General features: G+C 47.7%; 2 protein-coding genes across 2 annotated transcripts; both read left to right on the forward strand.

Annotated features, from left to right (window-relative positions):
• Positions 1-24,309: 24,309 nt before the first annotated feature.
• Positions 24,310-46,973, forward strand: LOC139838124 (uncharacterized). The gene is made up of 5 exons (XM_071827480.1): positions 24,310-24,673; positions 24,790-24,899; positions 24,941-25,317; positions 25,551-26,020; positions 46,908-46,973. Exons 1-5 carry the CDS (start codon positions 24,371-24,373, stop codon positions 46,971-46,973), a joined length of 1,326 nt encoding a protein of 441 aa, XP_071683581.1. The 5' UTR covers positions 24,310-24,370.
• Positions 46,974-61,396: 14,423 nt separating this feature from the next.
• On the forward strand, positions 61,397-65,135 carry LOC127343829 (carotenoid cleavage dioxygenase 8 homolog B, chloroplastic). The gene is made up of 4 exons (XM_051370022.2): positions 61,397-61,766; positions 63,041-63,784; positions 63,898-64,384; positions 64,492-65,135. Exons 1-4 carry the CDS (start codon positions 61,452-61,454, stop codon positions 64,638-64,640), a joined length of 1,695 nt encoding a protein of 564 aa, XP_051225982.1. The 5' UTR covers positions 61,397-61,451; the 3' UTR covers positions 64,641-65,135.
• Positions 65,136-72,089: the final 6,954 nt, after the last annotated feature.

Genomic DNA, 72,089 nt, shown 5'->3' on the forward strand with positions numbered 1-72,089 from the left:
TCTCCTCACCGGTCAGAGGTGTTACTCTTTCTTTGATGCTCTAGCCATCCCAGTCCCTAACAACCTCTCTTTCACCTCGTCAACCGATGGTTTTGAGACCTCGTGGTCAATGTGGAAAACTCATGCCTTCAGGAGAGCTCTGGGACCGTTGCTGAAACAACTCGATGCTGAATATAATATCCCCGCAGAACAGGTACTATCACTCACAAATTTTCTTGAAGTGGCTTACAATGATTTTTATAACCTTGCTCTGTCTCCTTGCAGCAACAAGATGGTCCAGAACCTACACATGATGACGGCTCCCCCTTTGAATTCGCCCCACCGGCTCCTGTGGTTCTCTTCTGCAAAAACTCGCCACCCTTGAAAAAGGTCATGATACAGAGCCAGCCGATTTCACCAAAATCGGCTTCCAAGAGCAAAGTATCTTCCGGGCCAGCTGCCCTCCGAGCCCCAACCAAGGCGAGAACGACAGTGAGGAAAGTAGCCGCCAGGAAAACTTTAAAGCGCCGGAGCCTGATGACCCACAAGTATAGGGGATCGCGATAGTCTTCGAGGGTAGTATAACCCAATTTATTGATTCGACACAAGGGGAGGTAAAGAATACTTATAAGCCTTAACAACTGAGTTGTCAATTCAGCTGCACCTGGAAAAGCACTAGTAACAGGGGTGATGTGAAAGTAGCAGTAATATAAGAGCAGTAGTAATGTGATAACACAAACAGATAATAGCAATATGAGAGCAATGGCACCAGAAAATAGTTGATACTACTTCCAATGACATATAGAACGAGTATATAATGATGAGAGATGGACTGGGGTTCCCAGCGATCTACACTAGTGGTAACTCTCCAATAAGTGACAGGTGTTGGGTGAACAAATTACAGTTGGGCAATTGATAGGAATCAAAGCATTAAGAAAGAACATCACGATAATTAATTATGTAGGCATGTTTTCCGTATATAGTCGTACGTGCTCGCAATGAGAAACTTGCACAACATCTTTTGTCCTACCAGCCGGTGGCAGCCGGGCCTCAAGGGAAACTACTGGATATTAAGGTACTCCTTTTAATAGAGTACCGGAGCAAAGCATTAACACTCCATGAAAACATGTGATCCTCACATCACCGCCATCCCCTCCGGTTGTCCCGATTCTTGCCACTTCGGGGCCTTTGGTTCCGGACAGCGACATGTGCATACAACTTGTAGATACAATCTAAGCAACAAGTAGAGCTCAAATCTAAGATCATGCCACTCGGGCCCTAGTGACAAGCATTAAGCATAACAAGATTGCAGCAACAATAACTTCACAAACTTTATAGATAGACTAATCATAATGTATCATCCATCGGATCCCAACAAACACAACACCGATTACATCAGATGAATCTCAATCATGTAGGGCAGCTCATGAGACCATTGTATTGAAGTACATGGGGGAGAGAATACCGACATAGCTACAGCTAGAACCCGTAGTCCATGGGGGAACTACTCACGGAGCATGGTGGAGGCGGTGGCGTTGATGGAGATGGCTTCCGGGGGCACTTCCCCGTCCCGGCAGGGTGCCGGGACAGAGTTCTGTCCCCCGAATTGGAGTGTCGCGACGGTGGCGGCGCCCGGAGTCTTTACGGAGTTTCGTCAATTGGTACGGTGTTTTTAGGTCGAAAGGGGTTTTATAGGCGAAGAGGCGGCGCAGGGGGCACCTGGGGGCGCCACACCCTAGGCCGGCGCGGCCAGGGTCTGGCCCGCGCCGCCTTGTGGTGTGGTGGCCCCCTGGCCCCTCTCCGACTCTTCTTCGGTGTTCTGGAGCCTTCCGGGAAAAATAGGAAGTTTGGCGTTGATTTCGTCCAATTCCGAGAATATTGCCCGAACAGCCTTTCTGGAACCAAAAATAGCAGAAAACAGGAACTGGCACTGTGGCATCTCGTTAAAAGGTTAGTTCCGGAAAACGCATGAAATCATCATAAAGTGCAAGCAAAACATGTAAGTATTGTCATAAAACAAGCATGGAACGACAGAAATTATGGATACGTCGGGGACGTATCAGCATCCCCAAGCTTAGTTCCTGCTCGTCCCGAGCAGGTAAACGATAAAAAGAATAATTTCTGTAGTGACATGCTACTTACATAACCTTGATCATACTATTACAAAGCATATGAAATGAATGAAGTGACTCAAGGCAATGATCTATAGTTGCTAACAAATAGATAACATGTAGCAAAACTTTTCATGGAGAGTACTTTCAAGACAAGCATCAAAAGTCTTGCACAAGAGTTAACTCATAAAGCAATAAATTCAAAGTAAAGGCATCGAAGCAACACAAAGGAAGATATAAGTTTCAGCGGTTGCTTTCAACTTTCAACATGCATATCTCATGGATAATTGTCAACATAAAGTAATATGATGAATGCAAATATGCAAGTATGTAAGAATCAATGCACAGTTGACACAAGTGTTTGCTTCTAAGATGGAAGGAAGTAGGTAAACTGACTCAACATAAAGTAAAAGAATGGCCCTTCTTCGAGGGAAGCATCGATTGCTATATTTGTGCTAGAGCTTTTATTTTAAAAACATAGAGAGAGCACAAAGGTAAAGTTTTGAGAGGTGTTTGTTGTTGTCAACGAATGGTAATGGGTACACTAACTACCTTGCCAACCGGACTTTCAAGAGCGGCTCCCATGAATTTTTATTTTTGGGTGGCACTCCTTCCGACCTTTCTTTCACAAACCATGGCTAACCGAATCCTCGGGTGCCTGCCAACAATCTCATACCATGAAGGAGTGCCCTTTTATTTTAGTTTTATTATGATGATGACACTCCCCCCAACCTTTGCTTACACAAGCCATGGCTAACCGAATCCTTCGGGTGCCGTCCAACAATCACAAACCATGGAGGAGTGTCTATTTAAGTTAATTAATTCGGGACTGGGAATCCCATTGCCAGCTCTTTTTGCAAAATTATTGGATAAGCGGATGTGCCACTAGTCCATATGAGAGTCCGTCAAAAGTAAATGACAAGGTTGAAAGCTAAACACCACATACTTCCTCATGAGCTATAAAACATTAACACAAATTGAGAAGCATTTTGAATTATTTAAAGGTAGCACTCAAGCAATTTACTTTGGAATGGCAGGAAATACCACATAGTAGGTAGGTATGGTGGACACAATTGGCATAGTGGTTGGCTCAAGGATTTTGGATGCATGAGAAGTATTCCCTCTCGATACAAGGCTTAGGCTAGCAAGGTTGTTTGAAGCAAACACAAGTATGAACCGGTACAGCAAAACTTACATAAGAACATATCGCAAGCATTATAATACTCTACACTGTCTTCCTTGTTGCTCAAACACTTTTACTAGAAAATATCTAGACCTTAAGAGAGATCAATTATGCAAACCAATTTTAACAAGCTCTACAGTAGTTCTCCACTAATAGGTTTAAACTACATGAAAAAACTTAATCATACTTGAGAGCTCAAAACAATTGCCAAGTGTCAAATTATCCAAGAGATATGAGGCATTTTCTTTTCCCAACCAAATAAAGATAAATATTGTAGCTTCCAACTTTTATTCATTGAACATTAAAAGTAAAACAAAGAACAAGTGTTCATATGAAAAAGCGGAGCGTGTCTCTCTCCCAAACATGGATTGCTAGGATCCGAATTTATTCAAACATAAACAAAACGAAAATAAACACACAGACGCTCCAAGTAAAGCACATATGGTGTGACCGAATAAAAATATAGTTTCAGGGGAGGAACCTGATAAGTTGATGAAGAAGGGGATGCCTTGGGCATCCCCAAGCTTAGACGCTTGAGTCTTCTTGAAATATGCAGGGATGAACCACGGGGGCATCCCCAAGCTTAGACTTTTCACTCTTCTTGATCATATATCATCCTCCTCTCTTGACCCTTGAAAACTTCCTTCACACCAAACTTCTCATAAACTTCATTAGAGGGGTTAGTACTCAAAAAATTTGAATCCACCTTGGTCCTATAGTGGTACATTGCAAGAACTCAATAAAACATTAGCTACAGCCCTCTACGTCTAGAAGACCTCGCTTAAAGTCCACAAGAGACAATGCAAAAAACAGAGACAGAATCTGCCAAAACAGAACAGCCAGTAAAGACGAATTTTAATAAAATACTTCCGTTGCTCAAATCAGAAAACTCAAAACTAATGAAAGTTGCGTACATATCTGAGGAACACGCACGTAAATTGGCATAATTTTCTGAGTTTCCTACAGAGAATTAGACCCAGATTCGTGACAGATAGAAATCTGTTTCTGCGCAGAAATCCAAATCTAGTATCAACCTTCGATTAGAGGCTTCACTTGGCACAACAAAACACAAAACTAAGATAAGGAGAGGTTGATACAGTAGTAAACAACTTCCAAGACACAAATATAAAACAAAGTACTGTAGCAAAATAACACATGGGTTATCTCCCAAGAAGTTCTTTCTTTACAGCCATTAAGATGGGCTCAGCAGTTTTAATGATGCACTCGCAAGAAATAGTATTTGAAACAAAAGAGAGCATCAAGAGGCAAATCCATAACAAATTTAAGTCTAACATGCTTCCTATGCAAAGGAATCTTGTAAATAAACAAGTTCATGAAAAGCAAAGTAACAAGCATAGGAAGATAGAACAAGTGTAACTTCAACAATTTCAGCATATAGAGAGGCGTATTAGTACCATGCAAATTTCTACAACCATATTTCCCTCTCTCATAATAATTTTCAGTAGCTTCATTAATAAACTCAACAATATAACTATCACATGCAGCATACCTTTCATGATTTCCACACACATAATTTTTATCAAGTTCAAGAATAGTGGAATAAAAACTTTCAAACTTACTTTTATTAATAATATAACAAGGTAGTTGATCAATCTCAAGAGATATGAGACTCATAGAATAAGTTAAATCTTCTCCAATCCCATTTTTATTAGTAGTACAATTAATAGTATCAAGTAACATAGGACCATCATCTAGAGCTTTATCATAAACATTTGCCAAACAAAATTCTTTAGTACCATGCATTTCGACATCAGGCACAAACAAAGCATTATCATAAGATTTATCAAAGTAGCATGGATTATCATAAATAACAGTAGCATAATTATTCTCACAAGTTTTACTCATAGGGAATATTTCAAGAGAATCCACAGGAACATAACATTCAACCTCTTTCGGTAAGCATGGAGGACAATCAAATAGTGTAAGAGATAAAGAGTTACTCTCATTAGAAGGTTGGCATGGGTAGCTAATCCATTCTTCCTCCTTTTGTTCGTCACTCTCCTCTTCTTTTTCATCCAATGAGCTTTCAGGTTCATCAATTTCCTCCTTTTTTTCATCCAATGAGCTTTCAGGTTCATCAATTTCTTCTTCCACCGGTTCCTGCAAATTGTGAGTGCATTCTTGTGCATTAATGTGTCTCTCTTTATAATCAAGGATATAAGGATTCCTACTGTAGCATTCTATGCAAGAATTAAGGATAGTAGAGACATAATCTTTAAGGTCCTTACAAATAGCACAAGTTTCATAATTCTCAACCATGAAGGATTCTATCTCGGAGGCTCCCATAAATAAGACAAATTGTTCTACCTCTTCGAACCCATAATGAATATAGCAATTCCGATTATAGCTCTTAATAAAATATTCCTCACTAAAGCCACATTGAAATTTAAGATGTTTAGTATCCTGTTGAGAGCAACAGTTTATATCATGGTGTCTAAGCAAGATTCTCGCAATTGTATTTAATTTTTCTATCATAGCACTCATTATTTTACCAGTTCTTGATTCTCTATAACAATTATAACATTCCATAAGCTCCAAGTAGGTTGTAGGCTCTCCCATAATAGCAGTTTTTAATTTTTCGGTTTTTCAATTTTTTATGGATTTTTGGGTATATGAGGAAAATAAAACCAAACTGAAATAAACTAGACAAAAGTAAACTAAGCAAAGTAATACTAGACAGAAATAAACTAAGCACAAGTAAACTAGGAAAAAGTAAACTAAGCAAAACAAAATAAAATAAAACAGAGAGAGAGGTAGAGTGTACTCCCCAGGTGAACTTATGAGTAGAGCTATGCCTCCCCGGCAACGGCGCCAGAAAACAGTCTTGATGACCCACAAGTATAGGGGATCGCGATAGTCTTCGAGGGTAGTATAACCCAATTTATTGATTCGACACAAGGGGAGGTAAAGAATACTTATAAGCCTTAACAACTGAGTTGTCAATTCAGCTGCACCTGGAAAAGCACTAGTAACAGGGGTGATGTGAAAGTAGCAGTAATATAAGAGCAGTAGTAACAGTAACACAGCAGCAGTAATAGCAATATGAGAGCAATGGCACCAGAAAATAGTTGATACTACTTCCAATGACATATAGAACGAGTATATAATGATGAGAGATGGACTGGGGTTCCCAGCGATCTACACTAGTGGTAACTCTCCAATAAGTGACAGGTGTTGGGTGAACAAATTACAGTTGGGCAATTGATAGGAATCAAAGCATTAAGAAAGAACATCACGATAATTAATTATGTAGGCATGTTTTCCGTATATAGTCGTACGTGCTCGCAATGAGAAACTTGCACAACATCTTTTGTCCTACCAGCCGGTGGCAGCCGGGCCTCAAGGGAAACTACTGGATATTAAGGTACTCCTTTTAATAGAGTACCGGAGCAAAGCATTAACACTCCATGAAAACATGTGATCCTCACATCACCGCCATCCCCTCCGGTTGTCCCGATTCTTGCCACTTCGGGGCCTTTGGTTCCGGACAGCGACATGTGCATACAACTTGTAGATACAATCTAAGCAACAAGTAGAGCTCAAATCTAAGATCATGCCACTCGGGCCCTAGTGACAAGCATTAAGCATAACAAGATTGCAGCAACAATAACTTCACAAACTTTATAGATAGACTAATCATAATGTATCATCCATCGGATCCCAATAAACACAACACCGATTACATCAGATGAATCTCAATCATGTAGGGCAGCTCATGAGACCATTGTATTGAAGTACATGGGGGAGAGAATACCAACATAGCTACAGCTAGAACCCGTAGTCCATGGGGGAACTACTCACGGAGCATGGTGGAGGCGGTGGCGTTGATGGAGATGGCTTCCGGGGGCACTTCCCCGTCCCGGCAGGGTGCCGGGACAGAGTTCTGTCCCCCGAATTGGAGTTTCACGACGGTGGCGGCGCCCCTGGAGTCTTTCTGGAGTTTCGTCAATTGGTACGGTGTTTTTAGGTCGAAAGGGGTTTTATAGGCGAAGAGGCGGCGCAGGGGGGCACCTGGGGGCGCCACACCCTAGGCCGGCGCGGCCAGGGTCTGGCCCGCGCCGCCTTGTGGTGTGGTGGCCCCCTGGCCCCTCTCCGACTCTTCTTCGGTGTTCTGGAGCCTTCCGGGAAAAATAGGAAGTTTGGCGTTGATTTCGTCCAATTCCGAGAATATTGCCCGAACAGCCTTTCTGGAACCAAAAACAGCAGAAAACAGGAACTGGCACTGTGGCATCTCGTTAATAGGTTAGTTCCGGAAAACGCATGAAATCATCATAAAGTGCAAGCAAAACATGTAAGTATTGTCATAAAATAAGCATGGAACGACAGAAATTATGGATACGTCGGGGACGTATCAGAGCCCTCCTCCAGATCAAGAGAGCTTGCACGTACGTTGATCCATGCCTTGACTGATTTCATCTATCCTTATGGGCTTCTGCAAACATGCTTGTGCTTACTAACTCTTTTTTTATAGGCCTCCACCGAAGACAACTTCAGCGAGGAAACACAATCCAATCGAGGGGATTCGAGCTCGGGCAATTCTGGGAAAATCACCACGCAGAGCCAGCCCGATTTGCCACCATCGGCTTCCAGGAAAAGGCCAGTTCCTGAACCTGTTGCCCCCCAAGCTCCAATCAAGGCGGGGCAGGGCGTGAGCACCAAGAGGACTCGACAGGAACCGCAAGCCCCTTCATCAAACCAAGAGGCTTCAAATGTAATTACCCTCCATACTCTCCCCAACTCATCTTTCATGCTAATCCATTGCTGCTCACATCGGCTAACCACCTCCTTTGCAGACTGATGACACTTCTAGTGGGGGAGTCGAGGAAGTACAGATGCCCTCCGCAAACCTGGATCCAGTAATCCCTGAAGGTGCCGTTGACAAGGTCGCCAATTTGGCCAAGCCCCCAACAGAAACACAAGAGCCGATTACCTCATCATCGGCTGTCCCCTGGTCTCAGGAGAGGTATACTCCTTTCGTTTGGCTTACCCTTCCCTTTTGCTGCATACTGATGCTGTTTCTGTTTCTGTTTGTCAGGGTTGTGACCTCTCGGGCTTGCTAACGTTCGACCCTGAATCCATCGAACCAGGTCCTTCTACGGCCTGCGATGAACCACGACCCAGCGCTGTCCTACGTCAATTCCAGCGTCTCAAAGCCTTGCTTTCCTCCCCGATCGAGACGTTGGTCGAAGACCCCGAGGAAGTGAAGAGCGTTCTTGAAGAAATCCAGCACCATCTCCCGGTAACGTTGCAGGTGAAACTTTGGCCAGTTGTGACTACGTACGTTCACGGGTCAAGGGTGAAGTTAACTCGTCGTAGAATCGATCTACGCCACGCCCAACTTCCGTTGAAAGCCGACATTGCGCACAAATGTCAGCGGCTCAATGAGAAAAAGGCGGCCTTAGATGCCAAACCGACACCTCATCGGCACCGCCGAACTTGAGACCTTGCGAAAGGAATTGGAGGACCTTGAAGAGAGGGTCCGGGCAACCAAACAGCTTATTTATGATAAGGAAGCTCTTATTGCCCGCTCCCAAGAGGAAGCAGAAGGCCTCAAAGCTCAACTAAAGACTGATCTGGCAGAAATACGTGCCCTGAACACACAGCTAGTGACGGGCGAGGACGAAGATGACGAGGCCGAGATCGCCGAGGTGGATCGTGTCCGTGCTGACGCTCTCCGTGCCTTCGAGGCATTCCTTCAGTAGAGCCTATCCATGTAACCTGATACCTGCTCGTAACAGTTTGTACCTCTAGAGTCGATGGCTGCGCATCGGCTTTTTAGTCTAAAGTCGATGTCTGTGCATCGGCTGTGCTTTGCGTCCTGTTGCTTTGTATATTTTCTATTTTTTACTGGCCGATTTCATGCATCGGCCCCCATATTTCACTGTCCGTCATCCCACATACTTGGGAAATATTTCTTGAGATACTGACCATTGACAGCCACTGGGAACTTCACACCGCTCAGCTCCTCGAGCATGTATGCGTTACCCTTTAAAACTTGGTCGACCCTATACGGCCCGTGCCAATTTGGAGACCATTTACCATACGTTGCATCCTTAGTTCCCAATGGCAATACAGCTTCCCATACCAGATCACCAACGTGGAACTCCTTTGGTCTCACCTTCTTATTATATGCGCGAGCTACCTTGGCTTTGTTCTCTTTAATTTTCTCAAGCGACCACAGTCTAAGTTCCGTTAGATCCTCAATGCTATCACTCATCAGGGCTGCATATTCTTCAGTTGTTAAATCATTCTGAAACGTGATACGTATCGACCCAGCCGTGATTTCCCAGGGCAATACGGCTTCTTGTCCATAGACCAGATGGTATGGCGAGGTTTTTATCGCTCCATGACATGACATACGATAAGCCCACAAAGCCTCTGACAATACCTCGTGCCAACGTCTAGGGTGCTCGTCGACTTTCCTCTTAATCAGCTTGATGAGGCTCTAGTTGGACGCTTCAGCTTGCCCATTTCCTTGAGCATAGTATGGAGATGATCGGATCAACTTAATTCCCATGTCCTCGCAGAACTTTCTAAACTCGTGAGAAACGAAGACCGATCCTCCATCGGTCGTGATAGTCTGGGGAATCCCGAATCTATGAATGACATGTTCTTTCACGAAATTGATAACATCTTTCGATGCCACTGACTTCATAGGGACGGCCTCCACCCATTTAGTGAAATAATCTGTAATGGCCAAAATCCACATATGGCCTTTGCTCGATGGAGGATTGATTTTGCCGATCATATCCATGCCCCAACCTCGAAATGGCCAAGGCTTGATGATGGGGTTCATTGCTGATGCGGGTACCGTCTGAATTTTCCCATACTTCTGACACGCTTGACACCCTTTATAGTACTTAAAACAATCCTCAAGCATGGTGGGCCAATAAAACCCCGATCGCCTGATCAACCATTTCATCTTATGAGCCGATTGGTGAGTTCCACAGGCGCCTTCGTGTACCTCGTGTAAGAGCCGATTTGACTCGGCTGGTCCCAGACATCTGAGAAGTAACCCTTCCAAAGTCCTGTAGAACATGTCATCCCCAATAAGGACATACTTCATGGCCTTGTACCTTATCCGTTTAGGTGCCCCCCGAGCCGAATCTTTCAAGTAATTGAAGATATCGGCTCTCCAGTCATCCGATTCCAGGAACTGTACCTGAACATCGGCTCCACCTGCTACGTCCTTGTAGCCTGACGCCATCTGTGCGAGATCGTTCGCCTCGGTATTTTGCGACCTCGGGATCCAATTGAAGTTTATGTACCTAAATTGTGCCATCAGCTCACGGCATTGCATCCATAATGGGAAGAGCGACTCGCTCTCACATTTGTATTCCTCCGTGAGTTGGGAAATCACCAATTTTGAGTCTCCAAAAAGTTCCACTGCTTCTGCCCCGGCTTCCATAAGCAACTCCATTCCCTTGCATATTGCTTCATACTCAGCGACATTGTTGGTGCAAGGGGTAGGTAGCCTGATGGAGAAGGAATATGTTGCCCCCCGGGGCGACACGAGTAGAATGCCGATGCCGCAACCATCGTCACAAACCGATCCATCGAAAAACATGGCCCATGCACGCACAGACAGTGCTGCTATATCAGTGTTGATTCGTTCAGCAATAAGATTGGCCAACGCCTGTCCCTTGACTGCTTTCGCAGGCTGATACCGGAGATCAAATTCCGATAATGCAAACATCCACTTACCGAGTCGGACTTTCAACACAGGAGCCGACAGCATATGTTTGATGACATCTGATTTGCATATGATGACAATTTCCGCTGACAGCAAGATGTGACGAAGCTTGGTGCAGGTAAAAAATAGGCAGAGGCACAACTTCTCGATCTCAGGGTACCTAGTCTCTGCATCCAACATCCTTCTGCTGATGTAGAAAGCGACTCTCTCCAGACCATCATAAACTTGCACCACCACTGAGGCGATGGAAGTGCTAGCTACTGATAAGTAAATATAGAATGGTCTGTCTTGCTGGGGCGGAACCAACACAGGTGGCTTCGTTAGATACTCTTTAATCTCGTCAAACGCTTGCTGTTGCTCTGCCCCCCAGCGAAACTCCTCATCAGATTTAATTTTTACCAATCCCATGAACGGCTCGATTCGCCCTGACAGATTGGAGATGAACCTTCTGACGAAGTTGATTTTGCCGATGAGACACTGGAGTTCCTTCTTCGTGGTAGGTGGCTTCATTGTTCGCACTGCCTCCTGACTTTTCAGGCCAATCTCAATTCCGCGTTCATGAACCAAGAAACCCAAGAATTGACCGGCCGTTACACCAAAAGCACACTTCTTTGGATTCATTCTTAGCCCGAATTTTCTAGTTCGGTCCAGGATGCATCGCAAATCCTCCAAGTGTCCTTCTACTGAAACAGACTTGACTACCACGTCATCAATGTAAATCTCCACCAATTTGCCGATCAAATCATGAAAGATGTAATTCATGGCTCTTTGGTATGTTGCGCCGGCATTTTTCAGTCCAAATGTCATGACTACATATTCAAACAAACCCACCGAACCTGGTACTCTGAATGCAGTCTTGTGTATATCTTCTGGAGCCACAAAAATTTGGTTGTAACCGGCATTGCCATCCATGAAACTTAAAACCTTATGACCAGCAGCTGCATTGATCAATGTCTCTGCTACCGGCATTGGATACTCATCCTTTGGAGTGGCTCTATTGAGATCCCGAAAATCTATGGCGACGCGCCATCGGCCGTCCTTTTTCTCTACAGGTACGATACTAGAAATCCACTCAGCATACCTGCATGGCCTGATGAACCCGGCGTTCAACATTTTCTCGATCTCTTTCTTGACTTCTTCTAAAATTTCGGCCTTCATCTGTCGTGCTCGCTGCTGGAACGGCCGAAATCCTTTCTTAAGAGGGAGCCGATGCTCAATGATGATCCTGTCTAACCCGGGCATCTCTGTGTAATCCCAGGCAAAGCAACCTGGGTATTCTTTCAATAAAGCTATCATCAGGCCCCTCGGATGCGGATCTAACTTTTTGCTGATAAATGTTGGTCGTGGCTTATCCCCAGGACCAATGTCAATCTCTTCTAGCTCATCAGCCGATGTAAATCCATATCCTAGCTTTCCGTCGCCTGCTAGATCGATGCTGAACACAGGCAAAACGTATGGTGAGGATAATTTGGGCCGATTGCTGGAATCGGCTCCCTTTTCGATTGCATTGCTCAATGAAGGTTTACAACTTATTTGTGCTCTACTACGTGACATGCTTGAGGTGAGATCATTGCTTTTTATTTTTTGGGGCCGATCGCAGGGATCGGCCTTGCCACATACGTCCATTGACTTTGCTCTTGCTACTCTGTCAGGCCGGTGGATAAGACCAGCCTCACCCCGTTTTTTGTAGCTTCGATGCGCTCACAGCCGTCCAAACTGACTCCAGAGATCGGCTCTTGGTCTTCTGCGTCCCAAATATTCATGCCAGCTATTGAGATCTCGATCGAGTCATCTGCATGAACGACCTCCACTTCATCTCCATCCCACTGTATCAGGCATTGGTGCATTGTGGATGGAATGCAGCAGTTGGCGTGAATCCAATCCCTCCCTAGCAGGACAGCGTAGGTGCTTTTGCTGTCGATGATGAAGAATGATGTAGGGATGGTTTTTCGGCCCACGGTTAGATCCACGTTCAGAACGCCTTGCGTTTCTGATGCTTGGCCATTGAAGTCGCTTAGTGTGACATTGGTTTTGATCAGATCTGCGTTAGAGCGTCCCAAACGCCGTAGCATGGAGTATGGCATTATATTGACTGCCGCTCCCGTGTCAACCAACATCTTGCCGACAGGCTGCCCGTTGATATAACCTCTTAGGTACAGGGCCTTCAAATGTTTGTAGCTCTTCTCTCGTGGCTTTTCAAAGATAACTGGCCGTGGGCCGCAGTCAAACTGTGCTACCGGCACTTCTTCGGTTCTTGGAGCACAAAACTCCGACGGAAGTATGAACACCATATTTGTGCCAGCCGATGCCTTCGCATCGGCTTTTACTTGTTTGGGTCGCCATTCTTTCTTCTGTGGACGCATCTCCGTCTCCAAAGTTTGCTGAATTTTCACGGCCAGATCGGGCCGCGCTTTCCTCAACGTGTGCAGGTATTGCGCCTCGGCTTCCTCCAAGTTACGTAGCCGCTGAACCCTACACTTTTGGGAGTGACTGAGTCCATCAGGGCACCACCTTGGCCGGTGGTATCTATCTTCTTCTTCATCTTCTGACTCCTCGAAATCCTCCACTCGAGATGACTCACCTCGTCTGTTCTGAGATGGGAGAGGCCCTAGACGCTTGAACACTGAAACCTCACCTGTGTCCTCCTTCTGCTGTCTACACTCCGGGCAGTTGTCGATTGTAGGCAATCGGCTCATTCCTGAATCCCAGCAGTGCTTAAAGAAAGGACAATCCCAGTGTCTGTCCATGTCTTCCTGCTCTCTGGACTTCCCCTTAGCGCGGTGCTCATATCCTTCGTTGTCTCTATCATACCGACGATATTTTCCGTTGTCTACATCAGACCGACGATATCTTTCATCATCTATGTCGTACCGCCGGCGGCGGTCGTACTGACACTCATACTTGTTAAGGAGATGTGCGGAGAGCGGTCGTTGATACCGCACGTTTCTCACTTGTTCCTCGGTGATGTACCGTCTGTCATCATATCGGGGCCGGTCGCGTGGGCCGGCCTCCTCCTTTTCCTTGCCACGGGAGTGACCGATTTCTTCTTTATCCCTGCCATGGTGGTATATGATACGTCTCCAACGTATCTATAATTTCTTATGTTCCATGCTACTTTATTGATGATATCTACATGTTTTATGCATACTTTATGTCATATTTATGCGTTTTCCGGAACTAACCTATTGACGAGATGCCGAAGGGCCAGTTCCTGTTTTCTGCTGTTTTTGGTTTCAGAAATCCTAGTAAGGAAATATTCTCGGAATTGGACGAAATCAACGCCCAGAGTCTTATAATTGGACGAAGCTTCCAGAACACCCGAGAGCCGCCAGAGGGAAGCCCTGGGGGCCCCACACGCCACCCTGGCGCGGCCAGAGGGGGGGCCGCGCCCCCCTAGTGTGTGGGCCCACCAGGCCCCCTCCGAGGCTGCCCTTCCGCCTACTTAAGGTCTCCGTCGCGAAAACCCTATCACGTTCGACGAAACCAGAGAAAACCTTCCAGAGCCGCCGCCATCGCGAAGCCAAGATCTGGGGGACAGGAGTCTCTGTTCCGGCACGCCGCCGGGACGGGGAAGTGCCCCCGGAAGGCTTCTCCATCGACACCACCGCCATCTTCATCAACGCTGCTGTCTCCCATGAGGAGGGAGTAGTTCTCCATCGAGGCTCGGGGCTGTACCGGTAGCTATGTGGTTCATCTCTCTCCTATGTACTTCAATACAATAATCTCATGAGCTGCCTTACATGATTGAGATTCATATGATGATGCTTGTAATCTAGATGTCATTATGCTAGTCAAGTGGATTTTACTTATGTGATCTCCGGAGACTCCTTGTCCCACGTGTGTAAAGGTGACAGTGTGTGCACCGTGTGGGTCTCTTAGGCTATATTTCACAGAATACTTATTCACTGAGTTATGATTTGAGTTGGATGTCTCTATGAAATTGTGGTGTGTTAGTACCTCCTGTGAATGCTCAAAGTGACAGCGTGGGGTGTTCATTAGTACTTGGGAATGCATCTTTAAGGTTTGCCTACATGATGAATTAGTGTTCGTTATCTTGCCAGAGAGTAATTCAGAGTAGCATAGTGAAGTGCTTATTTATATCTCTTTATGATTGCAATGTGTTTTGTATCACAATATATCTGTGTGCTACTCTAGTGATGTTATTAAAGTAGTTTATTCCTCCTGCACGGTGTAATGGTGACAGTGTGTGCATCGTGTAGTACTTGGCGTAGGCTATGATTGTGATCTCTTGTAGATTATGAAGTTAACTATTGCTATGATAGTATTGATGTGATCTATGCCTCCTTTCGTAGTGTGAAGGTGACAGTGTGCATGCTATGTTAGTACTTGGTTTGGTTATGTTGATCTGTTATGCACTCTAAGGTTATTTAAATATGAACATTGAATATTGTGGAGCTTGTTAACTCCGGCATTGAGGGTTCGTGTAATCCTACACAGTTAGTAGTGTTCATCATCCAACAAGAGGGTGTAGAGTCTAGCATCTATCTATTTATTCTGTTATGTGATCAATGTTGAGAGTGTCCACTAGTGAAAGTATGATCCCTAGGCCTTGTTCCTAAATATTGCTATCGCTGCTTGTTTACTGTTTTGCTGCTTCTTTACTTCCTGCAATATTACTACCATCAACTGCACGCCAGCAAGCACTTTTCTGGCGCCGTACTACTGCTCATATTCATTCATACCACTTGTATTTCACTATCTCTTCGCCGAACTAGTGCACCTATTAGGTGTGTTGGGGACACAAAAGACTTCTTGCTTTGTGGTTGCAGGGTTGCATGAGAGGGATATCTTTGACCTCTTCCTCCCTGGGTTCGATAAACCTTGGGTGATCCACTTAAGGGAAACTTGCTGTTGTTCTACAAACCTCTGCTCTTGGAGGCCCAACACTGTCTACAAGAATAGAAGCACCCGTAGACATCAAGCTATTTTCTGGCGCCGTTGCCGGGGAGGAAAGGTAAAAGGCATTCATACTCCGGTCCCAGGTAAAGTACTTTTCTGTTGCCGTTGTGTGTGCGCTCGAAGCTATTTCCTTTAGATCCTGCAATTGCATCTTTTTGTTTCTTGTTTACACTAGTTAGGCATAATGGACAACAATGAGCTTCTTATTCTATTTCCTGATTTAAGACATGAATGGTTTGATGCGAAAATTAAAAAACCTATGGAACATATTAGTATGAACACTTTGAACACCATTGTTGCTAATGATATGGAAAATTCTAAGCTTGGGGAAGCTGGCTTTGATGAGCATGATATTTTTAGTCCCCCAAGCATTGAGGAGAAAATTTACTTTGATGATACTTTGCCTCCTATTTATGATGATTATAATGATATTGGTATTTTAGTACCGCCTGTTATGGAGGATAAATTTGATTATGATTACAATATGCCTCCTATATTTGATGATGAGAATAATAATGATAGCTACTTTGTTGAATTTGCTCCCACTACAACTAATAAAATTGATTATGCTTATGTGGAGAGTAATAATTTTATGCATGAGACTCATGATAAGAATGCTTTATGTGATAGTTATATTGTTGAGTTTGCTCATGTTGCTACTGAAAGTTATTATGAGAGAGGGAAATATGTTTGTAAAAATTTTCATGTTACTAAAACACCTCTCTATATGCTGAAATTTTTGAAGCTACACTGGTTTTATCTTCCTATGCTTGTTACTTTGCTCTTCATGAACTTGTTTATTTACAAGATTCCTATGCATAGGAAACATGTTAGACTTAAATGTGTTTTGAATTTGCTTCTTGATGCTCTCTTTTGCTTCAACTCTTATTTCTTCCGAGTGCATCATTAAAATTGCTGAGCCCATCTTAATGGCTATAAAGAAAGAACTTTTTGGGAGATAACCCATGTGTTTATTTGCTACAGTACTTTTGTTTTATATTTGAGTCTTGGAAGTTGTTACTACTGTAGCAACCTCTCCTTATCTTGTTTTATTGCATTGTTGTGCCAAGTAAAGTCTTTGATAGTAAGGTTGATACTAGATTTGGATTACTGCGCAGAAACAGATTTCTTTGCTGTCACGAATCTGGGCAGAATTCTCTGTAGGTAACTCAGAAAAATCTGCCAATTTACGTGCGTGATCCTCAGATATGTACGCAACTTTCATTCAATTTGAGCATTTTCATCTGAGCAAGTCTGGTGCCATTTTAAAATTCGTCTTTACGGACTATTCTGTTTTGACAGATTCTGCCTTTTATTTCGCATTGCCGTTTTTGCTATGTTGGATGGATTTCTTTGTTTCATTAATGTCCAGTAGCTTTGGGCAATGTCCAGAAGTGTTAAGAATGATTGTGTCACCTCTGAACATGTGAGTTTTTGATTATGCACTAACCCTCTAATGAGTTTGTTTCGAGTTTGGTGTGGAGGAAGTTTTCAAGGGTCAAGAGAGGAGGATGATATACTATGATCAAGAAGAGTGAAGAGTCTAAGCTTGGGGATGCCCCAGTGGTTCATCCCTGCATATTTCAAGAAGACTCAAGCATCTAAGCTTGGGGATGCCCAAGGCATCCCCTTCTTCATCGACAAAATTATCAGGTTCCTTCTCTTGAAACTATATTTTTATTCGGTCACATCTTATGTACTTTACTTGGAGCGTCTGTTTGCTTTTTTTTTGTTTATGTTTGAATAAGTTCATCCTTGTGTGGGAGAGAGACACGCTCCGCTGGTTCATATGAACACATGTGTTCTTAGCTTTTAATGTTCATGGCGAAGGTTGAAACTGCTTCGTTCATTGTTATTTGGTTGGAAACGAAAAATGCTACATGTAGTAATTGGTAAAATGTCTTGAATAATTTGATACTTGGCAATTGTTGTGCTCATGTTTAAGCTCTTGCATCATATACTTTGCACCTATTAATGAAGAAATACATAGAGCTTGCTAAAATTTGGTTTGCATAATTGGTCTCTCTAAGGTCTAGATAATTTCTAGTAAAGAGTTTGAACAACAAGGAAGATGGTGTAGAGTCTTATAATGTTTACAATATGTCTTTTATGTGAGTTTTGCTGCACCGGTTCATCCTTGTGTTTCTTTCAAATAACCTTGCTAGCCTAAACCTTGTATCGAGAGGGAATACTTCTCATGCATCCAAAATCCTTGAGCCAACCACTATGCCATTTGTGTCCACCATACCTACCTACTACATGGTATTTCTCCGCCATTCCAAAGTAAATTGCTTGAGTGCTACCTTTAAATTTCCATCATTCGCCTTTGCAATATATAGCTCATGGGACAAAATAGCCTTAAAAACTATTGTGGTATTGAATATGTACTTATGCACTTTATCTCTTATTAAGTTGCTTGTTGTGCGATAACCATGCTCCTGGGGACGCCATCAACTCTTTGTTGAATATCATGTGAGTTGCTATGCATGTTTGTCTTGTCTGAAGTAAGGGCGGTTTTCACAATCAAATGGTTTGAGTATGCATACTGTTAGAGAAGAACATTGGGCCGCTAACTAAAGCCATGAATCATGGTGGAAGTTTCAGTTTGGACATAAAACCTCAATCTCTTATGAGAATATTTTCTGTTGTTGAATGCTTAAGCATTAAAAGAGGAGTCCATTATCTGTTGTCTATGTTGTCCCGGTATGGGTGTCTAAGTTGAAGAATGATCAAAAGCGAGAAATCCAATGCGAACTTTCTCCTTAGACCCTTGTACAGGCGGCATAGAGGTACCCCTTTGTGACACTTGGTTGAAACATATGTTATGCAATGATGATCAGTGTTAACCCAAGCTAATTAGGACAAGGTGCGGGCACTATTAGTACACTATGCATGAGGCTTGCAACTTGTAAGATATAATTTACATAACACATATGCTTTATTACTACCGTTGACAAAATTGTTCCATGTTTTCAAAATAAAAGCTCTAGCACAAATATAGCAATAGATGCTTTCCTCTTTGAAAGACCTTTCTTTTACTTTTATGTTGAGTCAGTTCACCTATTTCTCTCCACCACAAGAAGCAAACACTTGTGTGAATTGTGCATTGATTCCTACATACTTGCATATTGCACTTGTTATATTACTTTACATTGACACTATCCATGAGATATACATGTTATAAGTTGAAAGCAACCGCTGAAACTTAATCTTCCTTTGTGTTGCTTCAATACCTTTACTTTGATTTATTGCTTTATGAGTTAACTCTTGTGCAAGACTTATTGATGCTTGTCTTGAAGTACTATTCATGAAAAGTCTTTGCTTTATGATTCATTTGTTTACTCATGTCATTACCATTGTTTTGTCGCTGCATTCATTACATATGCTTACAATAGTATGATCAAGGTTATGATGGCATGTCACTCCAGAAATTATTTTTGTTATCGTTTACCTGCTCGGGACGAGCAGGAACTAAGCTTGGGGATGCTTGATACGTCTCCAACGTATCTATAATTTCTTATGTTCCATGCTACTTTATTGATGATATCTACATGTTTTATGCATACTTTATGTCATATTTATGCGTTTTCCGGAACTAACCTATTGACGAGATGCCGAAGGGCCAGTTCCTGTTTTCTGCTGTTTTTGGTTTCAGAAATCCTAGTAAAGAAATATTCTCGGAATTGGACGAAATCAATGCCCAGAGTCTTATAATTGGATGAAGCTTCCAGAACACCCGAGAGCCGCTAGAGGGAAGCCCTGGGGGCCCCACACGCCACCCTGGCGCGGCCAGAGGGGGGGCCGCGCTCCCCTAGTGTGTGGGCCCACCAGGCCCCCTCCGAGGCTGCCCTTCCGCCTACTTAAGGTCTCCGTCGCGAAAACCCTATCACGTTCGACGAAACCAGAGAAAACCTTCCAGAGCCGCCGCCATCGCGAAGCCAAGATCTGGGGGACAGGAGTCTCTGTTCCGCAAGACGCCGCCGGGACGGGGAAGTGCCCCCGGAAGGCTTCTCCATCGACACCACCGCCATCTTCATCAACGCTGCTGTCTCCCATGAGGAGGGAGTAGTTCTCCATCGAGGCTCGGGGCTGTACCGGTAGCTATGTGGTTCATCTCTCTCCTATGTACTTCAATACAATAATCTCATGAGCTGCCTTAAATGATTGAGATTCATATGATGATGCTTGTAATCTAGATGTCATTATGCTAGTCAAGTGGATTTTACTTATGTGATCTCCGGAGACTCCTTGTCCCACGTGTGTAAAGGTGACAGTGTGTGCACCGTGTGGGTCTCTTAGGCTATATTTCACAGAATACTTATTCACTGAGTTATGATTTGAGTTGGATGTCTCTATGAAATTGTGGTGTGTTAGTACCTCCTGTGAATGCTCAAAGTGACAGCGTGGGGTGTTCATTAGTACTTGGGAATGCATCTTTAAGGTTTGCCTACATGATGAATTAGTGTTCGTTATCTTGCCAGAGAGTAATTCAGAGTAGCATAGTGAAGTGCTTATTTATATCTCTTTATGATTGCAATGTGTTTTGTATCACAATATATCTGTGTGCTACTCTAGTGATGTTATTAAAGTAGTTTATTCCTCCTGCACGGTGTAATGGTGACAGTGTGTGCATCGTGTAGTACTTGGCGTAGGCTATGATTGTGATCTCTTGTAGATTATGAAGTTAACTATTGCTATGATAGTATTGATGTGATCTATGCCTCCTTTCGTAGTGTGAAGGTGAAAGTGTGCATGCTATGTTAGTACTTGGTTTGGTTATGTTGATCTGTTATGCACTCTAAGTGTCGTGGTATCGTCACGGCATATGCCATAGGGTGGCTAATCGAAGTGGTTCTTGAGGGATCTCACGGCGGTATCCGGATGCGGGTATGGGCACGAGCGACACGGCGACGTACCCAGGTTCGAGGCCCTCCGATGGAGGTAAAACCTCTACTCCTGCTATGAGTGTATATGATGATCACACAATACAACGGTGCTCCTAGAGCTGTGTCCGGCTGCTCCTAAGAGGCTAAGGGAGACGATGGTCTCTCTCCCAGGGCAGCTCTGTAGGTGGGAGGAAGCAATAAATGATCGATCCCCTGCACGAGAGGGGGTAGTGCGGCTTATATAGGCGCCGGCACTTTACATATAAGACCCTATAGTTTACTGGCCGGCTTGGCCGGCTCCGGCTTCCGCTCCTTCCCGAGGCGGTGACGTCAGGAGCCGTTGAGGCATCGTGGCCTGTCCCATCCGGTCGCCTGCGGTCAGCGGTATGGAGAGGAGGCGTCCCTGTCGCCGTCAGCCACTGTAGCCAGTACGGGTTGTCGTAAGCTCTGACGGCCTGTCCGGCGCGTGGCACTATTGCTCCACAGTGCCCCGCGCTTTACGGAAGATGGAGTCAGCGTGGACTTTAGGAACCCGGACCACCAACCCGGTTCCTTCCAGTGCAAGACTCGCCAGCCTCGAGTCGGTCTGAGGTACAAACCCCAGTCGGATATGGCTTGTAGAAGCCGGCCCAGCTACAGCATTGGTGGCCGTAGCCAGGCCGACTAGGACCTAGAGCCAGCCGGCTTCCGGACCAGCCGGCCACGGCGCCAGCCGGCTGCTCCTCAGCCGGCCTTTGTCGCGAGCCGGCCAGCGGCCAGCCGGCTGCTCCGCGTCCATTGCCCTATCCGGGGTCTTCCCCCCGACATTAGCCCCCGAAGCTGGCAAGGTCCTGCGTTTAGAAGGACCTAGGCAGGTTTTCCTGGCTTCTCGAATATATTTGACGGCACTTGGAGGGGCCGACTGAGAATTTCCATTCAGCCGGCTGCACCCTCATCCGGCTCGTTCCTGCCGGCTGCTTCTAGCCGGCCGCTTTTTATACTTGTACAGTTTTTGCTTTCTCGCAAGATCTGATGGCGTCTCCGCCTCGTTGATGAATTTTGGTTCGAGTGGAACTTGTTGTCCGACTCCGGCTTGCGGCGCGCCGGAGTCTCCGCCGCCTCGGGCCCTGCGCCCGACTTGACTGGTCTGACGCCTGGCCTGGCGATCGGTTCGTCTGGTCACATCAATGTTCCTCCGGATCCGGTGCGGTAGTGGGCGACGTGGTGTGGCCGTTTTCGGTAACCGTCGTGGTCGTGGGAGGAGTTACGGCGCAGTAAATCCTGATCGTGGCCCACGATCGCCACGTGGCCGCGTAACGGGCGCGCCAGGCGGCTATAAATGCCCCCGGTAGCGGTACCGAGGCGCCCTTCTTCTTCCTCGCGTTCTTTGCTCTCTCGCTCAAACTTTCTCCGTCGCACGCCCACGCTTCTTCTCCAGCAACCTCCTGGCGAACTCCGGCGAGCCGCTGCCCCGACGATCTTCCGCCGGGCCGCCACCGCCACTCCATCAATCCGGCGCCACGGGGCCGCGCGTTTCGACGGAGCGTCCTCAGCCGCCGTTGTCGCCGCCGCGGTCGCAAGGCTCTTCCTCGCCGTTTCGCCTCTCTTGGTCATCTTCTTCCTCAACCTCGACAATGGCGTCTCCCAGCGGATCGTGGAGGGGCTCGTATATGCGGGAGGACGACATCGAACGACTGGTGCGCCTCCGGCGGATCCCGCAGTCGGTGGTCACGCGGGTGCCCGGCGAGGAGACGGAGCCCGCGCCGGAGCCCGGCGAGCGCGTCGTCTTCGGCGCGCACCTCGATCGCGGGCTGGGCCTGCCGGCTTCGACATTCTTCCGGCAGTTCCTCGACAACTTTGGCCTGCAGCCGCACCACCTGCCGGCCAACGCGTGCGTCCTCCTGAGCTGCTTCGTAGCGTTCATGGAGGCTTACGCCGGCTTGTGGCCCGACATCGACTTTTGGAGCCGGCTCTTCTACTTGAAGGCGCAAACCACCGACGGCCACCTGCGAGCCTGCGGCGCCGCCTCGATCTACACTCGGCCCGGTACGCCTTTCCCCAAAATCCCCACCGTTGACTCGGTGAAGAACTGGCAAATGTCGTTCTTCTATGTGCGCAACGAGGGGCAGCTCGTCGACCGGATCAACTTGCCGGAGTTCAACCCGGCCCCTCCAGTCGGCCGGATCAACTGGAGCTATAACGCCCGCTCGACGGATCCGGACGCTGAGGTGAACCTGCTCTGGGACCTCCTGGCGACAGCCGTTGACAATGGGCTGACAGCCGAAGACCTCCTCTGCACCATCGCCGAGCGCCGGGTGCTGCCGCTCCAGATGCGCACCCACAAAATCGGGCACATGTCCGGCCGGTTCGATCCGAACCGGACGTCCAAGGCGGTGCTCACCAAGGCCCAGGTGGCCAGCCGGGTGAATAACATCACCAAGGCGAACCTGTCGGAAGACTGGAACTACGGGCTGGCGCCCCACGACAGGGACCATCCGCCGGAGCAGGTAAGCCTCGTGTCTTTGCCAATTTCCGGCTTGCGGCTGCGAGGCCGACTTCCTTTTTCTTCTGCCGACTTCCGGCTTGTTATTTGCTCATGCTTTTTCTGTCTTTCTAGCTCTTTGAGCGCCAGAACGCCGAGGACGGCGACCTGGCGACGAGGAGGTGGACGCCGGATCACGTCGATCCGGCTGACCAAGCCGGCGACCAAGCCGGCGACGATGACCTGCTGCAGGCGCCCGATCTAGGCGGCCAGGGGGAGCACAATCCGCCCCCTTCACCAGAGCAGCAGGAGGAGGAGGAGCCGGCGACGTCCGCCACGGGGCCAATCCCCGCCGTGCCTCTTCGCACGAGGCCGCCCAGCACCACGGCGACTTCGGCGCCCAAGGGCACAAAGCGAGCCGGCTCCACCGCCGCCTGGGAGGCGAAGGCGAAGAAGCAGCGCCGGCAGCAGCCGAAGAAGGTTCCGGAGCAGGCCGGGTGAGTTCTCCTTCTTTTTCTTGTTTGATTCCTTTTCTTTCCTTACTTTTATGCTTATCTTTTCTCTGTTTATCCGGCTAGGGCCCCTATCAAGTTTGCCCAGGGCGGCGGCTCCCGGCAAGCTCCACGCGTTGTGTCGCCGCTTCCGCGCCAGAGGAGGGAGCAGACGCCGCAGCCTTCCTCGCGCGCACCTACGCCGCCGCCGCCTGCGGGTACTCCGCCTCCCGCAGGGGCACCTTCCTTTGCCGTGCCGCTGGCCTCAGCGCCTGATCGCGGCACGCGGGCCGACCCGCCGCGGCAGCCGACGCTGGACGATATGTTCCCGCGCCGGACACGTCTTCTAGACCCAGCCGGCCAGGGCCGGGCGGGGCATGCCGCCTTCAACCGGAGCCGGAGCCCGTGGGGCTGCTCCGGGAACCGGAGCCGGCAGGGCTGCGCCGCTCGCGGCCGGAGCCGGCACCCGGCCCAGCGTGGTGGAGCTGGATGAGAGCCGGAGGCGCCCCGGCGCCGGAGATGGCTGCGCCGGCTGGGCCATCCGCTGCGCCGAGCGACGCCACCGCCGCAGCCGACGACAGAGGAGCCGGCCAGGCAGGAACTGGCGAGGGACGAGCCGGCGCGCATGGAGGGCGCCGACTCGCGTGCGCTGGTGAGGACGGAGACCCCATCGGCGTCGCCGCAGGGCCTGCATGTGGCCAAGGGCGCACTTCTTCTTCAGGTGCCGTCCGCCTCCGACTCCAGCCTCGGCTCGGCTGCCACCATGGAGCAGGCGTGGCTCCGCGCCGACTCCTACGAGGTGACCAGCCGGGAGGGGAACCCCGGCCAGGCGTCGGTGGAGATGTTCTTCTCCAGCCTGCAGGCCAACCTCAAGGCCAGGGCAGCCGAGGCCGCGGCTAATGTTGCCAAGGTGGAGGAAGCCGGCAAGGTAAGCTTCGTCCGTTTTTGATCTGATTATTATCCTGGTAGCCCTCCGAGGCATGGGCCGGCTGCTTGAAGCCGGCCCGGGTTTAGCCTGTGCGACTGACTTTCTCTTTTCCTTAGGCTGTGATGGACCGGCGCACCACTCTGTATAATCGCGCCGTCACCCATTACCACAAGGCCAAGCTGGACCGGGCCGACTTGGCCCGTGAGCTGGAAGCTGCCAAGGGTAAGCTCTTGCTTCTCTCGACTCGATGTCTTATTTTCTTTTTAGTCTTGGTTGGCTGACATTTCTTTCCGGCCGCCTCGCAGTTGAAGCCGCCAAGGTCCCGCAGCTGGAGTCGGATCTCCGAGCCGCTCGCGCCCAGTGCGCCGAGAGCGAGGAGGCGGGCCGATCCGCCGCCGGCAAGCTCAAGCTGGCTGAGCAGGAGTTGACGCGGCTGCGCCTGCTGGAGCAGAACCATCTCGCCGAGCTCAACTCCCTCAGGACGGCGGAGAAGGAGAAGGTGGATGATCTGAGCCGGCGGCTGACGGAGGTGGAGAAGCAGCGGCTTGTGCTGCAGGAGGAGGTCACCGCTAAGTCCACGGAGCTGACGGCTACCGCCAAGCGCTGGACCGACGAGTTTAGCGCGCTTGATCGCGGCTTGGCGGGTGAGTGCATCTCTATGTTCCTTTCCCCTTTGCCGGCTTTCGGCTGTCGGCTGCCGTCTTTCGTTGGCAGTCGGCAGCAGAAACTTCTTTCTTCGCTATCGCCATCTTCGGGCTGGTGGCAGTCGGTTCTCGCCGGCTGCCGCCAGGCTTTTCCTTTTGGCTTAGGACTTCGAAAATTTGCATTTTTCAGCTTATTTCGGCTTCGATGGTTTCTGACTTGCTTCTTCTTGCAGCGGCCTTCCCGGAGACGCAGGACGCGGCTTTAGCAGCCGTTGGCGTCGCGCGCGACTCCAGGAGGCGGGAGACCGGCGAGGGCAGCTCGGAGTACTTCTCCATGGAGGACCACATGGCATCCATGGCTGCCCGCATCGAGCCCATCACCAAGCTCGGCTGGGAGCTTCGGAAGGCGGCTGAAGAGCTGGTGCCAATGCTGTGGCCTGAAGAGGCGGTGCCGCAGGATATCTCCGGCCTCATCTCTTTGATGGAGCGGGCGCCGGACCGCTTCCTCGACTGGAAGGAGTTGGCCACGCGCGCTGGCGCCGACATGGCGCTGTCCTTCATCCTCTCTTGGTACAACGAGGTGGACCTGGGGCAGCTCCAGTTCCGGCGAGCCGGCGTGGAGGACAAGCTCCCAGCCGATCTCAAGGCCGCCCGTCTTGCCCGAGCCAGCGCCATCGCCGACTTCGTCGACAAGGGCGCCTTCGTCGCGGACCCGAATCCTCCTCCATCCGATGAAGATTACATGGAAGATGAGGAGGCGGAAGACGCGCCCGAGGACGACCCGGCAGCCGGCTCCGCTGATGCCCCTCCGGCTTAGATTACCTGGTTTTCAGTTGTTCTTTTGCCAAGACAATTTATTAAATCCCCGGGATGCCGGGTGCAGATGTATGAATATTATCGCCCTTTAATTATGTCACACTTTAATGTGTTGGTTATTCATTTGTGTGCCGAGTTGCTTTCTTTCGACTCGTTCGCTTTTTCCCATCTGCCCCACTCTTTGGCTGTGCTCTTGCCGGTCATACATCCGACTTGCGATCCGTCGCCGGATCAAGAGCGGGCCGCTGGGTGAGGCCGACAGTATTTCGGTCGAACGAGCTGAATTCGGCAATCCGGCACTTATATGAAAAGTTGCAAGTCAACTCGCTCTTACTCTTTCCCTTAGTCGTTTTTCTCGTGCCGGCTCCCTAGGCCTTACTCCCGCCAGCCGGACAGCCGGGTTGCGGTCTGTAGCTGGATCGGAAGCCGGCTGTCGGAAACCGGATCACGTTACTGAGCCGACCGCGTGAGAGGGTTCAAGCCAATTGGCGAAACAAGGTAAAGTGTGCGAAAAACTTGTCGGAAACGGCGCTCTTGGCGCATGCTTTTTCATAGCTCACAAAAGGGATACAAGGGATACATACATTCCTGCTCTCATGTGTAAAATGGGCGGAGTAGCCTGACATTCCAGGGACGTTTAGTCTCCTCGTCAGCCTTGTCCGGCTTGTTTTCTCTAGCCTCTTGGGCATCTATGAGATAGTAGGAATCATTGCCTACTGCCTTGCTCACGATGAAGGGACCCTCCCATGGGGATGACAGCTTATGCTGTCCGGCTGTCCGCTGGATCAGCCGGAGCACTAGGTCTCCTTCTCGGAATGCTAAGGGCTGGACCTTCCGGCTGTGATAGCGTCGGAGGCTTTGCTGGTAGATAGTAGATCTAGAAGCAGCCAGCAGCCGGGCCTCTTCGACCAGGTCAACTCCATCTTCGCGAGCTTCTTTGGCTTCGGCTTCTGTGTAGAGCTTGATCCTTGGCGCGTCGTGCTCGATATCAGTCGGCAGGACGGCTTCGGCCCCGTATACGAGGAAGAATGGTGTGAAGCCGACTGAGCGGTTTGTCGTTGTGCGCAGGCTCCACAGCACATTGGGCAACTCTTCAATCCAGCAGCCGGCTGTTCGCTCGAGCGGCTCCACCAGCCGGGGCCGGATGCCGGCTAGGACTAAGCCGTTAGCCTTTTCCACTTGTCCGTTGGACTCTGGGTGCGCCACAGAAGATAGGGCCATCCGGATCCCCATTTCCCCGCAATAGCGAGAGAAGATGCCTTGGGAGAAGTTGCTGCCATTGTCAGTGATGATGGTGTGGGGGTAGCCGAATCTTACAATGATTTCCTTGAGGAATGTGACGGCTGTGGACCCGTCCAGTTTCTTGATTGGCTTGGCTTCGATCCACTTGGTGAATTTGTCAATCATCACCAGGAGATGTGTCATGCCGCCTCGCGCCGTTCTGAATGGGCCTACCATATCCAAGCCCCATACGGCAAATGGCCATGTGATGGGGATGGTTTTCAAGGCGGAAGCCGGCTGGTGTCTCTGCTTTGCGAAGCGCTGACAGCCGTTGCACTTCTTCACCAACTCTTCTGCGTCTCTGAGCGCAGTCGGCCAGTAAAAACCGTGCCGGAAGGCTTTGGCCACTATGGCTCTGGATGAGGCGTGATGTCCGCACTCTCCTTGATGGATTTCCCGTAGGAGTTCAATCCCTTCAGCTGGCTCGACGCACCGCTGGAACACCCCACTTACGCTGCGTTTGTACAGCTGGTGGTTGATGATGGTATAGGCCTTGGCCCTTCTCTCAATCTGCCTGGCCTGGACTCTATCATCAGGCAGCACACCGTCGGTGAGGTAGGAGAGGAATTCTTGTGCCCATGAAGGTACGCATCTTATCTCGAATACGCTGACCAACAGGGCCTCCTGCGTGGGAGCTTCCGGATTCGACTGTATGGTCGCCGGGTTCGGCTTGCTAGCCGGCGGGTTCGGCTTGCTAGCCCCCGAGTTTGGCGATGAAGCCCCCGGGTTGGACTGAGAAGTCCCCGGGTTCGGCGTGGTAGCCGGCGGGTTCGGCTTGTTAGCCCCCGACTTGGGCGATGAAGCCCCCGGGTTCGGCGTGGTAGCCGGCGGGTTCGGCTTGTTAGCCCCCGACTTGGGCGATGAAGCCCCCGGGTTCGGCTGAGCAGCCCCCGGGTCAGCCGGCATGAATATTGAATCCGAGTCCGGTGACGGTATGATGGACGGCTTCTTGAGGACCGCCAAGGCGACACCCGGCGGAATGGCTTGCCGGGTTGAGCCAATCTTGGACAGGGCATCAGCCGCCTCGTTGTTTGCTCGTGGCACATGGTGGAATTCGCAGCCGTCGAAGAAGCCGGATAACTGCTGGACATGGAAGCGGTATGAGGCCATGTTGGCATCCTTCGCGTCCCAGTCGCCAGATGCTTGCTGTATGACCAAGTCGGAGTCGCCGAAGCAAAGTATGCGACGCACGCCAATCTCCTTGGCCAGCTTCAGCCCATGAATGAGCGCTTCATACTCCGCCACATTGTTGGATGCGGCGAAGTGGATCTGCAGGACGTAGTCCAGCCGGTCTCCCTTAGGAGAGGTGATGACGATGCCGGCTCCCAAGCCGTCGCGCATCTTCGAGCCGTCGAAGTGCATCTCCCAATGTGTGGAATCCGGCACAGGCGGCAGGTACTGCATCTCAGCCCAGTCGACGAAGAAGTCCGCGAGGATCTGCGACTTGATGGCTGTGCGTGGCTCGTAGAGGATGGTGTGGGCGGCTAGCTCCAGGGCCCACTTGGCAACCCGGCCGTTGGCATCCTTGCTGCCTATGATTTCCGCCAAGGGCGCTGTGGCAACCACCTTGATGGGGTGCTCTTGGAAGTAGTGCTTCAGCTTCTTGGCTGCCATGTAGACGCCGTAGGTGACCTTCTGGTAGTGGGGGTAGTTTTGCTTCGACTGGGAGAGCACTTCGCTAAGGTAGTAGACTGGGCGTTGGACCAGCTGCTCCCTGCCGGCTTCTTTGCGCTCCACCACCAGGACAACGCTAACCACTCGGTTGGTGGCTGCGATGTACAACAGCATCGGCTCCATTGAAGCCGGCGTTGCAAGGATTGGCGCGGTTGAAAGCACGCGCTTCAAGTCACGGAAAGCCTCATCCGCCTGCGGTGACCAGATGAATTTGTCCGCCTTCTTCATTAATTGATACAGGGGCAGTGCCTTCTCCCCCAGCCGGCTGACGAAGCGGCTCAAGGAAGCCAGGCAGCCAGCAAACTTCTGGACGTCCTTGAGGCACTGCGGCAGTTCCATCTTCTCCAGGGCACTGATCTTGTCCGGGTTGGCTTCGATCCCTCGCTGAGAGACGAGGTAGCCAAGGAGCTGGCCAGACGGCACGCCGAATGTGCACTTGGCCGGGTTGAGCTTCATCCGGAATCTTCTCAGATTGGTGAAGGTTTCTCTCAGGTCATCAAGGAGGGTAGTCGTCTCCTTGGTCTTTACAACGACATCATCCACATATGCGTGAACGTTTCTGCCGATTTGATCCTGCAAGCATTTTTGCATGCACCTTTGGTAGGTGGCGCCTGCATTTTTCAAGCCGAACGGCATAGTCGTGTAGCAGTAAGCCCCATACGGGGTAATGAACGAAGTCTTTATTTGATCATCCGGATTCAAAGGAATCTGGTGGTAGCCTGAATAGGCATCTAGGAAAGACAACAGTTCACAGCCGGCAGTCGAGTCTATAACTTGATCTATGCGCGGCAGGGGGAAGGGGTCCTTCGGGCACGCCTTGTTCAGGCTGGTGTAGTCGATACACATGCGCCAGGAGCCGTTCTTCTTCAAGACCAGGACCGGGTTCGCCAACCAGTCCGGGTGCAGCACTTCCATGATGAAGCCGGCAGCTAGGAGCCGGGCGATTTCTTCACCGATGGCCTTCCTTCGTTCTTCGGCGAAGCGCCTGAGAGGCTGCTTCACCGGCTTGGCTTCAGGCCGGACGTGGAGGTGGTGCTCAGCCAACTCCCTCGGCACACCCGGCATGTCTCTTGTAGTCCATGCGAAGATGTCCCGATTCTCACGGAGGAAGCTAGTGAGCTCGCTTTCCTATTTCTTGCTCAAGCCGGCACCGATGGTGACGAACTTGTCCGGCTGCGCCGGGTCCAGCAGGATCTTCTTGGTGTTGTCGGCCGGCTGGAAGTGAGTCGTCCCAGCCGGGTTGCCCGCAGCCGGCATGTCTGTCCGCGCGGCTTTGGCGAGGGCGACGGCGTCGTGGATGAGCTGCTTCTCAGTGGCGATGACCAGCGTCTGGGCCATCTTGGAGCTCTGCGTGGCGCAGTCCATGGAGCGGCGATAGTCGCCGGCTACGGTGATGACCCCCTTGGGGCCAGGCAGCTTCATCTTCAGGTACCCATAGTGGGGCACCGCCATGAACTTGGTCAGGGCCGGCCTGCCCAGGAGCGCGTGGTAGGGACTCACGAGGTCCACCACCTCGAACTCGATTCTCTCGGTGCGGAAGTGGTCCGGCTTCCCGAACATCACCTCCAGCGTGATCCGGCCGATCGGCTGGCAGCAATGGCCTGGCACGATGCCATGGAAAACGGTGGGGGTGGGGCGCAACTCGGCCTCCTGGATGCCCAGCTTGCGGGCGGTGTCGCGGTAGAGGATGTTGATGCTGCTGCCGCCGTCGATGAGGACGCGCGAAAAACGCACGCTGCGCCGGGTTGTGCCGATGGTGGGGTCGAGGACCATGGCGTAGCTGCCCGGCTTCGGCAGGACAGCCGGTGTATCGCGGCGATCAAAGGTGATGGCCTGCTCTGACCAGTTTAGGTACTGGGGGACCGGCGGTATGACCGCGTTGACCTCAAGGGAACGGCGCTCTTGGCTCGTCCTGTCCTCGGGCTCGGAGGTGAAGATGATGTAGGTGGCGTCTTCGGCCAGATATCGGCCGCCATGGTGCACTTGGTTAGCCTCGTGGTGCTCGAGGTTGGCGTTCTCTGCGCCGGCTTGGCCACCCGGCCCGCCAGCTGGTGGGGGCGGGGGGGGGGAGGCGGGAGGGGTTCACCGCTTGTCAGCCGCTTCATGAAGTGGCAGTCGTGGGTGAGGTGGTTGGAGGGGTTCTTGCCGCTGTGGTACTTGCACGGCGAGTCAAGCATCTGCTCAAAGGTGTACTTCGGCTTCCACTGCCGGTCTTGCTTCTGGCGGCGGCTGCCGCCTGCCGCGTTGTCTGCCACGGCGGCTACGTGGGCGGAGCCGTACCGGCGGTCCGGCTGGTCGCTGTGACGCTTGCCGCGGTAGTTATCCCGCCGGCTGCCATGAGAGGCGCCGTCTGCCGGCTTGTGCTCAGCCGACTTGTGATGGTCCCGCTTGGAGGGAGCCGGTGCTGGGTCAGCCGGCGCCTTGCCGGCTTCTTCAGCCAGCGCGTATTTGTCCGCGATGGCCATCAAGGCGGCCATCGACTTGGGGTCACTGCGGCGCAGCTTGTGCCACAGCATGGTGTTTGGCCGGCAGCCTCCCATGAAGAAGCTGATGGCCTGGATCTCGTGCACGCCCTCGCAGGAGTTGCGCATCTCGCACCAGCGCGTCAGGTACGCGCGATCCGTCTCGTCCGGGCCCTGCTTGCACATCTCCAGCTGCCGAGGCGACCCGGCCGGCGGTAGGTGCCGGTGAAGTTGCCGACGAAGGCCTCTTCGAAATCCAGCCAGCCGTTAATGCTGCCGGCTGGCAGGTTGTTGAGCTGTGCGGGCGGAGCCGACTAGCATCAGGGGGGAGTAGCGTACCGCCCACCGCTTGTTGCCCCGCGAGATGCCGACTGCGGTGGAGTAGTCAAGCAACCAGTCCTCCGGCTTGGCGGTGCCGTCGTACTTGGGCGTGTCGCGGGGAGCTGGAAGCCGTCGAGCACGGGCTCGTTGGCGATGCGGGGCCCGAAGCACTTGGGGCAAGCCGGCGCCTCCTCTTCCGCGATGCGGGATTCGACCAGCCGGTCGAGGCGGTCTCTGGCGTCGGTGGGCTCGATGCGGGGGCCCAGCCGGGAACGTGCCGGCTGGCGTGTGCCGGCTGCTTCGAGCCGGCCGGTGCCGGGCGGCGGGGCTCGGAGTCTTGCTCCTGGTATCGGCTTGGTGGAGGCCGGCTGCGGCTCGCGCCGCTCGGCTGGTGGCTCGGCCGGCCCGAACTTGCGTGCGTGGCCCGGGAATCATGGCGCCGGCTTGGTGCTGGGGAGGCGGACTCGGCCGTGTCCCTGGCGCCTTCCCTGTCGTTGCCCGCGGCGCCACGAGCGTGAGAAGCTCTGGGGGCATTGACATACCTGGGGTCGGCGATCTGCCTGTTGGCTGCGTTGAGCAGCTCAGTCACCCGCTTGGTCTGGCGGCGTAACTCTTCGCCTTCAAGGCGGTTCAGCTCTTCTGCGGCGGCTTCTGCCGCGCGCATGTTCTTGTCGGGGGTGTTGTAGACGGGCAGCTCTGCGGACGGAGCCGGCGAAGGAGCGCCGTCGCGGGCGATCTCGGCGCCAAGGTCGCGGCCCCTGCGGCGGACGTGACCGGCTCGGCTTGGCTCGTCGCCGCCTGGAGTGAGGCCGTGGGCGCGGTTGTACTCGCGCTGGGTGATCTCCATCTGGCGCTTAGCAGCAGCCAGTTCTTCGGTTTGCTTGAGGAGGAGCCGGCGGTGCGCCTCCAAATCCGCCTCGATAGCGGTGGGGTCTCCGCGAGCGTGAGCGGCGTGCTCAGCTTTGCCCGGACTTCGTCCAGCCGGGACGGTGGCGGTGGCGGCCTGGCGCCTGAGCCGGAGGCGTTGGGGTCGATGTTGCGCTCCAGTGCCGGGGCCACGGTGCGCGGGTTCTTGACGGGGGGCTCCTCGCCAGCCATCATGACTTGCACGACGGCGGGGCTGGCGGGAGCGCTGCTGCCGGCTCGCGGAGGAGGGCTAGCGCAGCGCAGCACCTGCCGCGGGTAGCGCGGCGGCGCGACGGTGACGACGTAGACGTCGCGGCCGCCGAAGGAGATGACGCTGCCGCCGGCTGGGAAGGGCCGGTCAGCGAAGCAGCCAGCGTTGTCGCTGACGCAGTCGAGGGAGCCGAATCTCCAGATCAAGCCTGAAGCGACTCGCTCGCCGGTGGTGATGGTGAGGCCCGTCCGGATGAAGACACCGGCCGAGGATGCTGAAGGCCCCACGGTGGGCGCCAAATGTCGTGGTATCGTCACGGCATATGCCATAGGGTGGCTAATCGAAGTGGTTCCTGAGGGATCTCACGGCGGTATCCGGATGCGGGTATGGGCACGAGCGACACGGCGACGTACCCAGGTTCGAGGCCCTCCGATGGAGGTAAAACCTCTACTCCTGCTATGAGTGTATATGATGATCACACAATACAACGGTGCTCCTAGAGCTGTGTCCGGCTGCTCCTGAGAGGCTAAGGGAGATGATGGTCTCTCTCCCAGGGCAGCTCTGTAGGTGGGAGGAAGCAATAAATGATCGATCCCCTGCACGAGAGGGGGTAGTGCGGCTTATATAGGCGCCGGCACTTTACATATAAGACCCTATAGTTTACTGGCCGGCTTGGCCGGCTCCGGCTTCCGCTCCTTCCCGAGGCGGTGACGTCAGGAGCCGTTGAGGCATCGTGGCCTGTCCCATCCGGTCGCCTGCGGTCAGCGGTATGGAGAGGAGGCGTCCCTGTCGCCGTCAGCCACTGTAGCCAGTACGGGTTGTCGTAAGCTCTGACGGCCTGTCCGGCGCGTGGCACTATTGCTCCACAGTGCCCCGCGCTTTACGGAAGATGGAGTCAGCGTGGACTTTAGGAACCCGGACCACCAACCCGGTTCCTTCCAGTGCAAGACTCGCCAGCCTCGAGTCGGTCTGAGGTACAAACCCCAGTCGGATATGGCTTGTAGAAGCCGGCCCAGCTACAGCATTGGTGGCCGTAGCCAGGCCGACTAGGACCTAGAGCCAGCCGGCTTCCGGACCAGCCGGCCACGGCGCCAGCCGGCTGCTCCTCAGCCGGCCTTTGCCGCGAGCCGGCCAGCGGCCAGCCGGCTGCTCCGCGTCCATTGCCCTATCCGGGGTCTTCCCCCCGACACTAAGGTTATTTAAATATTAACATTGAATATTGTGGAGCTTGTTAACTCCGGCATTGAGGGTTCGTGTAATCCTACACAGTTAGTGGTGTTCATCATCCAACAAGAGAGTGTAGAGTCTAGCATCTATCTATTTATTCTGTTATGTGATCAATGTTGAGAGTGTCCACTAGTGAAAGTATGATCCCTAGGCCTTGTTCCTAAATACTGATATCGCTGCTTGTTTACTGTTTTGCTGCTTCTTTACTTCCTGCAATATTACTACCATCAACTGCACGCTAGCAAGCACTTTTCTGGCGCCGTACTACTGCTCATATTCATTCATACCACTTGTATTTCACTATCTCTTCGCCGAACTAGTGCACCTATTAGGTGTGTTGGGGACACAAGAGACTTCTTGCTTTGTGGTTGCAGGGTTGCATGAGAGGGATATCTTTGACCTCTTCCTCCCTGAGTTCGATAAACCTTGGGTGATCCACTTAAGGGAAACTTGCTGCTGTTCTACAAACCTCTGCTCTTGGAGGCCCAACACTGTCTACAAGAATAGAAGCACCCGTAGACATCAGTATACAGGCCCTGCCTTGTTAACATCGAACGAGAAATCTAGCTGACGCCTCGTGGAGTGATTGTCTTCCACCATGTTGACGCCAGAAAACGGTTGCTTGTCCACTTTCATGGCAAACTGACCAAGGATCAAACGGCCTTGTTCTATCGCCGTTTGGATCTGCCGACACAACTCTTTGTAGTCATTGGTGGTATGGGTGAACGAGTGATGCCACTTGTAGTACGGTCTCCCGTTCATTTCTTGCGCCGTAGGGATTTTATGGCCTTCGGGTAACTTCAGCTGTTTTTCCTTAAGCAATAAATCGAATATCTGCTCAGCTTTGCTTACATCGAAGTCAAACCCTTTTGCAGGCCCTTGTTGTTTCACCCATTTGCAGGACACGGGATCTGCCCCCCGAGCCCATTCAGCCACGGCTATTTCCTGGTCTTCTGCAGAGTCCCCAACTTCTTCTGTCTCGACCAGGCCTATCGGGCATTTGAACTTTTCTTGGTACAATTCTGGGTGGCGCTGCTCATACAATGTTAACTTCTGGACCATGTGCGCCAGTGAATTGTATTCCACTTGGAAAGCCAGATCCTTGATCGGCGCTGCGAGGCCCAACGCTGCCAGATCGACTGCTTCTTTCTCAGTTAAACGAGCCGAATAACATCGGTTCTTGACAGTCCTGAAACGCTGAATGTATTCCGACACCGTTTCTCCCCGCTTCTGCCGCACCTGTGCCAGATCGGCAATGCCAGCCTCGGTAACTTCTGAGTGATATTGAACATGAAACTGCTCTTCCAGTTGCTTCCACGTCCGGACTGAATCTGGTGGTAACGAGGTGTACCACCCAAAAGCTGGTCCTGTGAGAGATTGCGGAAAAAACCTTACACGTAACGGGTCCGATGCTGAAATCATGCCCAACTTTGCCAAATATCGGCTCACATGCTCAATTGAGCTAGACCCTTCTGATCCATTGAACTTTGAGAACTCAGGGAGCCGATACTTGGGTGGCAGCGGAATCAAATCATATTCGTTGGGGTACGGCTTGGAATAGCCGACTGTTCTCCTCTTTGGCAGGATGCCGAACTGGTCTCTCAAAATTGTACTGATTTGTTCCACGGTATGAGCTGCAGGGGCTGAGCTTTCATGACTCGTTCCGATGGCATATTTAGCTAGCCACGCCTGTTTATCGGCGTCCGCTCCAGAAATCCCTCCTGCTGCAATCTGGTTCGTGCGCGCCAAGTTATTGCAGTCCGGCACGTATGTGCACACGTATCCATGTGGGATTTCTTTAGGCGGCTCATACAGGAATTGGCAATCGCCAGGATCACCACCAATCCTGTAGACGACGTATGCCGGTGAACCCTGTGGCTCTGGAGCTGCAAGTGTGAATGGCAGCTGCGGTCTGGTCTGGAACGGTATTTCTCCCTGGTGAGTCCCTAGGGCAGGCCCTGACGGAGAGTACTGATGCTTCATGATTTCCTGAACCACGCGAACCGCAATGTGCTCGAAAGCGTTCACCAGGCTCTCAGAATGACGATGTAGAGAATGAGCCACCATGTAATTAACTTCCTGGCGCAGAGCTCTGGTGCGTTCCTCTGAAGGGACAGACAGATCTACTTCATCGAGAACGCCTTCGGGTGAGAACCCTTTCCACCTAATGCCATGTTTACGGGTCCTCTCGAAAGAGCCGATGAGATCGGCTATGAAGACAGCTTTAATATCATCATATTTCTTCTTGTGCTCCTCAGGCAGATCTTCGTACGTGATTGGTCCGTCCGCCATCTCAGCTGCAGATGTTGACGTAGTTGCTATAGAATGTCCCACCGGGCGTGCCAGAATGTGTTGCCTGCCAAAACCCACCGGCGGGCAGCGACGAGCAACACGAAGAGCCGGGAGGCTCCCAGAACTGCTGGTGGGCCCTGGTCCCTCGGGCGACGGCCCGTAAAACTCCGGCACACGTCCTGGCTGTTGCGAGGGTGTGCCACCTGACCTATACCTGGTCAGGAAGGTGATGGATTGCTTCAATTGGTTTCATGCATGGCAGACACGTAAACATTAAATCCGAGCCTCGATCGGCTCTCAGGTTACCCTGTGAATCAGCTCAAAGAGCCGATTCACCCATGGTTCGTATTGGATCTACGGTAACATGGGGATCCTGCTTGATCAATACCAAGTTAAATCGATCTACGATAGTCTAGGGCTTTCACCGCATAATTGGAACGTCCTACGCGTAGTTGAGCCTGGCAGATACGAAAGATAACAGAAAACTAATCCTAGAAGAGGCCTAAAAACCAACACAGAGTCGATTCCCGGAACAACTCCTCTTGGATCGGCAAACCATACCTTACGCACCACTGGATCGTTCAACCCGTTTGCAAGGCCTAACCATGCGGATATCAAACTAATCCTTGGAGAACAAGGAACAACCATAACAGATCAGATCTACTAAATAAAATCCAAGCAAGATGCTACCCTTACACCTAAGATAGGTACAAAGGCAGCTAGATATTTAGGGGCAGCATAACTAAGTAAACATATCAGAAAAGTATCGATGTTAGCCCAAAAACATGTATGATAACAGTATTACTCGCCATCAACAAGGCTTCAATACGAGCAACACAAAACAACGAATAAACTGATACTGCCCAGATCGCAAGATGCGATCTGGGCAGCATGACGCTTACCCGGAAGAAACCCTCGAAACAAGGTGTGGCGATGCGCCTAGATTGTGTTTGTTGTGAACGTGATCGTCCTCCTTTCTCAATAACCCTAGGTACATATTTATAGTCCGTAGACTTTCTATCTTTGGAATAAACCTAACTGTGTATGAACCAAACTCTATCTCTTAATTCTAAACTGAAACGTGATCTACTATAATGTACATATATACGGGCAATCTAGCCCAAACTCTCGCACGAGGCCGATTCAGAAACACTTTATGTGCATATCCTCTAAGCCCATCTCAATCACGGCCCAACTCCCAATTTGGCTAAAATCCGGTGATAACACCAGCATAATGAGAGCAATGGGTTTAACAGTCGATATGCTAAGAGAATCTAACACAGGGTTCCACGGCATTTTACCGACTCGACCCGCTTATTCTCTTGGTAAAACGTCATTGGATGTAGTCTTCGGCACGCTCAACAATTTTAGGAAAGAGAACATCGAGTTCGAAGTAGTTGACTGGGAATCTCAGTACCACGCCATCCTCGGCAGGCCCGCATTTGCCAAATTCATGGCCGTACCCCATTATGCGTACCTGAAACTGAAGATGCCAGGCAACAACGGAACCCCAATAACCGTTCATGGAAGCTTCGCTCGATCAGATAACTGCGACAGGGACTTCCGGAAGATCGCCTCGAAATTCGGAGCCAAGGAAGAACTCAACGCACTCGACGCCGTTACAGATCACATGCAACCACCAGCCGACAATCGACACGTAAGATCCGACGAGTTTGACGCTGCAAGGGAGGCCAAGAAGCTGCAGGTGCACCCCACTGACCCAGAGAAAACGGTCAATACATCGGCTAACCTTACTGATGCATAGGAAGGCGCGCTCATCGAGTTCCTCCATGAGCGCTGGGAGATATTTGCATGGGAACCATCCGATATGCCAGGTATTCCCAGGGAACTTGCTGAGCACGCCCTCAATGTTGACCCGACAGCCAAACCAGTACAGCAATCAATGCACCGATTTTCTGAACCAAAAAGAAGAGCAATTGGCGAAGAAGTTAGTCGACTCCGCTAGGCAGGATTTATTCGAGAGCTTAAAGAATCCGAATGGGTGGCTAATCCTGTTATGGTGCCGAAAAAAGACACGACCGCCCTCCGCATGTCCATCGATTACACCAGCCTTAATAAGCACTGCCCAAAAGATCACTTCCCGCTACCCCGTATAGACCAGATAGTCGACTCCACAGCCGGATGCGACCGTCTCTCCTTTCTTGATGCATACTCCGGGTATAATCAGATCAAATTGAAGAAAGAAGACCAGGAGCTAACCGCGTTCATCACCCCACACGGCGTTTTCTGTTACAACGTCATGACCTTTGGGTTGAAAAACGCAGGAGAAACTTATCAACGTTGCATGCAAGCTTGCCTTGGAGAGCAGATTGGGAGGAACATTGAAGTCTACATCGACGACATCGTGGTGAAGACGAAGCACGCCACCACTCTCATCGATGATTTGCGAGAAACTTTCGACAACCTAGACAGGTATAAAATCAAGCTGAATCCCAAAAAATGTTTCTTCGGAGTGCCAGGGGGACAAGTACTCGGGTACTTCATCTCAGCCAGAGGAATTGAAGCCAACCCTTTGAAGATCAAAGCTATTCTCGACATGGAGCCGCCGAAGAATCTGCACCAAGTGCAGCAGTTGGCGGGACGATTAGCAGCGCTCAGTAGATTCATCGCCAAGCTAGGAGAGAAAGCTTTGCCCTTCTACAACCTGATGAAAAAGTCAGAAAAGTTCGAGTGGACAAAGGAGGTGCAGGAGTCCTTCGACAACCTGAAGAAAATCTTGTCGACGTCCCCAGTCCTTGTAACTCCGCGCGAGAAAGAGACGTTGCTTATGTACATAGCCGCAACAGCACAAGTCTTTAGCAGCGTTTTGGTCATCGAACGAGAAGAAGCAGGGAGAGTTCACGGCGTGCAGAGGCCTGTTTACTACCTCAGTGAAGTGCTCACACCTGTAAGGCAGAGGTACCCCCATCATCAGAAGCTGGCATACGCAGTATGGAGGTCAGCTCGCAAGTTACGACACTACTTCACAGAGCACCCGATTATCGTCGTGAGCGAAGCACCACTGAAGAACATAATGACTAATCCAGAGGCCACAGGTCGAGTGTCTCAATGGGCTATCGAGATAGCACCACACGACATAACTTACGTTAATCGAACAGCGATAAAATCCCAAATCCTCCCAGATTTCGGGGCATATTGGATCCAATCACAGACACCAGCAGCACCCGACATGTCGGGGTCATGGATAATGTACTTCGACGGGTCGAAACGGAGCACATGTGCAGGAGCAGGAGTGGTATTGATATCACCACAGGGAGATAAGATGAAGTACATACTACGTATGAATTTCTCCCTGCCGATGAACAATGAAGCGGAATACGAAGCGCTGCTACACAGAATGAAGATGGCGAAGGCGTGCGGGGAAACTCGCCTAGAAATCTATGGAGACTCAAACTTGGTGGTGCAACAGTCGATGAACTTATGTGACGCGGTCAGCGACAACATGATCGCCTATCGGCAGCTGTATCAAAATATGGAAGCCAAATTTGAAGGATGTGAGCTCAAACATATCGGCAGAGCCAGCAATGAGGAAGCCGACACTCTGGCAAACATCGGGTCCACGTGCTCCCCCATCCCAGACGGAGTGTTTTACGAAGTGATCATTCAGCGATCGATAAAAGAAAAGGTGTCGACACCTCCAAAACCGCCGGCTGACGAATCAGAGGCGAGCCCGTAGCAAGCTGCCGAAGAACCTCCAATTTCTCCTGCCGAACAAGTCCTCCTCCTTGAGCCACTATGGACAAGGCCATTCCTAGCGTATCTAACAAAGCAGGAGTTGCCGGAGGATCCCGTAGAAGCGAGACGAATCGTCAGATGGTCGAAAGCCTTCACCATAGTAAACGGTGAACTCTACAAGCGCAGTATCTCTGGTATTTTCCAAAGGTGTATTGCTATTGACGATGGAAGAGCACTGTTGCGCGAGATACACGAAGGAACTGATACGTCCCAAACGTATCCATAATTTCTTATGTTCCATGCTACTTTTATGATGATACTCACATGTTTTATACACATTATATGTCATTATTATGCATTTTCTGGCACTAACCTATTGACGAGATGCCGAAGAGCCAGTTGCTATTTTCTGCTGTTTTTGGTTTCAGAAATCCTAGTAAGGAAATATTCTCGGAATTGGACGAAATCAACGCCCAGGGGCTTATTTTTCCACGAAGCTTCCAGAAGACCGAGGGAGATACGAAGTGGGGCCACGGGGCGCCGCCACACTAGGGCGGCGCGGCCAGGCTTGGGCCCGCGCGGCCCTAGCGTGTGGGTCCCTCGTGACGCCCCCTGACCTGCCCTTCCGCCTACTTAAAGCCTTCATCGCGAAACCCCCAGTACCGAGAGCCACGATACGGAAAACCTTCCAGAGACGCCGCCGCCGCCAATCCCATCTCGGGGGATTCAGGAGATCGCCTCCGGCACCCTGCCGGAGAGGGGAATCATCTCCCGGAGGGCTCTTCATCGCCATGATCGCCTCCGGATCGATGTGTGAGTAGTCCACCCCTGGACTATGGGTCCATAGCAGTAGCTAGATGGTTGTCTTCTCCTCATTGTGCTATCATGTTAGATCTTGTGAGCTGCCTATCATGATCAAGATCATCTATTTGTAATGCTACATGTTGTGTTTGTTGGGATCCGATGAATATTGAATACTATGTCAAGTTGATTATCAATCTATCATATATGTTATTTATGTTCTTGCATGCTCTCCGTTGCTAGTAGAGGCTCTGGCCAAGTTGATACTTGTGACTCCAAGAGGGAGTATTTATGCTCGATAGTGGGTTCATGCCTCCATTGAATCTGGGACAGTGACAGAAAGTTCTAAGGTTGTGGATGTGCTGTTGCCACTAGGGATAAAACATCGATGCTTTGTCTAAGGATATTTGTGTTGATTACATTACGCACCATACTTAATGCAATTGTTTGTTGCTTGCAACTTAATACCGGAAGGGGTTCGGATGATAACCTGAAAGTGGACTTTTTAGGCATAGATGCATGCTGGATAGCGGTCTATGTACTTTGTCGTAATGCCCTGATTAAATCTCATAGTACTCATCATGATATATGTATGTGCATTGTTATGCCTTCTTTATTTGTCAATTGCCCAACTGTAATTTGTTCACCCAACATCTGTTTATCTTATGGGAGAGACACCACTAGTGAACTGTGGACCCCGGTCCTATTCTTTACATCTGAAATACAATCTACTGCAATACTTGTTTTTTACTGTTCTTCGCAAACATCATCTTCCACACTATACAGTTAATCCTTTGTTTATAGCAAGCCGGTGAGATTGACAACCTCACTGTTATGTTGGGGCAAAGTACTTTGATTGTGTTGTGCAGGTTCCACGTTGGCGCCGGAATCCCTGGTGTTGCGCCGCACTACACTCCGCCGCCATCAACCTTCAACGTGCTTCTTGGCTCCTACTGGTTCGATAAACCTTGGTTTCTTTCTGAGGGAAAACTTGCTACTGTACGCATCACACCTTTCTCTTGGGATTCCCAACGGACATGTGTTAACTGCACGCATCAAGCATATTTTCTGGCGTCGTTGCCGGGGAGATCAAGACACGCTGCAAGGGGAGTCTCCCACTTCCAATCTCTTTACTTTGTTTTTGTCTTGCTTTATTTTATTTACTATTTGTTTGCTGCACTAAAACAAAACACAAAAAAATAGTTGCTAGCTTTAATTTATTTACTATTTTGCTTGCGTTCTCCATATTAAAAACACAAAAAAATTAGTTACTTGTTTTACTTTACTTTATTTAGTTTGCTTTACTTATCTTTATTACTGTTAAAATGAATACTCCTGAGAACACTAAGTTGTGTGATTTCACTAGTAAGGCATAATAGAAAACAACTGTGAGCTTTTTAATCTATTTCCTGAGTTAAGACATGGATGGTTTGATGCGAAAATTAAAAAACCTATGGAATCTTATTTGTATGCTAGTAGCAATGATATTAGTATGAACGCTTTGAACACCATTGTTGCTAATGATATGGAAAATTCTAAGCTTGGGGAAGCTGGTTTTGATGAGCATGACATTTTTAGTCCCCCAAGCATTGAGGAGAAAATTTTCTTTGATGATACTTCGTCTCCTATTTATGATGATTATAATGATAGTGGTCTTTTGGTGCCGCCTACTATGGAGAGTAAATTTTATTATGATTATACTATGCCTCCTACACTTGATGAGAATAATAATGATAGCTACTTTGTTGAATTTACTCCCACTACAACTAATAAAATTGATTATGCTTATGTGGAGAGTAATAATTTTATGCATATAGCTCATGATAATAATGTTTCATTTGATAGTTATATTGTTGAGTTTGATCATGATGCTACTGAAAATCTTTATGAGAGAGGAAAATATGGTTGTAGAAATTTTCATGTTACTAAAACACCTCTCTTTTTGCTGAAAATCTTGAAGTTACACTTGTTTTATCTTTCTATGCTTGTTGCATTATGCTTCATGAATTTATTTATGTACAAGATTCCTTTTCATAGGAAGTGGGTTAGGCTTAAATGTGTTTTGAATTTGCTTCTTGATGCTCTCTTTTGCTTCAACTCTTATTTCTTGCGAGTGCATCATTAAAATTGCTGAGCCCATCTTAATGGCTATAAAGAAAGAACTTCTTGGGAGATAACCCATGTCTTTATTTTGCTACTATTTTGTTGTGTCTTGGAAGTTGTTACTACTGTAGCAACCTCTTCTAATCTTTATTTTATTGCATTGTTGTGCCAAGTAAAGTCTTTGATAGTAAAGTCAATACTAGATTTGGATTACTGCGCAGAAACAGATTTCTTGCTGTCACGAATTTGGTTATGGTTCTCTGTAGGTAACTCAGAAAAATCTGCTAATTTACGTGCGTGATCCTCAGATATGTAAGCAACTTTCATTCAATTTGGGCATTTTCATCTGAGCAAGTCTGGTGCCTCTAAAAATTTCGTCTTTACAGACTGTTCTGTTTTGACAGATTCTGCCTTTTATTTCGCATTGCCTGTTTTGCTATGTTTGATAGATTTCTTTGTTCCATTAACTTTCAGTAGCTTTGTGCAATGTCCAGAAGTGTTAAGAATGATTATGTCACCTCTGAATATATGAATTAAGCACTGACCCTCTAATGAGTTTGTTTTGAGTTTGGTGTGGAGGAAGTTTTCAAGGGTCAAGAGAGGAGGATGATACAATATGATTAAGAAGAGTGAAAAGTCAAAACTTGGGGATGCCCCCGTGGTTCATCCCTGCATATTTTAAGAAGACTCAAGCGTCTAAGCTCAAAAGCGAGAAATCCAATGCGAACTTTCTCCTTAGACCTTTGTACAGGCGGCATAGAGGTACCCCTTTATGACACTTGGTTGAAACATATGTTATGCAATGATAATCCATGTTAATCCAAGCTAATTAGGACAAGGTGCGAGCATTATTGGTATACTATGCATGAGGCTTGCAACTTATAGGATATCTTATACATAACACATATGATTTATTACTACCGTTGACAAAATTGTTTCTTGTTTTCAAAATGAAAAGCTCTAGCACAAAAATAGTAATCCATGCTTCCCTCTGCGAAGGGCCATTCTTCTACTTTATTGTTGAGTCAGTTTACCTACTTCTTTCTATCTTAGAAGCAAACACTTGTGTAAACTGTGTGCATTGATTCTTACATGTTTACCTATTGCACTTGTTATATTACTTTGTGTTGACAATTATCCATGAGATATATATGTTGAAGTTGAAAGCAACCGCTGAAACTTATATCTTCCTTTGTGTTGCTTCAATACCTTTACTTTGAATTTATTGATTTATGAGTAACTCTTATGCAAGTCTTATTGATGCTTGTCTTGAAAGTATTATTCATGAAAAGTCTTTGCTATATGATTCATTTGTTTACTCATTATCTTCATCATTGCTTCGAATCGCTGCATTCATCTCATATGCTTTACAATAGTATGATCAAGATTATGATAGCATGTCACTTCAGAAATTATCTTTGTTATCATTTACCTACTCGAGGGCGAGTAGGAACTAAGCTTGGGGATGCTTGATACGTCCCAAACGTATCCATAATTTCTTATGTTCCATGCTACTTTTATGATGATACTCACATGTTTTATACACATTATATGTCATTACTATGCACTTTCCGGCACTAACCTATTGACGAGATGCCGAAGAGCCAGTTGCTATTTTCTGCTGTTTTTGGTTTCAGAAATCCTAGTAAGGAAATATTCTCGGAATTGGACGAAATCAACGCCCAGGGGCTTATTTTTCCACGAAGCTTCCAGAAGACCGAGGGAGATACGAAGTGGGGCCACGGGGCGACGCCACACTAGGGCGGCGTGGCCAGGCTTGGGCCCGCGCGGCCCTAGCATGTGGGTCCCTCGTGACGCCCCCTGACCTGCCCTTCCGCCTACTTAAAGCCTTCGTCGCGAAACCCCCAGTACCGAGAGCCACGATACGGAAAACCTTCCAGAGACGCCGCCGCCGCCAATCCCATCTCGGGGGATTCAGGAGATCGCCTCCGGCACCCTGCCGGAGAGGGGAATCATCTCCCGGAGGGCTCTTCATCGCCATGATCGCCTCCGGATCGATGTGTGAGTAGTCCACCCCTGGACTATGGGTCCATAGCAGTAGCTAGATGGTTGTCTTCTCCTCATTGTGCTATCATGTTAGATCTTGTGAGCTGCCTATCAAGATCAAGATCATCTATTTGTAATGCTACATGTTGTGTTTGTTGGGATCCGATGAATATTGAATACTATGTCAAGTTGATTATCAATCTATCATATATGTTATTTATGTTCTTGCATGCTCTCCGTTGCTAGTAGAGGCTCTGGCCAAGTTGATACTTATGACTCCAAGAGGGAGTATTTATGCTCGATAGTGGGTTCATGCCTCCATTGAATCTGGGATAGTGACAGAAAGTTCTAAGATTGTGGATGTGCTGTTGCCACTAGGGATAAAACATCGATGCTTTGTCTAAGGATATTTGTGTTGATTACATTACGCACCATACTTAATGCAATTGTCTGTTGCTTGCAACTTAATACCGGAAGGGGTTCGGATGATAACCTGAAAGTGGACTTTTTAGGCATAGATGCATGCTGGATAGCGGTCTATGTACTTTGTCGTAATGCCCTGATTAAATCTCATAGTACTCATCATGATATATGTATGTGCATTGGTATGCCTTCTTTATTTGTCAATTGCCCAACTATAATTTGTTCACCCAACATCTGTTTATCTTATGGGAGAGACACCACTAGTGAACTGTGGACCCCGGTCCTATTCTTTACATCTGAAATACAATCTACTGCAATACTTGTTTTTTACTGTTCTTCGCAAACATCATCTTCCACACTATACAATTAATCATTTGTTTACAGCAAGCCGGTGAGATTGACAAGCTCACTGTTACGTTGGGGCAAAGTACTTTGATTGTGTTGTGCAGGTTCCACGTTGGCACCGGAATCCCTGGTGTTGCGCCGCACTACACTCCGCCGCCATCAACCTTCAACGTGCTTCTTGGCTCCTACTGGTTCGATAAACCTTGGTTTCTTTCTGAGGGAAAACTTGCTACTGTACGCATCACACCTTCCTCTTGGGGTTCCCAACGGACGTGTGTTAACTGCACGCATCAGGAACCTGTGGACACCATGCAGGAAGCAGGGCCCTCGTAGCAAAAGCCTTCAGGGCGGGATTTTATTGGCCAACGGCAGCATCGGATGCTCGAAATCTGGTCATGAAGTGCGACCCCTGCCAGCGTTTTTCACCAAAGCCGCACGCCCCTGCGACGGATCTGATGACAATACATCTGGCATGGCCCTTCGCTCAATGGGGACTCGACCAAGTTGGACCGCTGCCGAGATCGTCACCTGGAGGACACACGTACCTACTGGTCGCAGTCGACAAATTCACCAAGTGGATCGAGGCAGTACCTGTACGAAACCAAAAAGCTAAAATAGCAGTTCAATTCTTCAAGGGAATAACCTGTCGATTTGGTATGCCTCACAGTATCGTCACAGACAACGGAACTAACTTTGACTCCAAAGAGTTTCAAAAAATTTGTGATGACGGAGGAATCAAGCTGAAGTTTGCATCAGTGGCCCACCCACAGACCAATGGCCAGGTGGAAAGGATCAACGGTCTCATAGGGGATGGCCTCAAGAAACGCCTTACAGGTGCAGCTGGAGCCTGGGTCGAGGAGTTACCATCCGTACTCTGGAGTTTGCGTACTACACCTAACAGGTCGACTCAGTACACCCCATTCTTCTTGGTGCACGGAGCCGAAGCAGTTCTACCAGCCGATGTTCGGTTTGAAACTCCTCGGGTGACAGCATACACAGAATCCTCTTCCAATATCGCGCTGCAGGATGCTGTGGACCTCCTCGACGAGGCACGAGATATTGCCTTGGCAAGAACGACGGTATACCAGTAGGCATTGAGAAATTATCACAGCCGACGAATACGCAGTCGAAGCTTTAATGTTGGGGATATGGTACTTCGGCTGAAGCAAGAGAGACCCTTGAAACTTGAATCCCCATGGGAAGGACCATACATCATCACTGAAGTGATACCAGGAGGAGCATATCGGCTCAAAAACCCAGCTTCAGGAAAAGACGTTGAGAATCCATGGAACATCGCACAGTTGCGACGGTTCTATACATAGGATACGATTGTTTTTAATTACTCGACAGCCCTTAAGGTTGCTTTTGCACTATGAATAAAGTTCTAATCAGGTTTTCTACCTTTTTTCTTGCCCCAGGCCTTATCACCCGAACATACCGTTTGGGGCCCCTACCATTGGCTCTTACTCCCATCGGGAGCGCTGGCCTAAAAAATGCGCTCACACACTGTCATTAATTAAATACTCTCAACGAGAGCTAAGATTAATGACACACAAAAACAACCAATCCAAGCCTCGAGAAAATACGCGAGTGCTGCAGTCGATGGTTACATTATCACAAAATAAGGCTCAAACCGGTGCACCGCGTGACGAAGCCAAGCGTCTAATTCCCTCGACTAAGTCGATGGGTCTCGCTTTTACAAAATTTACATATCGACTTCACAATAACATTGCAAAAATTCAACGAAGTCGTCGAGAGAGCAGGTTGAACTGATCACTCAGCCGCCCTCAACAATAAAATACCAATCAAACTAACATAGCGTGCAACGCACGCAGTAAATTTGCACAAAACAATCTTATGCAGATACAAGGTTATTACATTCATGACTGGGCTCCCTGGTTCCCTTGGGTCCTCAGGTCCCTCTCGAGGCATGACTCCATCCGAGAAATAATGGTATATGCAGGACCTCTAGCAATATCATAATATTGGCCTAAACTCCTCTCAGTGCTTGCTACGGCTCTCAAATCTAAAGATGGATGGCATGCCAAAACCGAAGCAAAGGCAAGCTCAGCACCAGCCAGAAGTTCTTTCCGCACCAACTGGCGAATCCTTTCGGGAGACTTGAATCGGGTGAACAGGGCAGATAAAGTTTCGGTTGCTTGGTCCAGAGGAAACAAAGTCTTCCAAACCATCGTGAGATGAGCGTGGAACTTATCAAAGTAGTAATGCGCCTTCTCCACCCGGTGCTCAAACTTCGCCATGATAACAGCCTTCGGACGATGCAGCCATAAATCGTGCTTCGGGTGAGCAACGTCAGTCATCGCCTCGACCTTTTCATGGATCTTCTTGTCCTCCTCAGACTTATCTGAAGATACGACTGAAATGGAACGAATATCAGTTAAAAGAATATCCAAGCTACGCCAGGAATCAGAAGATGGGTTAATACTTACAGCCCAAACTTTCGGTAGCAACATGAAGACCATCGAGAGCCTATTGCTCGATAGCAGTCGCTATTTCACCCTTTTTCTTCACCAAGGCTACCATTGCGCGAAGAGAAGTGATGTCTTTATTTAAACAAGACACTTGGTCACGTAAGCGGCGAACAAGGTCTGATTCGTCATTACTCGAAGGATTTGGAAAAAGCTCGGCACGGGAAGAAGATGAAGGAATCTGCAGTACAGTCCTCAGTTCAGAACAACATTAACATAAAACTCCCATCGGGAGCGCATGGCATATATGTTACATTCAAAAGATTGTTCAAATTGGCAACAGAGCCGAAATAAAATAGGACTAAGTCAAATTGCGATTGGTCTTATTTACAATAAATCAAGCAAGAGTTCAAGGGATCGCCAATGATGAGCCAGGGGCAGCTTCAGGAATAGGCTTGGCTTGTGCTTCATCTACCAACTTCAGGAGTTGATTGGCACATGTCACCGCCGATCATTTGAAAGGTTCAAGGTCGACTAAATGATTGCCATCATCCACAGGCAATGCCTTAGACAACTTCTCTAAGTCCGATCCCATCCCATGGCCCATTAGCAGCTGGAAAGTAAGGACCGCCCCAAACAAGCGGGAACGGCGTTTCAATACCTCCACAGGCTCGGAAGAATCAACAAGGAAGGCAGCCGCCATCTCGCCAAGAGTCTTGTCCTGCTTCATCTTCGGGAAAATCATCGAGTATAGCCTCGACAACGCTCCTTTAGTCTTTTGCAGGATTCCAAGGACTTGGACGTTAGACTCAGCGGCAAGCGATAGGGCATCGGCTGTAGAATCCTCCCGAAGCTGATGGCGTCGAGTGATAGTTATATTGGTGGCCTCTGAAAGAAAGACATATTAGTAGCTAGTGAAGAAATACCAAGAAAGAAACTATGTGTCATGAATTTTACCCAATAAATCCTTGATGGATTCGCGGAGGACGCCTTCCTTCTTGTCGGTCGCAACCGCTGCCGCACGCCTGACGTCTTGTTCATCCTTCATTTGCCGCTTCAGCTTCTTCAACTCCTCCTTCAGCAAGGCATTTTCATTCTTGGCGTCGGTAGCAAGCCTGTTGGCTTCTAGCACCTGATCAGCCGAAAATTTGCAAATCTTTCGAAGCTGGGTGTTTTCAGCCTCTAGTCGGGTAAATTGCTCGGCGAAATCTACCACAGCATCGACTGTGGCGTAAATCGGCTGCAGCAAGGGAGATCCAGAGGACTCAGTTGATAAAAGAAACTCAGCAAAACAAGGTAGATTAAATACTTACGTGGTCACGACCAACCGACGAAGTAGGAGCATCGCCAGGAGGAATAACCTTCGACACTGGGATTTTTTCCACGACCGTCCTTGTGGGAGGCGTCGACTTGGCAGGAGAAGGATTCGGCTCCTTAGCTGATGCCGTTTTCTCAACAGATAATTTAGCCATCTTCGCAAGAGGAACATCATCATCATCATCAGAGCTACTTAAGAAGAATGCACAATTAGCGTATGAAGCAGTAAAGAATACGTCAGAAAGGGGTTAAAGATGCTCACAGGTCCAGGTCATCTTCAGCAGCGAAAAAACCTGTCGAACTTTCCTGGATAGGAGGAGGCGAAGCAGTCCCAATGGCATCATTATCCTGTCCGCTAGGACTTGATTTAGCCGCTGTAATAAAATCATCGTTTACCTGCTTGCGCCGCTTGCTCCTAATGAAGGCATCATCTTCAGCAGCTTCTTCCTCTTGGACATCGCTGTCCTCAAGGGCGTGTTGGACGTCCTCGGTCTCCGCAGAGTCGTCATCATCACCCTCTGGCTCCACGCCACTTTCGGGCGGAGGAGGATAGCATTGAGCAATGGTGGGGGCCTGTCGGGAGAAGAAAGCTTGTAAAGCGCAATGAAGGAAGAAACAACAACAACTAACAAGAAACGGTGAAGAATTACCTCAGTCGGAAGATGGTGTAAATCATAAGGGGGATGAGCCGACGTCAACACAATGTTGTCCTTCATACTGAGGCATGTCAAACGGCGGACTTCGTCTCGAAGTTCTTCACCCGAAAGGTTGGCAGAGCTGACCCTGGACTTGTCGCCTTTGCCAGTGTAAAGCCACAATTGGTGGGGTCGAGACATTAGTGGCTGCACTCGACGTTGCAGGAACACTGAGACTACCTCAGTGCCGCACATCGTCAAGCCACCCGTATTCTTCAGGACGACGACCTGGTCGAACAGCTTGTCGGCTGTCACCCTCTCTTCGGGAGAAAGGGCGTTTCGCCAGGATTTCTTCGGCTTAGCTATCAAGACATCTTTGAAGGGAGGGAGGTTCGAGTGCCGTTCGTGCACCACAGGGTCTCGCAGATAAAACCACTTGCTGCGCCATCCTTGAACTGATTCCTTCATTGGATAGTCGAGGTAATCGACTTCCTTTCTGAGAACAAAGCCAACGCCACCGACGACGGGGGGGGGGGGGGGCATTGCTGTCGTTATGACGCTTCACATAAAAGATCTTCCTCCAGAGACCCCAGTGGGGATCGATGCCAAGGAAGGCCTCGCAGACGGTGATAAAAATGGAAAGGTGGAGAATGGAGTTTGGGGTCAGCTGCCAGAGCTGGATCCCGTAGAAAAAAAGAAGGGAACGGAGAAACTCGTGGGCAGGAAGAGAAAGACCCCGGAACAGGAAAGCAGCAAACATGACAGTGAAGCCCTTCGGAGGCTTTGGGCGAGAAACGGCACCTGGAAGACGAATGTCATCTTCAAATGCGGAGATGAAGCCGAGAGCTCGCAGCTTGTTCACATCACGATTGGAAATGGCGGAGGCGCTCCAGTCGCGGCTGACCTTAACCGCGTCTGAGGTGCTGGCGCTCTTCTTCTTGCCCATGGCGTACGGAACTTCTGAAGGAGGAGCAGAGGGGGAAGGAAGGCTTGAGCGAGAAGATGAGCAGTAAGAGGAGTGAAAAGTGAAAACGAAGAGGCCCTCTATTTATGCCATAAGAATTTGTGTAAAATCGTGGCCATAACTCCATAAACGTCGTGGGAGGTGGAGCAGATCTGGTTGTGCACGTGGCGCTTAAAGAAAGAATGGAACCGGCGGCCCATTATTCCCACGTTGCGCGAAAATCGAGGAAACGCCTCGGTCGCCGCGCATGCACTGGTCAATTCCTAAAAACTACCCGCGCAGAACTAGGGTGGGCCCGTCAGGTCAAGTCTTGTCAATAGAGCCACAGCGGCAGCACGTCATCAATGACATCATGAAGAATGCTCGAGGCATTCGAAGGAATAAACAGGTATCGTATGGTGAACTTGAGTCTATGCACAGATTGCGAAGCATCTGTACTTAGACTCGGGGGCTACTCCCATCGGGAGCGCTGACGCGCACCCGACAGAATGAGGAGTCGAAGGAAAAAAAGATTGAAGAAAAATTGGCTAATCAGCTCGAGTCTGCACTCGGTTGCAAGCATCCGCGCCCAGACTCGGGGGCTACTCCCATCGGGAGCGCGTGGCGCGCACCCGACAGAACTTTTTTGCAGTCCAGGATCATGCCCGGGGACTTGATTCTGTGTAGGGTAACGTTGTTTTGCCATCGGTAGTTAACCAGAAAAAGTTGGGCACGTTACTCATTATCCCTTGCATGAGGAAAATATATCGGATGACCTACGAAGACTAGCAGAAAAAATTCGGCAGAACGAAACGTTCGAGTGGTACAACTTGAGTCTACGCACGGATTGCAAGCATCCGTACCTAGACTCGGGGGCTACTCCCATCGGGAGCGCTGACATGCACCCGACAGAGGAAGATGATGCTGATTCAAGAAGAACAAGAACAATCGAGGAGAAGAACATCAAAAGGAAGCATGCTTCAGTCTCTACCCGAACTATGTTCGGCTAGACACTCGGGGGCTACTGACGTGGGCATTACCCTTCGGGTAATCGACATTGCCCTATCCTGTATTAACTAGTTGGAGGCCCATGAAGGCACTTGGAGGCAACGCGGGCCACCTGGATGGCGTACCAGGAGATTCCTTGGCGGGCAAGACGAGAAAGCAGCCGAGGAAGGAAAGATTAGATTTAAAACTACTGTAAACCTAGTCGTACTCGGTGAGACCTCTTGAGACTTGGCCACCTATATAAAGGTCAGGAGAGGGGCTGCCGAGGGACACAATCAATCTTAGCAATCTTAGTCATCAAAAGCTTAGAGCTAGGACACCATAGCACTGAGCCATCTCGACGAGATCTCAGCCGAACTATTCGGCACACCATTGTAACCCAATATCTTCATAATCAAGATCAGACAGGCAGGACGTAAGGGTTTTACCTCATCGAGGGCCCCGAACCTGGGTAAATCGCTCTCCCCGCTTGTCTGTGAACCGATGTCTCGTGTCAGCTTGCAGGATTCCATCAACCCTAAGCCCCAATCGGAGGGCATTGCCGAGGAGTACTCTCGACACCTTCATTACGCCTTTTTATATCTTCCAACGGTAGAGGGAATGCTTTCCCCTTTGTCCACTGTTTGATTCGGAAAATGGAAAAAAAAACTTGGTGTTTAAGGGGATGTCCTTTGATGCTTTTCGCAATTATTGCTCACATTAATGTGTTATGATTTAAATTAAATATGAAACATTTGACGAAGGAAAGAAAGCTCAGATAATTATAAAATAGACGAATTTCAAGCATCAAGAGGACATCTGTCACAAAGAGAAAGGACATATATTTCTCTTTATCTCTCCTTCAACACAAAATAACCATAGGTGGCACCTCTAAGAGAACGGTGATATCAAACTATCGACATGCCCTTATATAATTTTAATCAAAAATTTATTGGGGACATTATACATAATAGAAGAAATCAAAGGATAACCATTTTACAGGTAATAAGTTATTGTTTTCTCTAGATGGCGTATACCTTAAGATAATTCAACTTATCTACTCCTGGAGATGCCCTAACTGTCTCAGTTCAGAAGTAATCAGAATTAATAAGAGTGGAATTCATAAGTGCATAGATGACTTCCAAGAAAGCGCAAAATCAAGCATTTCTAATGTCCATTAGTAATATATAAAATATCATGATTCATGATATGAAGATAGTGTCATTTGATATATCATAAGACTTTTCATTATCTTTCAGTAATTTTCGACACTAATGTACCATATTTAAATACCAAAATATTATCATTTTAACCATTTGCCCCATTCTATCTAGGATAAAGATGTGTAATATATAGTAGAAACTATGTCAGATTAAACTTATGATTCATAGATTATATAGTTCAACGACATAGGCTCTGTTGGTTAGGTCCCTTGTGGTGGAACCAGCCCACCCAGGTTCAAGTCCTAGACTTGACATGGGTGTTTGCATTTACCTGGATTTATTCCAGGATTTAACCGGCGCTTTGCTTTCAGTGGTAGGTGACGTGCCCGTCAACAGCGAGGCGCCAGTGGTGACTTCAACCTCAAGATATGCCGGCTCAGTCCCTCGGAGGTGCTCATAGGGGTAGGGTGTGCGTGCGTGCGGTTCATAGGGGTGTTTGTGCGTGCGTGTTTGTGAGCGTCTGCGTTGTACTGTGTTCTCAAAAAAAAAAGTTCAACGACATTTTATTAGAAATTAACATATAGTTTAGTTTCTTATGAAGAAGAATGTGCTATAACTTAACTTAATTTTGGTGTAGAAGAATTTATCAATCATATTATTATTCTACTAAAAGTAAAATCCTACACTCAAGAAAAGGAAAAGAATGTGGGATACAATTTTAGGGATACAGTGTGGAGAAATGAATTGAGCTGAAGTCAGTTGAACTTTAGTGGAGGTTTTTAGAATACCAGAAGTGTCGTGGCAGTTCAAAATATAAGTCAAACTTTATAGTATACTACTCACTCTACCCCGAAATGCAAGGTTTGTATTATTTTGCATGGTTTTGACCACTAATATGTATATGGACTGCATGTATAGAAGGTTTACATGTATTTATCTTTCAACTAAATTATTCATATATATTCATAATAATTCTGAAACATATTATAAGTGAAAATTATACTCAACGTTATGTGTTATTAACCAGAGAATGTCAACCACACATTACATTTTGAGAGACCGGGAGACCATATATTAGAACTTCACCATTTTAAGAAATACGAAATACGTATCACCAAATCTGTCATGCATTTGGAATATTGTGCTTTCAACACATTGTCACCTACCACGTACTCATGGCGGGCGAGCCTTATAACGTCAAACAAATTGTTAAATATTGTATTTTTTGGTACTTTGTTTTTTCTTCTTCTCTGGTACATTGGTATCAAGTTTCTTAAACATGTACTCATTGTCACTGATGCCATCCTAGGAGGTAAAAAAGGTGGAATCTAGTCAAAACACATGAACACATATATCACTGTTTTTTTTGGCGATCATGTTTGATGGAAATATGACAGAGAATTCTGCCTATTTTATCTTATGAAGCACATGAATGTTTTCTTCTTTTGTTTAGTAATATGGTTGTAGTTCTTATTGTTGGTACCTAGTTTTACTATTTCAGCTTTTGATTATAGACCATTGGTGTCAGTAGTATTCAGCAAATTAAAGTGACCAAAGACTTTGTTATGAAAAGAAACTTGTGGTTATGTACATTATGGTAGATTTTAGTTAGTTTCTTCAAAGACTACAATTTTTCTATGATCACCACTTGCCTATGGTGTTAGGTATCTAGATCATACAATGCTAGCACTAGTAGGATCCCATAAATTAACCTCGGAAATCGAGATATTCATATCACTTTGTGAGTTATTGAAGAAAATTTAAAATTAGATTTGGCCAACAAAAACATTCATTAACGTACAAAGCTACCTACTCGGGGTTCCTAGAGTGAACTCATAGTTGAGTGGAAAGATAAATTAAATTGAAAAGGTAAAACTGAAGGTTCTTCGTGTGCATAACCAAGCAAAAAATATTTTTCTGCTGTTTATAAAATAACTACTTAAGCTGTATATCCTATATTGTTTTCATAAAGGAAATGGAGTATTGATTGTAAAATAAAATTTTCAAGTCTTGCATGAGAGACTATGAAAAATCAAAGAGAACCTATGTTTGCGTACTAATAAACAAATATTTTAATATATTATCCTAAAACTATCGAGTGATTTGATAAATTCTAAAATTTATGAATACACAAAAGATGATATAGGAGTAGAAAGACTTTAAGATAAATGCACCCTAGAAGAAACTTGTCCTAAAACAAATTTGTAGAATCCAGGTAGGCACAAAACCGTTTCTTGAAGCTTATTGAAAAATCATATATAAAATATGGAAAACTATCATACATGAAATTACGATAAATAATTATGGAACTTTGCAAGATGTGGAAAGAAAATCACAAAATGCGTTAACTTGTAGTTCCTCACAAGTTACACCAGATTGTTGTATCTTCTAACGAAAAAATGTATTTTTATTTACAATTAGCTGACAGAACCTGCCGATTGGTTCTAATTAGAAATGTATGTTTACACCAATATTAATTATTATTGTGCATGCATTTTTTTGTAAATTCTGAAAATATTTATATATGGGTTATATTGATCCATGTTTAAGTTAGTGTTATCCGACTTTGCCCCTGGTATTTTGCAGAAGAAGCGATGCAACATGATGGCGTCCCTAGCAAGATATTGATCATTATTGATATATGTGATCACGCATGTAACATGTTAGCAGTAAGTTGGGCTTGAATAATTGATGTACTCCCTCTGACCTAATTAACTGACGAGGCTTAGAAGTACCCAATTGCTAATAAGTGCACGGTGGCCGGTTTGTTTTTCCGAGCCCTCGCTTTGTGACCGTCCGATGGACTGGATCAGAATATGGTCGCGCGAGTCGTTCCGACAGCAAGTGAGAAAACCGGTAGTTCTTCACGGAACTCCGCACACCCGGCGCGGGCGCGCCTCCTTCATCCCCCTTCCTCTGCTTCACCGGCGACCGCCGCCGCGCCCATCACCTTCCGCCGCTCCACCGGCAAGCATCGCCATGCCCCTCCACATCCTTCGCTCCATCGGCAAGCGCTACTGCGCCCTGCACCTTCCTCCCGCTCGACGGTGTGCCCCCCCCCCCCCCCCCCCCCCCCTCTTCTCCCGCAGGATCGAGTGCTCGCCGCCCTGGCTTGGGGATTGGGGCACCACGGGGGATTTACCGGCGCGCTCCTCCCCCTGATCGACCAATCTCCCGACACCTCAGCTGTCCGAGTCCCCGGCGAACTCGCACCCCAGATCTCTTCCGTAAAATTCTGCCGTGGCGGTTCTCCCTCCCCTACTTCCCGAGATCTCCAGCACCGCTCCTGGCCTCCCCTACATCACAAGCTCACTGGGGCCTACAAATCTTGGTTCCCCTTCTAGGGAGAGGAGAGGGAGGACGTGTGTGTGTGGTGCTGGGCGGATGGGGTTTCTGCATTCAGTGCTCCCGGCCATGCGCCTCCTCCACCACCTATACCGTGCACGGTCGGCGCCGTCTCTCCTCCACCTACAGCACTTGGTTTTAAACTAGCGAGCTATATACAGTTTGTGAGATGTAGGATAGATTTCACCCCGCAGACATAGCCCCCAGCGAATTTATTGTGTGTTTCCCCGTGCTCCATGTTTTTTGCGATGGAGATTGGCATGAACTGTTGCCCCTAGCAACTCCATTGGACGGTTTTTTTTTCTTGGAAATAGTAGATGCTTTTAGTAGCGGCCACATCCATGCTGAATTCTTCTACTGAATTTGCAGGTAGTGGTCACATCCATGCTGCTGGGCAGCGCAAAATGCTACACTGGTGCTCAAGTCTGAGGCGAAACTCCTACGGTGCACACAGGTTGGTGTTCTATTTCTCTCCCTTGGTACCTTTACCTTTCTGAAATGAGAATGCTCTCTGGAAATTTAGAGCTACTGCTGTCCTGGTAGCCAAGTAGCATACAAATAATGTTCGATGATTTCTTGTCTCGGTATTTGTACTTTTTTGCTAAGTTGTCGATGACTAGCTGAGTTTAGCCGACAGTACGAACTAGATGAGTTGCAGGTGGCATTAGTTGCATGCATTTTATAGGTGGTTCATTAAGGTCCAGGTCTCAATTATTTTTTGGAAAAAGAACAAAATCAAATTCCACGAAAAACAAACATTTGAACATACTAATTTATTCCGGCGGAACTGATGTAAAACAATTACACAAACATGGAGAGCAGCTGCATAAAGTTTTGAACAAAATGTATCCATATTTTCATTTTGGACAATTTTTTTAAAGCTGTTACCTTTTCTTACTCTTTAATGCACGATTTTTAATGAGACACAGCCTACTAATTTTTTACCACAGAATGTAATACATACTCTCTTTTTTGCTGAAATTTTTTCAGCTTTACTTTAAGACATCCATAGGTGTACAGAGAGATGGGGTGCGGCAGCTGATATGATCTATCAGTACCAAACACCAGTGACCAAGGTGAACCTATCTACTGCTAGGTTATTGGTAAGCCTACTGCTGGGTTGCTAACTAGCTACTGCTAAGTCTACTAAGTTACTGCTAATTTGCTGCTATGTTGCTACTAAGTTGCGGCCACAAACACCTCTGTTTGGGTTGTTTTTGCATCTGGTTTGGGGTCCAACAAAAGGTCTGGCTATTTAACTAAGTTGCTGCTGCAACCCTCCCTGTTGTTTCCAAGATCAATGTTAGTTGAATGGTAATATGCACTAAGTTGTTTTATTCAGCATACTTAAGTTGTTTCCATCATTTTAATCTAAGTTTTGATGTACTATCAAATTCCCCTAAGTAGTATGCTGATTTAATTAAGTTGCTTTTTGCTATCGCACTAAGTTGTTATTTCGTGAAAATTAAGTTGTACATTAATGATTTTAAACGAAGTTACCTTTTTTCATCCCCTCAGTTGTATACTGAATATAATTAAGTTGTTTTATTCAGCATATTTGAATTGTTTCCATCATTTAATCTATGTTGTTTAATTACCCCGTTCTCAAACCACTTTGTTACTACGAGATGATTTGTGTGTTATCTGCACGTACATGGGTAGTGGATCTAACTAAGTTGTAGGTTTTCAGATCACCTAGTCCCTTTTTCCTATGCAGGTAAGTTGCAGTTTGTCATGCCACTAAGTTGTAGTTATTAGCTTATCTAGTTGCTTTTTGTGTGTCGGTAAGTTGCAGTTTGTTAGGCCATGACGTTGTAGTTATCATATTACCTAGTTGTTTTTTGTGTGTAGTTAAGTTGCAGTTTGTCATGCCACAAAGTTGTAGTTATCAGATTACCTAGTTGCTTTTTGTGTGTAGCTAAGTTGCAGCGCTTGTAATCAACTTCTAATATCCTGGCCATAATGCTCCTTGGTTTTCTTCCCTTTGCAGATTGTTGGAACTTAAGCAAGATGAAGCATAAAACTTGGGAAGTATGTACAGCTGGCCTGATTTATGCACATAATACCATCTAAGAGTGTTGATGCCTTAAACAAGTCCTTTGTAAAATTAGCATTAAAAATTCATGCTTATGTGTCAATCCCATTGTAGTTTTACTGACTCTTGAATCTCATCATAGTTTTTTTCATGTATGCACTATGCTCAGAGGTATGAGGAGATGCTAGTACTTTCCTCCCGTTATGTCGCTTTTCCATTGGTTGTCACACGGGGCCTCTAGTGTTGTGCCTCGTGTCGTGGCACACATCACATGCCGGGGTTGATCGAGGTGGAGCTACACCTCACGGCGTTGGCTGCCACAAAGACAACAAATTGTTTTTTGGACATCTTCTAAGTTGTATTTTTATCGGCGATGTTATTGGTTCCGCATGTGAGATAAGTTGTAATTTTACACAATGAATTATAGACTCACGTGTTTGCTAAGTTGTATACTCACTATTACTAATTTGTATACCCCTATTGCAAAGTTGCTTGTCCTACCTGTGAAGTTCCATACCTCTACGCCTAAGTGTGAGCAATTAATTATTTTTCAGGAGTGCAACAATTGTGTCTTCTCTAGGTGCAACCTAGTAGGGGATGACGCAACTAAAACATTACTGACAACAAATTGTTTAAATAGTGCGGCAACTATAGCATCCACCAAATGCAATGGATGGTAAAGTTATGCATCATCATTGAAACTTGTCTATCATTGTGTCTAAGTTATCTACCAGCAGTACTAAGTTAGCTAGCATCACTGTTATGAAGTTGTGTACCATTGTCGTGAAGTTGCCTACCGATTTTCCGTGACACTAGAGTTGTTGCAATGGCGCTTCGAAAAGACAATAAATTGTTGGTTCAAACATATGCTAAGTTGTATTTTCATGCAATATTTATTGTTGTCACACATGAGCTAAGTTGCTTTTGCAGAAGTAAAATTTCCCTATAACTTTGCTAAGTTGCATACTACGGACAATAGACAGTAAACCGTTGCTTTGCATGTGTGCTAAGTTGAGTTTTACTGACACATGTACTAAGTTGTATTTTTTCGCCAAAGTAAGTTGTTGCTTCACACATGAAGTTTAGCTATCGGATCCGTTTTGCAGAGCAAGCACATACCGCCCTCACGAGAACGCTACCGTTAAGGTCGGTCATGTCCCACTTCCTTGATGACATCAAGCTGAGCCGATCGTGATTAGAGTTATATACGATATGTTGCATCCCTAACAGTGAACCCTCGCGAGGACGCTGCCGAGGTTGGTCGTGTCCCACTTTCTTAATGCTATCAAGCTGAGCTGATCTTATACAATAAGTTGCATCCCTTAGAATATGTCGTAGTATGACTAGCGGCTAGTAGAGCAAAGTTGATGTCTCGATACAAGTGTTGATGATGGTTGTTGCTAACTGAGTATCTTAGAAATTAAATTGGTACAAAATATACAAAAAGAACTAGTGTAACCAACTCTTTGTACGAAATTGCTTCGCCATAATACTAGAGTTGCTTTTCCGCAACAACTGAATTGGTTTTCGGAAAAAAAAAGTTTGTCAAAATATATACAAATGGGATCTAGTTTCGAAGATCTCGTCGCGAGAGGCCCAACGGTGAAAACGGATCACAATTTCGACAAATGGTTTGAAAGTTATGACTTTTTTTAAAAAAATCGCTTGACATTAAATTCACGTATAGTCACTATATGCTAAACTTACTTTTTTTAGTGCGTGTGCTTTGGCCGTGGGTTCCTTTTTCAGATTGGTGGGTTTGAGTACTTTCCATATTAGGAGTGATGGCTGGTTAGGACTAATCAGCCTCTGTTTGCTGGCTAGATGCGTCCTAGAAGTATACTTGTACTGGACATATGGTTGCGTCACTTAATTTGAGCCGGAGAGTACTGCAGATTTTAAGAGCATTTCAGCCATCTCCTTGTGTACACTACACCGGTTCCCGAGATCTGAAACACCACATAATCTTATTCTACGACGACTTTGTGGTCTGAGCCTTAACATAACATGGTTTATTTTATTGTTTGATTGCTTCAATTTTTTGGCAATTTCCATGACTATTTTCAACGGTGCTCCTATTATACAAAACAGAGCATGATTCAGCAATCAGGAACTGAGTCCCGTACGGAATAGACGTTCCCCACAACGAGATAGATTCCTTGGAGCGACAAGAACCCTTCTTTTTGTCCACAATCGCATGGTTGAAACCGAGAGATGAGAGCCTGAATTACGTATGCACGTACGTGCGTACCTATTGGAACCAGGTCTCGCAAGGAACCAGCCTTCTCCTTTTCCGCGCGCACACGCACACGCGGGCGCGGATGGACGACGTACTACTGCTACGTACCAACTTACTTATCCTGAGCTTGCACGACAAGGACGGCCCCGCGTACCTACGGGGCGACGGTCGATCGCTGAACCGAGCTGCAACTTGACAACGGGGTGCAGACAAGGGCTCCAAGTTTTTGCATCCAGGAACTTCCACCACGAGAGATGCCGAATTGCCTATTCGCCCATTGAATCTCTCTCTCACTACGTCTGCATCCACCCAGCCCCCAGCGCACAACGCCCCGGGCCCCGGCCTGTGCCCTAGCAGTCTCGCGGGCTATATATACTTGCCTCCGCCAGGGTACCACACGATCATCCTTCTCCAGACCGAATCCAAGCAGTGGCACACAGCCTAGCTAGCTCTTGCTAGGTTCCTAGACCATCGCCATGAATCCCACCATGTCATCCTCGCTGTGCACGTTCGCGGCGCTGGCTGGCTCCGCAGGGCGGCCGGGACGCCGGGCCGGCCAGAAGGGGGGCAACAAGAGGGCGGTGGCGCAGCCTCTCGCAGCTGGTGCCGTCACAGAGGCACCAGCAGCAGTTGTAGTAGCCCCGCCGGCACGCCCTGTCGTCACTGCCCCGCGTCGCCGGGAGGGGCGCACCGGGGGCTCCGGCACCGACCAGCTCGTTGCGTGGAAGAGCATCCGGCAGGAGAGGTGGGAGGGCGCGCTCCAGGTGGAGGGAGAGCTGCCTCTCTGGCTGGTGGGTGATCGTCTGTTAATTACTTGCACAGATCTATATTACTGCATCTAGCTATACGCATGCTTCCATTCCACTGTGTGCTGTTTTCTTCTTCCTAGAGATTCTTCATTCCATTCTTCAACTGACCTAGTACTGAACTCAAACGTTTTATACTGTCTACCGGTGGTCCAAGCTAAGGTTAGCCGTGCGTTTTCTCTTCCAGAATGTGAATCTTTTCTGTTACTTCGATTCAAAACCTTTGTCCACTACCATCTAAGAAATGTTGCTAATTAAAAGCACACGCATATCTTCCCTTTTCCTCCTATATATAAACTTGAAAAATAAAAATAAATTATGCGCGCGTAGAACTTCTAGACCAGGTCACTACGTTCAACATATTCTTTTGATTAACCAAACTAGTTTCATCAAGGTGTCGGCAACACTAAGCATCTATACCCAAAAAAGGCGAACTAAAGCGCACATATGAGTGATATTTACTCATATATGCAAATGACCGAAAGTTTGGGCCAGCGTTGGACACGTCGTATCTAGTATCTCACGTAATCTAAAGAGGATCATTATGTTTTTTTTTTTTTGCAAAAAGAGGATCATCATTGTAGTTAGATAGCAAAACTTTTGATTGTTCCTTCACACTCCAAAGTTTTTCTTTCTTCCTTTTTAATTTTAAAACGGGGAAACTTTTTGTTTCACTGTAACAGCACTTGAGCAAGCACTTCAAGCGCATCTTTAGTCGTGATCGAAGGAAATGGCATCTTGGCACTCACGATGCATGCTTGCGGGGAAGACAACATATATACCAAAGATTCGCTGCTCACACCTCACGACGGCGACAATGGCGTCGCTGTCCCATGATGATAGTTTCGTTGCTCCCTGCAACCTTTTCTTGACGAACTTGCTCCCCACAAATTCGAGAAAAAGGGCTAACACCTTCTTGTCCCCTGACTCCAAGTGATGAGCTCACTGTTCTTGCCAACTTCTTTAAAGATACGACCACTATGCATGCATTATTAGGCCGTGCGTGCCACTTCGATAGAGACTTTGAGGAATCTGCAAGTGTACATGCAGTATAATAATACGGTTAGTACGTGCATACTGACGTATTTGCACTGCTCGTGACTAAGCCATGATTGTAATCGTCCAGCTAATTGTATGTACGACAAGCTCGATCGTGATTAGATCATGGCTTAAGTTAGCTTATCCGTGAACCAATTAGCTGGGAGGATCCGTTGTTCTTGTCGCCGCAACAATAACTGATCATATTCAATCTGTTGCAGGATGGCACGTACCTGAGGAACGGCCCGGGCCTATGGGATCTCGGGGACTACGGCTTCCGGCACCTGTTCGACGGCTACGCGACGCTGGTGCGCGTCTCCTTCCGCGACGGCCACGCCGTGGGCGCGCACCGGCAGATCGAGTCGGAGGCGTACAAGGCGGCGCGGGAGCACGGCAAGGTGTGCTACCGCGAGTTCTCGGAGGTGCCCAAGCCGGAGGGCTTCATGTCGCTCGTCGGCCAGATCGCCAAGCTCTTCTCGGGCTCCTCCCTCACCGACAACTCCAACACCGGCGTCGTCAGGCTCGGCGACGGCCGCGTGCTCTGCCTGACGGAGACGGTGAAGGGGTCCATCGTGGTGAACCCGGACACGCTGGACACGGTGAGCAAGTTCGAGTACGAGGACAAGCTGGGCGGGCTGATCCACTCGGCGCACCCCATCGTGAATGACAACGAGTTCTGGACGTTGATCCCCGACCTGATCCGGCCCGGGTACGTGGTGGCGAAGATGGACGCCGGGAGCAACGAGAGGAAGTTCGTGGGCAGGGTGGACTGCCGCGGCGGGCCGGCGCCCGGGTGGGTGCACTCGTTCCCGGTGACCGACAACTACGTGGTGGTGCCGGAGATGCCGCTCCGGTACTGCGCCGCCAACCTCCTCCGCGCCGAGCCCACGCCGCTGTACAAGTTCCAGTGGCACCCCGAGTCCGGAAGCTACATGCACGTCATGTGCAAGGCCAGCGGCAAAGTGGTAAGTTGCTGTCCTACCCGATATTCCTTCAATCTGCCGATCGAGGTAGCTAGCACCTAGCAGTTGTTTAAGTTTCTGATCTTGAGCTGCAACTATGTATCTGAAACCAAAAGGTGGCGAGCGTGGAGGTTCCCCCGTTCGTGACGTTCCACTACATAAACGCGTACGAGGAGAAGGACGAGGAGGGGCGGGTGACGGCCATCATCGCCGACTGCTGCGAGCACAACGCCGACACCTCCATCCTCGACAACCTCCGCCTCCACAACCTCCGGAGCTTCACCGGCGAGGACGTCCTCACCGATGCCAGGGTGGGGCGGTTCAGGATTCCGCTGGACGGTAGCCCGATCGGCGAGCTCGAGGCGGCGCTGGACCCGGAGGAGCACGGCCGCGGCATGGACATGTGCAGCATAAACCCCGCCTACGTCGGCAAGGAGTACCGCTACGCCTACGCCTGCGGGGCGCAGAGACCGTGCAACTTCCCCAACACGCTCACCAAGATCGACCTGGTGGAGAAGACGGCCAAGAACTGGTACGAGGAGGGCGCCGTGCCGTCCGAACCCTACTTCGTGCCGCGCCCCGGCGCCGTCGATGAAGACGACGGTTAGTTTCCATTTTCTTATCACCCAGTCACCCACAGGTGCTCCTCGCTAATATTATCATTTTGTTGGGATTGTATCTGACTTGGATTGCGGATCTCTGTGATGCAGGCGTGGCGATATCGATGGTGAGCGCCAAGGATGGCTCGGGCTATGCGCTGGTTCTCGACGCCAAGACGTTCCAGGAGGTCGCGCGGGCCAAGTTCCCCTACGGGCTGCCCTACGGCTTGCACTGTTGCTGGGTGCCCAGGGACAACTAACACGCATCGGGGATCACGGCAAAACACACCTGAAAATCAATCGCATCGGTCGACGAAATAGTTCGTGTCTGCATCTTGCACAGTGGATCAGGGTGTCCAGTCGGCACTCGCGTACGTGGATGTTTCTGTACTACAAAGATAGATAGTTTGCTAGTAGCTTTTTGTAAAAAAAGAAGGAAGAAAATGGTATACATGTAGATCTATAGACAGATGTGAGATGTCGTATACGTGGAACTGAAACTACAGGGGAACCTCTAGAAAAAACTGCAGGGAACTAGCTAGAGTACTTAGGCCAAGTCCGATTGTCAGGGATGTACGTAGTAGTGCGCAGCTGTATGTGTACATATGTTTCCGTTCTCAGATTTAATTATAGTGGTGTTCAGTGTGTAACATGGAACTTGTGCATGTAGGACAAGTCCCATTCTCAGTGAGGTAGTAAAGCAGTAATGTGTACATATCTGTCCGGCCGTTCTCGGATTTATATAGTGTTGTTCGTTGTTGGTATGTGCTTCCAAAATAATAAGATTTTTTTTGCTTGTGTATGTGTTTTCGCAAGGACTGGACTTATAAGTTAACATGTCATGGAGACATGTCTTCTATGCCCCGTGTTCGCTCCCCAGGGCGACGCCACGGGCTCCAAACCCTAGCGCCGCCAGCCCTCCCCCGCGTCCTCTCTCCCTCCGCCGCTGCCATCAGCGCTGGCCACGGTGGCGGCGGGCCTCGACACCAAATGTGCCTGCGGGATGGTGGAGGTGGCGACCGGCGGTGGCAGCTGGGGCGGAGGCCACCGGTTTCGACGTGCTCTGCGTCTAGGGCGGTGACCCTAGATGAGCGGCGATGGATCCTCCTCCATGGCCTCCGGCAATGGATGGTGGCGGTGGCTGTTGGATCATGTGCCCGTCGAGATCCATCGTATGCCTCAGCCGGCGGTGCGAGGAAGGGGCGGCGATTTGCGGGGCGAGGATGGTGTGGTTGCGGCGGGCGCCGTCCACCGAGTCCTCCTTCGTCGTCGTTGGCCAGCGGATGGCGGCGTGGGGGCATGTTCATCTGCTTTGGGTTTGAAGGTGGTGGTCCTAGGGTTCTTCTTCTGCGAATATGAAGACCTACCGGATGCCGATCCTTTTTCATCTAGCCGGAGTGTTGAGTTCTGGAAGGCTCCACCGGGGAATGGAACATCGCATCTTTTGCATGGAGTTTGCTGGATCGGGTGGCATTCGGTTGGGCCCACCCATACTTTTATTCCGACCGTTTGGTTCTAGAGGGAGCGGCGCGAAGGTCTTTTCTGTGTTGACACCAAGTAATATTGGATACATGGTGAAATTCAGAAGAAGAGAATATCATGAAGGCCGGATGGGAGGACTAGCTAAGGGAGGTTCAAGTATCCGCGTTGTTGAGTGACTTGCTTGGTGTTCCGGGTTTCACAACAGTGGTATGAAAGTGAGGGCGACAACACATGTGAAGTTCAGAATCCTGCCTTTCAGGGCGATAACCCACGGTCTGGCCTTAACTAGTTGTTCCTGGAAATGTCCTTATCGGAGGCTTTGTTTTGAGAGCGGGAACTATCTTCAGGGTGAAAACCTAAGATCGTTGGTCGGGCGACGACGGTACTGGAGCACTGTTTCCTTCTTGGAGGCGTCGCTTTTGGAGAGTCTGTATTTCAGGTGTTGTCTTGGTGGTGGATGTGTTGCTGTTGTTAGGTCTGGATACTGTAGCGGGACTTTTGTTTCTTGGTTTTCTTTTCTCTTTTTTGGATAAGTGTATCCATACTGCCATTAGGATGTCGCGTTGTTGCAGAGACTACGTGTAATTGTTATCTTTTGATAATAACATATTCCTTTTATCGAAAAAAAATCTTCTATGCCTCCAAGTCCTAACATTTACAATTTACCAGTGGAATGACTCAAAATATCACTTTGGCAGGGATCTCAGCTCGCCTGCATCCACTCTGATATAGTTGTATCCCCCTTTTATGTTTGAGAACTGACATATTGGGAGGAATCAAGTTGTAGTTTATTCATGAATGATTTAGCTAGGTATTTACACCTAGTTGAAGAGTCAACTTGTAGAGGCGGTTTACAATAGTTGCGCTTGTTTGACAACACGACAGTGTTTCAATGAGCACTTCGTTTGGACAACACAAACTCCAACAAATAATCCCAATTGCTGCTCACATTTAGCATACTCGTTTAGGGTTTAGGTTTAGGACTAATAATAGAGCTACCTATTTACTATATGCTCATTGGTTCTTAGCATTTTCTGTTGGAGAATGCTATCATTTCTAGAATTCATCATCTTGAAATTCTTTGTGTAATCTTAACAAATGGAAAGGTTTTTATATGATCTTCATAGTCTTGATTGTTCCTTCAAAAAAGAACCCAGGTGAAATGTGAGGGAAATATACGAATTTGATATACTGTTGGTATAATTAAGTTGTCTCGTTATGAGGAATCACTTGGAAAGATATTAAGAATAATGCAACATTTTATTATCAGGTGATATATAATTATTTGTAGTACTCCCCTAAACTTTACAAATTTCGTAGTTGCCTCTAAAGAATTCCATGAATACATTTTTGGAATGCAGCTATTGGTACAAATTTAATGACCAAATATGCAAGATTGTCACATTATTTTATTTGTGATATGTCAATCTCTCCATTTCCTTTTGTAATTCACTAGCACATTGCCCGTGCTTCGCTACGGAATCACAATAATGATACTAAAAATCTAATTTTATAGAATATCATTGGGATTCTTTGAAATACACATACTCTATTAAATATGCCAAATATAGGATCATATTTCCTTACAAGCGTAATATGACCTAACTGTTAAATGCTCTATTTATACCATATAAATTTCGCATATTACCATTAGTAATCAGTTGTCCCAATATAGTACGTGTGGCAATGTAAAGTGGGGAGAAAACAAACATTGGATGAAAGTTCAGATGGTTACTCCAATATCCAATGCAGATTAGAATAGCAAAGTGTCTGTGCGTTGCAACGGATTTAAAATAAATATTCATGTAATCTCGAAAATATATAGTACTTTCTCCATCCATAAAACTGTAGTAGTATTAGGTTTGTCTAAATCTGAATGTATATAGATACATTCAAATTTTGACAAATTTTTGACGTCCTTTTATAAATGGAGGGAGTACTATAGTTCTTACCTTACAAAAAGTATATATTTTTCACCCCCTCTTTGATTGTATACAGTTACAAACATTGTGACCACGATGTTACAATCGTTTAGAAGAACAAGGAAAACACACCATTTACGTTGCAATTTTCTTTCTTAACATCATTAATATCGAAAATTTGAAGTAATAATATAGAAAATTATGAGTTTACAGTATAATCAATTACAATTAAATATCATGGATAAATTTCTGTAATCACCAAAAGAATTGGCTCAATAGGAAAACTTTTGTTGGTGCCCTTTTAAAAAGTAAAACTTGGAGAAGGAGGTCTATGGTGCACGATTTATTACATATTGTAGACTCACGCATGCTAATAACAATTTTGCATTCAGAAAAATACACCGAGAATACATCTACATTCACATCTACTCAATAACTTAAACGAATTCATGAATCTACTATTACAGCTAGCATGAGATTAGATAATATGTTTAAATTCTTGATGAGAGGCACTCCATCATCCATCAGCAATGGCCAATAGGCCGCTGGGGAGCGACCAGCAGACTGTCCACCGTTAGACTGATGAGTCTAGGATGTCTTTCGATCTCCAGCTCTTGAAAAGAAACTTGGCCAGGTCTGCCATATTGGCCTCCACGGCGACGAAGGACGGCTGCTTGAGTAAAAACATACTCAAACACCACTTCGAATCATTTGTGTTGACATTTTTCTATTTTTTACTATTTTGAATGGTGCTCTATATTTCCTCTAATTGAGTTTGAATTGAGTTGAAAAGTGCCAGAAGGAATAAGCTTCTCTTCCATCGTCATGTTCTGTTTCGATGTAGAAAGATCAATTGGTTTGTTTTTTTCTTTTTCAAGATGGAATGATGAATTGCAAGCGCAGCTAGATCGTTTGGTACCAAATAGAGCTACACCATGCATCGCCGTATAAGGTCCACAACCATATTACAAACCATCGTTTTGTACCAAATAGAGCTACACCATGCGCCGCCATATAAGGTCCTCTACCTACAAACCTTTGGGCAATACGCAATTGCAAAAGTTGAGACGAACCTGACACTTGATTTCTCCCTAAAGATGGCTCCACTGAAGGCCAGATCTTGATCACTTCCATTCACCGCCTAGACAAGGATTTGCGAGTCTGTTTCAACCTGTAACTTGGTAATGCCCCACTATTTCATGAAATGTATGGACTGGAGCATGAAGGCATGCTTCTGCTTGAACATTCGACACGTCCTACACATGACCCGGAACCAACCATGTCGTCGGCTGAGTCCCGTACAACACTGCCATCAATGTTCAGTTTCGGCAGGTCTTCTTCAGGATTGCTTCTTATCCTTACCACAGAATTGCTCGAAGTCTGCAACCATAGAACTGATCTGATGGATAACTGAACTCCCGCTGTATAGATCGCTGTGAGGAGCTAGATGGATAGGCGCTGTGCCAAGCTGGGCCGTAGGCCGATCATCGGAGAAGTGCACATCTCGCGCCAGAAAGCCATCTCGACAGAGCAGTCCCTAGCGCCGATCCCGGTCGCCATGGCTGCGCTGGCCCGGCCGCACGGTGCTCATCCACATAGTCAGATGCCGCAATTTCCTTCAAGAATTCTTCAACGACGCCGAGGGTGCCGCGATGCGAGGGGATCCTGGGGGCAGCGCAGCGGAGTTTGCTCGGGATTTTATCGAGGCTTGCCTCCTCTCAGGGGATTGAACCAGAGATTGAATCGATGTCACACCGGCCGCGAGACTTTTTGATCGCTTTTTTTTTTTTTTGCATGGTAATACGATTCTCATTGATAAATAAAAGACGAGATATTTTTGATCGCTTGGTTGTTGCGATTCGATTGGCATCGTGTAGATTATACTCCTATAAGGACGGGAGTACGGAACACGTACGGTACACAGCCGTGAGCGATCGCGGCTCCAGCCGGTTTCAATTTAAATTAATCAGCCTATCGTGGAGGGCAACAGTGGGTAATTTCTCTCTAAATTCAGGGGTAAATTGGTCAGATAGCGATGACCTACCACGTTTGCATTGCAATTTAATAGTAAAGATGAGGACATAACAGTTTTGGAGCTGTTGTGTGATATTACTACCCACGTGGACTTGAGCAACACATGCATCATTATCTCCAGCAATATTAGTTTGTGATATTAATGAATCAATACCACATGATGTTTGAATATGATTTATCATGTTTCAAAGTCATACATACAGTTGTGAAGCTTCATATATTACAATCATTTCATAGTGGTTAGAAGAAGGTGCTACGAAAATAACTTTTGTATACTTCCATGAAATAAAATTTCCACCATATAATTTTTTTTAAACTTGTTTGTGACATCACGTTGTGAGGATCAGAAAGATGGCCAATGTTAGTATAGCCAATCATAGCGTGTATTTGTTTCCATGGAATATATCAAAATCTTTAGTACCATGCAAACTTTACTCTCGTCCAATGGTGTCTTGTTGGAGTTTCACTATGTCTTACGGCCAAATTTATTTAATAATTTGGTTTTTTTACGCAACGTGTAACTATTCTCCTGAACAAGGAATTTAAACGGTGATGCTCTTGATGGTTGAAGTAGGTTTTATTTCAAAAATGGAAGTTAACACTGAGTAAATTACACATCACTTGGGTCTCAACATATTTTGGACGAGTTGCACATTACCCAATACCATACTTGCACACATATAATATGTGCAAAGCTAGTGTCGGAAATGGGAAGCTAGATACATATGTTTATCAAATATTGTTCTTGAGAAAATCACTATGAGCAATATAACTTTTGATTCGCTATTTTATGACCATATTTTACATCCCACCAATTCCAAATTTCAGATAACATAGCTGCACAAATGATATGCGATAATATTAAGATTATGCAACTAGAAACATTTTTCTCTAAGTTTCTACAATTTTCCTTTCAACTCTTGTTTAGTCGACAACCAGTTTCACATTTAAAAAGACCGCAACTGCAGAAATGTATAAGCAACACTTATATGTCTTAATAAATATACTTTTGCTAATTAATTTGTTTTTTGTTAACACTTTTTGTGGACCTACATTCAGAAAAGTTCATGGTTGCCCAAGTAACATGTAACGTCAGAAATGTGCAACTGGTAAATCTTTATTATTTTTCTATTATTTTCTTGCTTTTATTTAAAAAAGGATGTGATTTATCAATGATATATTTGTACCTGAAGTTACACACAAAAAAAGCAATTCTAGTATACATTGTTACTCTACTAGAATTTTTAACTATTATTAGATGATCGCTTATCTTCCATAAATTTTAGTTTTGTTTTTTCTTTATGTCAAAAATTCAGTGTTAAGTTTGTTTTGGCTGGTAATAGTGGGGTGAGGAGTATTATAGAGTAGGATTGCATACATCACTTGTGTGATACCACTTCTATAAAGCATATCCATAGTCTCATCCTATTTGTTTAACCAATGTAAAGTTGTGTACAATTGTACGTGTGATTAAAATTTCCAGTTTTACATTTTTTCAAAATGGGGGAAATATCACCCCAGCTTCTGCATCCAAGGGATGCACACGGCTTTTGTTATTAGATTATTCACAACACCTTACAAGAGCAATACAAAAGATCAAACTTGAAGCCACCTCGCTAAACCTACAAGGGATGAAGGGGGTGCCAATTCACCAACTCACATCATCCAAAAAAACAAATGCCTTCCTAAGCCGCCCAGTAGCAGATGAGAAGCACATCTAGTCAAGGAGACTCTCAACGCACGCTGATGACCCACAAGTATAGGGGGTGTATCGTAGTACTTTCGATAAATAAGAGTGTCGAACCCAACGAGGAGCAGAATGTGTTGACAAGCAGTTTCGATGAAGAATTCACTGTAATTGCTCACAGACAAGTATTCAGGGGGTTTTGATATAGCAAATAAATAAAGTACAAGTAAGTAAAATGCGAGAGTAATAATTGCAGCGAGTGGCCCAATCCTTTTTAGCACAAAGGACAAGCCGATTTGTTTACTTATGATGACCAAACGTTCTTGAGGACACACGGGAATTTAGTCTAGTGTTTTCGCTTCATATAGTTGATTAATCTTCATTGTTTTGATAAGTGTTGTGTGGGTGAACCTATGCTAATGCACCGCCCTTCCTAAGACTAATACATACTTTTGATTAAACCCCTTGCAAGCATCTGCAAATACAAGAAAGTAATTAAGATAAATCTAACCATAGCCTTAAACTCTGAGATCCTGCTATCCCTCCTGCGTCGATATACCAACGGGGGTTCAGGTTGCTGTCAC

This window comes from Lolium perenne, chromosome 3, assembly GCF_019359855.2.
Source record: "Lolium perenne isolate Kyuss_39 chromosome 3, Kyuss_2.0, whole genome shotgun sequence".
Taxonomy (NCBI): domain Eukaryota; kingdom Viridiplantae; phylum Streptophyta; class Magnoliopsida; order Poales; family Poaceae; genus Lolium; species Lolium perenne.

What these genes read in the sequence shown, in the direction of transcription:
- LOC139838124 (XM_071827480.1), top strand. Translation starts at nt 24,371, where the DNA reads ATGGAGGGCGCCGACTCGCGTGCGCTGGTGAGGACGGAGACCCCATCG. An exon ending in CTGGAAGCTGCCAAGGGTAA is followed by an intron (nt 24,900 to 24,940) that starts GCTCTTGCTTCT and finishes TTTTCTTTTTAG; the next exon opens with TCTTGGTTGGCTGACATTTC. An exon ending in GCTTGATCGCGGCTTGGCGG is followed by an intron (nt 25,318 to 25,550) that starts GTGAGTGCATCT and finishes TTCTTCTTGCAG; the next exon opens with CGGCCTTCCCGGAGACGCAG.
- LOC127343829 (XM_051370022.2), top strand. Translation starts at nt 61,452, where the DNA reads ATGAATCCCACCATGTCATCCTCGCTGTGCACGTTCGCGGCGCTGGCT. An exon ending in GAGAGCTGCCTCTCTGGCTG is followed by an intron (nt 61,767 to 63,040) that starts GTGGGTGATCGT and finishes AATCTGTTGCAG; the next exon opens with GATGGCACGTACCTGAGGAA. An exon ending in GCAAGGCCAGCGGCAAAGTG is followed by an intron (nt 63,785 to 63,897) that starts GTAAGTTGCTGT and finishes TGAAACCAAAAG; the next exon opens with GTGGCGAGCGTGGAGGTTCC.